Here is a 72,089-nt window from a genome sequence, read left to right as displayed (position 1 = left end):
CATCGAGGAGAACATTGTATTGAGAATCGAAAAGAGTGAAGAAGCCTTTGTGACGATCTTTCTTGCAACGAAAGCAATCCAGAAAACTTGGAGTGGAAGCCTGGAACTCCGCAAGGCAGACACGAGGCAGGAGGGCGCGCCCAAGGGGGTAGGCGCGCCCCCCACCCTCGTGGGCCCCTTGTAGCTCCACCGACATACTTCTTTCTCCTATATATACTCTTATACCCTAGATTGATCAGAGAGAGCCACAAAACAAATTTTCCACCGCCGCAACATTCTGTACCCGTGAGATCCCATCTTGGGGCCTTTTCCGGCGATCTGCCGGAGGGGGAATCGATCACGGAGGGCATCTACATCAACACCATTGCCTCTCCGATGAAGCGTGAGTAGTTTACCACAGACCTTCGGGTCCATAGTTATTAGCTAGATGGATTCTTCTCTCTCTTTGATTCTCAATACAAAGTTCTCCTCAATGTTCTTGGAGATCTATTCGATGTAATACTCTTTTGCGGTGTGTTTGCCGAGATCCAATGAATTGTGGATTTATGAACAAGATTATCTATGAATATTATTTGGTCCTTCTCTGAATTCTTATATGCATGATTTGATATCTTTGCAAGTCACTTCGAATTATCGGTTTAGTTTGGCCTACTAGATTGATCTTTCTTACAATGGGAGAAGTGCTTAGATTTGGGTTCAATCTTGCGGTGTCCTTTCCCAGTGACAGTAGGGGCAGCAAGGCACGTATTGTATTGTTGCCATTGAGGATAAAAAGATGGGGTTTATATCATATTGCTTGAGTTTATCCCTCTACATCATGTCATCTTGCTTAATGCGTTACTCTGTTCTTATGAACTTAATACTCTAGATGCATGCTGGATAGCGGTCGATGTGTGGAGTAATAGTAGTAGATGCAGAAACGTTTCGGTCTACTTGACACAGACGTGATGCCTATATTCATGATCATTGCCTTAGATATTCTCATAACTATGCGCTTTTCTATCAATTGCTCGGCAGTAATTTGTTCACCCATTGTAATACATGCTATCTTGAGAGAAGCCACAAGTGAAACCTATGGCCCTCGGGTCTATTTTACATCATATTAGTTTCCCGTCAACTTGCCAATTTCTGTCGCCGTTCTTTTTATTTTGCAATCTTTACTTTCCAATCTATACAACAAAAATACCAAAAATATTTACTTTACTATCTTTTTAGATCTCACTTTTGCGAGTGACTCTGAAGGGATTGACAACCCCTTTATCGCGTTGGTTGCAAGATTCTTGATTGTTTGTGCAGGTACTAGGTGACTTGTGCGTTGTCTCCTACTGGATTGATACCTTGGTTCTCAAAAACGGAGAGAAATACTTACGCTACTTTGCTGCATCACCCTTTCCTCTTCAAGGGAAAACCAACGCATGCTCAAGAGGTAGCAAGAAGGATTTCTGGTGCCGTTGCCGGGGAGATCTACGCCAAGTCAAGACATACCAAGTACCCATCATAAACTCTTCTCCCTCACATTACATTATTTGCCATTCGCCTCTCGTTTTCCTCTCCCCCACTTCTAAAACGATTTTCGAAAACCTTTGCCTTTTCTTCACCCTCCTTCCGTTCGATCTTGTGTTACCATGTGCCTTCTTTTTGCTTGCATCTTCGCTTGCTAAAAGTTTATGGATCCTCATCCCCTTGCTAATCTTTTTAAGAGATCCAATTATGATGAACCAATTTCTAGTGATTTGAGTGCACTAGATTATCTTTGTGAGGTTTTGCTTGAAATTCGTGAATCTGGAAATTGTGATGAAGAAATTTATGAAGAGATTCACGATAGCTCCTTGAATAAAAAGCATGACTGCAATGATTTTACTATAAGTTCTCTTGATGTCAATTGTGCTAATAATATGCAAAACCCTAAGCTTGGGGATGCTAGTTTTGCTATGTCTACTACTTGTTGTAATGATCATGATTGGGGTGATGATGTTTCTTTTGATCTTGAAAATTTATTTAAGCCCCATGATGAATATGAGATTGATAATACTGAAAGTGGGTTTGGAAGAGTGTCGACTTTAGATCCCACATATTTGGATAATGTTTAGTCTTATGAAGTTTTTGATAAAAGTGGGTTTGGAGAGGTCATGACTTTAGTTAATGATATTCCCACTATTTTGGAAGAGTGTCAACTTTGGATGCATGTGGATCATGTAGAGAAAATTTTATGTGATAGCTATATTGTTGAATTTGAATATGATCCCACATGTAATTATTATGAGAGAGGAAAATATGGTTGGAGAAATTTTCATGTTACTAAATTACCTCTCGTTATGTTGAGATTGCTATTGTTTCTCACTTCTTCCTTGCATATGCTAGTATTTGCTTGTCTTGATAATTTGTTTGCCTATAAGATGCCTATGCATAAGAAGTATGTTAGACTTAGATGCGTTTTTCACATGCTATATGATTCTCTCTTTGTGCTTCAATTCTTGTCTTTCATGTGAGCATCATCGAAATTATCAATGCCTAGCTAGGGGCGTTAAACGATAGCGCTTGTTGGGAGGCAACCCAATTTTATTTTTTTCTTTGCTTTATGTTCTTGTTTAGTAATAATAATTCATATAGCTTCTGTTTAGATGTGTTTTTATGTTTTAATTAGTGTTTGTGCCAAGTAGAACCTTTGGGAAGACTTGGGTGAAGTCTTTGCGATCTTGTTGTAAAAAACAGAAACTTTTGCGCTCATGAGATTAGCTCTCATTTTTTACTGGAGAGTGCTTTTAGGTTGATTCTTTTTGCATATGATTAATAGACAAATTCCTCACGTCCACCAATTTATCTCAGAATTTTTGGAGCTACAGAATTATTCGAACATATCCGATTGTTACAGACTGTTCTGTTTTGACAGATTCTGTTTTTCGTGTGTTGTTTGCTTATTTTAATGAATCTATGAGTAGTATCGGGGGGTATGAACCATAGAGAAGTTGGAATAAAGTAGGTTTAACACCAATATAAATAAATAATGAGTTCATTACAGTACCTTAAAGTGGTGGTTTATTTTCTTATACTAACGGAGCTCATGAGATTTTCTGTTGAAGTTTTTGTGTTGTGAAGTTTTCAAGTTTTTGGGTAAAGATTTGATGGATTTTGGAATAAGGAGTGGAAATAGACTAAGCTTGGGGATGCCCAAGGCACCCCAAGGTAAAATTCAAGGACAACCAAAAGCCTAAGTTTGGGGATGCCCCGGAAGGCATCCCCTCTTTTGTCTTCGTCTATCGGTAACTTTACTTGAGGCTATATTTTTATTCACCACATGATATGTGTTTTGCTTGGAGCGTCTTGTATGATTTGAGTCTTTGATTTTTAGTTTACCGAAATCACCCTTTCTGTACACACCTTTTGGGAGAGACACGCATGAATCGGAATTTATTAGAATACTCTATGTGCTTCACTTATATCTTTTGAGCTAGATAATTTTGCTCTAGTGCTTCACTTATATCTTTTTAGAGCACAGTGGTGGTTTTATTTTATAGAAATTATTGATTTCTCATGCTTCACTTATATTATTTTGAGAGTCTTTTAGAACAGCATGGTAATTTGCTTTGACTATAAAATTAGTCCTAATATGATGGGCATCCAAGATGGGTATAATAAAAACTTTCATATAAAGTGCATTGAATACTATGAGAAGTTTGATGCTTGATGATTGTTTTGATATATGAAGATGGTGATATTAGAGTCATGCTAGTTGAGTAATTGTGAATTTTAGAAATACTTGTGTTGAGGTTTGCAAGTCCCGTACCATGCACGTATGGTAACCGTTGTGTAACAAATTTGAAGCATGAGGTGTTTCTTTGATTGTATTCCTTATGAGTGGCGGTCGGGGACGAGTGATGGTCTTTTCCTACCAATCTATCCCCCTAGGAGCATGCGCGTAGTGCTTGGTTTTGATGACTTGTAGATTTTTGCAGTAAGTATGTGAGTTCTTTATGACTAATGTTGAGTCCATGGATTATACGCACTCTCATCCTTCCACCATTGCTAGCCTCTCTAGTACCGCGCAACTTTCGCCGGTAGCATAAACCCACCATTTACCTTCCTCAAAACATCCACCATACCTAACTATTATGGCATTTCCATAGCCATTCCGAGATATATTGCCATGCAACTTTTCCACCGTTCCGTTTATTATGACACGCTTCATCATTGTCATATTGCCTTGCATGATCATGTAGTTGACATCGTATTTGTGGCAAATCCACCGTTCATAATTTTTCATACATGTCACTCTTGATTCATTGCACATCCTGGTACACTGCCGGAGGCATTCATATAGAGTCATATTTTGTTCTAAATATCGAGTTGTAATCCTTGAATTGTGAATAAATAGAAGTGTGATGATCATCATTATTAGAGCATTGTCCCGTGTGAGGAAAAAAAGAGGCCAAAGAAGCCAATGAAAAAAAAAGAAGCCAAACAAAAAAATATGAGAGAAAAAGAGAGAAGGTACAATGCTACTATCCTTTTTCCACACTTGTGCTTCAAAGTAGCACCATGATCTTCATGATAGAGAGTCTCTTATTTTTTCACTTTCATATACTAGTGGGAACTTTCGTTATAGAACTTGGCTTGTATATTTCAACAATGGGCTTCCTCAAAATGCCCTGGGTCTTCGTGAGCAAGCAAGTTGGATGCACACCCACTTAGTTTCTTTTGTTGAGCTTTCATACATTTATAGCTCTAGTGCATCCATTGCATGGCACTCCCTACTCACTCACATTGATATCTATTGATGGGCATCTCCATAGCCCATTAATATGCCTAGTTGATGTGAGACCATCTTCCTCTTTTTTTTCTTCTCCACAACCACCATTCTATTCCACCTATAGTTCTATGTCCATGGCTCACGCTCATGTATTGCGTTAAAGTTGAAAAAGTTTGAGAATACTAAAGTATGAAACAATTGCTTGGCTTGTCATTGGGGTTGTGCATGATTTGAACATTTTGTGTGACGAAGATGGAGCATAGCCAAACTATATGATTTTGTAGGGATGAACTTTCTTTGGCCATGTTATTTTGAGAAGACATGATTACTTTGTTAGTATGCTTGAAGTATTATTATTTTTATGTCAATGTTAAACTTTTGTCTTGAATCTTTTGGATCTGAACATTCATGCCACAATAAAGAAAATTACATTGATAATTATGTTAGGTAGCATTCCACATCAAAAATTCAGTTTTTATCATTTACCTACTCGAGGACGAGCAGGAATTAAGCTTGGGGATGCTTGATACGTCTCCAATGTATCTATAATTTTTGATTGTTTCATGCTATTATATTATCCGTTTTGGATGTTTAATGGGCTTTAATATGCTCTTTTATATTATTTTTGGGACTAACCTATCAACCGCAGGCCCAGTGCCAGTTTTTTTCTTTTGCCTGTTTTAGAGTTTCATAGAAAAGGAATACCAAACGGAGTCCAAATGGAATGAAACCTTTGCGATGATCTTTCTTGGAACGAAAGCAATCCAGAAAACTTGGAGTGGAAGTCTGGAACTCCGTGAGGCGGCCACAAGGCAGGAGGGCGCGCCCAGGGGGTAGGCGCGCCCCCCACCCTCGTGGGCCCCTCATAGCTCCACCAACGTACTTCTTTCACCTATATATACTCTTATACCCTAGATTGATCAGAGAGAGCCACGAAACAACTTTTCCACCGCCGCAACCTTCTGTACCCGTAAGATCCCATCTTGGGGCCTTTTTCGGCGATCTGCCGGAGGGGGAATCGATCACGGAGGGCATCTACATCAACACCATTGCCTCTCTGATGAAGCGTGAGTAGTTTACCATAGACCTTCGGGTCCATAGTTATTAGCTAGATGGCTTCTTCTCTCTCTTTGATTCTCAATACAAAGTTCTCCGCGATGTTCTTGGAGATCTATTCGATGTAATACTCTTTCGCAGTGTGTTTGCCGAGATCCGATGAATTGTGGATTTATGAACAAGATTATCTATGAATATTATTTGGTTCTTCTTTGAATTATTATATGCAAGATTTGATATCTTTGCAAGTCTCTTCGAATTATCGGTTTAGTTTGGCCTACTAGATTGATCTTTCTTGCAATGGGAGAAGTGCTTAGCTTTGGGTTCAATCTTGCGGTGTCCTTTCCCAGTGACAGTAGGGGCAGCAAGGCACATATTGTATTGTTGCCATCGAGGATAAAAAGATGGGGTTTATATCATATTGCTTGAGTTTATCCCTCTACATCATGTTATCTTGCTTAATGCATTACTCTGTTCTTATGAATTTAATACTCTAGATGCATGCTGGATAGCGGTCGATGTGTGGAGTAATAGTAGTAGATGCAGAATCGTTTCGGTCTACTTGACACAGACGTGATGCCTATATTCATGATCATTGCCTTAGATATTCTCATAACTATGCGCTTTTCTATCAATTGCTCGGCAGTAATTTGTTCACCCACCGTAATACATGCTATCTTGAGAGAAGCCATTAGTGAAACCTATGGTCCCCAGGTCTATTTTACATCATATTAGTTTCCCCTCAACTTGCCAATTTCTGTCGCCTTTCTTTTTATTTTGCAATCTTTACTTTCCAATCTATACAACAAAAATACAAAAAATATTTACTTTACTATCTTTATTAGATCTCACTTTTGCGAGTGACCATGAAGGGATTAACAACCCCTTTATTGCGTTGGTTGCAAGGTTCTTGATTGTTTGTGCAGGTACTAGGTGACTTGTGCGTTGTCTCCTACTGGATTGATACCTTGGTTCTCAAAAACTGAGGTAAATACTTACGCTACTTTGCTGCATCACCCTTTCCTCTTCAAGGGAAAACCAACACATGCTCAAGAGGTAGCACGGTGCATTGAGGACATAATTCTTCTGTGCAGCAATGAGGATAATCCTCAGATCACGGACCCAGTCCAGATCATTGCTACTATCATCTTTCAACTTAGTTTTCTCTATGAACATATCAAAAATAAACAGGGAGCTACATCGCGAGCTATTGATCTACAACATAATTTGCAAATACTATCAGGACTAAGTTCATGATAAATTAAAGTTCAATTAATCAAATTACTTAAGAACTCCCACTTAGATAGACATCCCTCAAGTCATCTAAATGATACGTGATCCAAATCAACTAAACCATGTCCGATCATCACGTGAGATGGAGTAGTCATCAATGGTGAACATCTCTATGTTGCTCATATCTACTATATGATTCATGTTCGACCTTTCGATCTCTAGTGTTCCGAGGCCATGTCTGTACATGCCAGGCTTGTCAAGTTTAACCAGAGTATTCCGCATGTGCAAAACTGTCTTGCACCCGTGTATGTGAACGTAGAGTCTATCACACCCGATCATCACGTGGTGTCTCGAAACGAAGAACTTACACAATGGTGCATACTCAGGGAGAACACTTATACCTTGAAATTTTAGTAAGGGATCATCTTATAATGCTACCACCGTACTAAGCAAAATAAGATGCATAAAAGATAAACATCATATGCAATCAAAATATGTGACATGATATGGCCATCATCATCTTGTGCCTTTGATCTCCATCTCCAAAGCACCGTCATGATCTCCATCGTCACCGGCTTGACACCTTGATCTCCATTGTAGCGTCGTGGTCGTCTGGCCAACTATTGCTTCTACAACTATCGCTAACGCATAGTGATAAAGTAAAGCAATTACATGGCGTTTGCGTTTCGTACAATAAAGCGACAACCATAAGGCTCCTGCCAGTTGCCGATAAATTTTACAAAACATGATTATCTCATACATCAACGTATATCACATCATGTCTTGACCATATCACATCACAACATGCCCTGCAAAAACAAGTTAGACGTCCTCTACTTTGTTGTTGCAAGTTTTACGTGGCTGCTACGGGCTTCTAGCAAGAACCGTTCTTACCTACGCATTAAAACCACAACGATGATTTATCAATTTTGTTGTTTTAACCTTCAACAAGGACCGGCCGTAGTCAAATTCGATTCAACTAAAGTAGGAGAAACAGACACCCGCCAGCCATCTTTATGCAAAACTAGTTGCATGTCTGTCGGTGGAACCAGTCTCATGAACGTGGTCATGTAACGTTGGTCCGGGCCGCTTCCTCCAACAATACCGCCAAATCAAAATAAGACATTGGTGGTAAGCAGTATGACAATCACCGCCCACAACTCTTTATGTTCTACTCGTGCATATCATCTACGCATAGACCTGCCTCGGATGCCACTGTTGGGAAACGTATCATGCAATTTCAGAAAAATTCCTACGCTCACGCAAGATCTATCTAGGAGATGCATAGCAACGATAGGGGGAGAGTGTGTTGATGACCCACAAGTATAGGGGATCTATCGTAGTCCTTTTGATAAGTAAGAGTGTCGAACCCAACAAGGAGCAGAAGGAAATGGTAAGCGGTTTTCAGCAAGGTATTCTCTCCAAGCACTGAAATTATATGAGGGAAAGTAACGAGCAACAAGTAACAAAAGTAAATAAAGTGCAGCAAGGTGGCCCAATCCTTTTTGTAGCAAAGGACAATCCTGTACAAACTCTTATATGAGGGAAAACGCTCCCGAGGACACATGGGAATTATCATCAACCTAGTTTTCATCACGTTCATATGATTCGCGTTCGATACTTTGATAATTTGATATGTGGGTGGACCGGTGCTTCGGTGTTGTTCTTACTTGAACAAGCATCCCACTTATGATTAACCCCTATTGCAAGCATCCGCAACTACAAAAGAAGTATTAAGGTAAACCTAACCATAGCATGAAACATATGGATCCAAATCAGCCCCTTACGAAGCAACGCATAAAATAGGGTTTAAGATTCTGTCACTCTAGAAACCCATCATCTACTTATTACTTCCCAATGCCTTCCTCTAGGCCCAAACAATGGTGAAGTGTCATGTAGTCGACGTTCACATAACACCACTAGAGGAGAGACAACATACATCTCATCAAAATATCGAACGAATACCAAATTCACATCACTACTAATAGCAAGACTTCTCCCATGTCCTCAGGAACAAATGTAACTACTCACAAAGCATATTCATGTTCATAATCAGAGGGGAATTACACTACTGGAATCAGCTAATTTGCCATCTGCCAGCTCGTTGCCGTCTGCTAGCTGACGGCAAAGAAGCTCTTTGCCATCAGCTACCCAAAAGCAGACGGCAAAGAAGCTCTTTGCCGTCTGCCAGCTCTTTGCCGTCGGCCAGCGGCCGGCAAAGAATCTTTGCCGTCCGCTGGCGGACGGCAAAGAGTGAGGTGGCCCCCACCCCCCGCCCGTTTTTGAAAAACTTAACGGGCCACCTCTTTGTCGTCCGCTAGTAGACGGCAAAGAGGCAAAAAAGCGGACGACAAAGGGGGGCGGATGGCAAAGAGCCTACTACCTAACGGCCCGTACCCCCCGCCCGTTACTCACTTCTTCCCTCTCCCTCGCCGTTTCTCTCCTCCCACGCCGCCGCCCGCCGCTCGCCGCCGCCCCGGGGCCCCGTCGCCCTCACCGCCCCGGCCCCCCCGCCGCCCCGGCCCCCCGCTGCCCCGCGCCCCACCGCCCGGGCCCGGCCCCCCGCCGCCCCAGGCCCGCCCCCTCGCCGTTTCTCTCCTCCCACGCCGCCGCCCGCCGCGCGCCGCCGTCGCCCCCCGCCGCCCCGGCTCGCCGCCGCCCCGGGGCCCCGTCGCCCTCACCGCCCCGGCCCCCCGCCGCCCCACGCCCCACCGCCCGGGCCCGGCCCCCCGCCGCCCCAGGCCCGCCCCCTGCCGCCCCAGGCCCGGCCCCCCGCCGCCCCAGGCCGCCTCCTCCACCGCCCCGCCCCCTCCTCCACCGGCCTCCTCCACCCCCCAGGTGAGCCCCCCATTTTTCTGTTTTTTTTCTTTGTTTTTCTTTTTTTTCCTTTTTAGTTTTAGTTTTAGTTTAGATTTAGTTTTAGTTGTAGTTTTAGGTTTAGTTTTAGGTTTAGGTTTAGTTGTAGGCTTAGTTTAGTTTGAGGAAAGAAGAAGAAGAAGAGAAAAAGAGGAGAGGAGGAGAAGAAGAAGAGGAAAAAGGAAAGGAAGAAGAAGAAGAGGAGGAGGAGAAGAAAAAAGAAGAAGAGGAAGAAGAAGAAGAAGAGAAAAAGAGGAGAGGAGGAGAAGAAGAAGAGGAAAAAGGAAAGGAAGAAGAAGAAGAGGAGGAGGAGAAGAAAAAAGAAGAAGAGGAAGAAGAAGAAGAAGAAGAAGAAGAAGAAGAAGAAGAAGAAAAAAGAGGAGAGGAGGAGAAGAAGAAGAGGAAAAAGGAAAGGAAGAAGAAGAAGAGGAGGAGGAGAAGAAAAAAGAAGAAGAGGAAGAAGAAGAAGAAGAAAAAAGAGGAGAGGAGGAGAAGAAGAAGAGGAAAAAGGAAAGGAAGAAGAAGAGGAGGAGGAGAAGAAAAAAGAAGAAGAGGAAGAAAAGGAAGAATAGGAAGAAGAAGAAAAGGAAAAAAGAGGAAAAAACCCCGACTCGACACGGCACCCCGACCCCGACCCGGCACCCCGACACGACACCCCGACCCCGACCCCGACACCCCGACCCCGAGCCTGACCCGACACCCCGACCCCGACACCGACACGGCACCCCGACCCGACCCCGACCCCGACACCCCGACCCCGACCCCGACACCCCGACCCCGAGCCTGACCCGACACCCCGACCCTGACACCGACACGGCACCCCGACCCCGACCCGACACCCCGACCCCGAGACCCCGACACCGACACGACACTCCGACACCGACACGACACTCCGACACCGACACCCTGACACCACACCCACCCTTACCCCGACACCGACACGGCACCCCGACCCCGACCCGACACCCCGACCCCGACCCGACACCCCGACCCGACACCCCGACCCCGAGCCTGACCCGACACCCCGACCCCGACACCGACACGGCACCCCGACCCCGACCCGGCACCCCGACAAGACACCCCGACCCCGAGCCTGACCCGACACCCCGACCCCGACCCCGACCCGGCACCCCGACCCCGAGACCCCGACCACGATACCCCGACCCGGACCCCGACCCCGACACCCCGACCCCGAGCCTGACCCAACACCCCGACCCCGACACCGACACGGCACACCGACCCCGACCCGGCACCCCGACCCGACACCCCGACCCGACACCCCGACCCCGAGACCCCGACCCCGACCCCGACACGGCACCCCGAGACCGACACGACACCCCGACACCCGACACCTCCCAAAAAGGTGTTCTTTGGCCTTCCAGAAGCCGACGGGGTCATATATTTGTGAATTATTAGTTAGGTCATATATCTTTCGATTTTGTTATGAAAAACATCATATATAATTGTGTTGATCGGGTAGTTTTAAATGTGCAGTTGTTTCATCGCTGCGAGGTTTGGTGTTCGACGACCTCGTCGTGCGTTTGACGAGCTCTGCCCCTTCGTTCGTGGGTGAGCACAAATGACATGTCCTCCTCCCCCATTAATTATTTGATCTATTCCGATGAAACTTGATAGCTAGATATATATGTGTCTTGAATCATCAGTATGCGTAACCAATATGTGTCTCCCGTTCGAAAGCGTCATAGTTATAAATATGCATGCATTTGCATATTTATAACCTTGATTCTTTCGAATTGTCCAACGCTATCCATGGACAGCCCGAGTATGTTTAGATTGGGTTCGTTTTCCCATATGCTTTGCTCCGGATCCGACGCATAAATTTCGTCAGTGCCTCCTCTGTTGTTCTCCGGGTACACATCCTCCCTGTTTATTGCAGAGACGTGTATCAGGAGAACAGCGGGGAGGTGCTGCCGAAATTTTGCGTAGGATCCGGGGCATGGCATGGGAAAATGAATCCAATCTAAACATACTCGGGTGGGATTAGGACCTATCATTACCTATTAGAGTGTAGGTTGCATGGACGTAATAAAATTGACAAAGTAGATCAACTGATGAATACATACATGCTGAATTATATATATATATATATTTGTTGTGTGTCTAGTAGCTCTGAAAGTCAAGATGAGTGATCGTGCGTGGATGTACACCGGTCACACTGGTCAGAACAAATGGAGCACTGAATGGTTCACAAAAACCAAGGGGTTTGTGCGAGCCGCATTTGCAAATGGCCAGAGGAAAACCTGGTGCCCCTGTTTACGGTGCGGCAATTGGGAAAAGAGGACAGAGGCTGAAATGGGCAAACACCTGCAGAAGAGTGGTTTTACGCCCGATTATACGGTGTGGACATTTCATGGTGAGTCTGCCCAACGTGACCGAGCTGAGGTGGATCGTCGTCGCACCGACGAGCATGGTACCGGGATGGAAAACATGGTGCAAGACTTTGATGATGCTCGGGATTCGGACGAGGAGATGGAGGAATCTGCAAAGGCCTTCAATGAAATGTTGGAGTCTTCAAAACGTCCGCTCCATGAGCACACTGAGCTTTGTCAGTTGGATGCCATCTCACAAGTAATGGCTCTGAAGGCTCAGTTCAACTTGGGCAGAGAATGCTACGATGCAATGATGACAGTATTTGGACGCTTTCTACCCAAAGGCCATGTAATGCCTGCAAACCTATACCAGTCGGACAAAATCCTCCGTGCACTGAAGATGCCCTATGATAAGATACATGCCTGTGAGAAAGGATGTGTCTTGTTTAGGCTTGACTATGCGGACTTGAACTATTGTCCCATTTGCAAGTCTTCCAGGTATGTTGTGGTAGACAACGGTATGGGTGAGAAGACACAGACCAAAATCCCCGTTAGTGTTCTTCGGTATATGCCAATCGTACCAAGACTTCAACGTCTTTTCATGGTCGAAGAGACGGCCAGACGGATGACATGGCACAAAACGGGCAAAAGAACCGAACTAGATGCAGATGGGAATCTGATGATTGTACACACATCGGATGGTGTTGCGTGGAAAAAGTTTGATGAATTACATGGTGACAAAGCGGCAGATCCGAGGCATCCTCGAGTCGGCATCAGCACGGATGGGTTCAGTGTGTTTGGTATGACGGCAGCCCAATACAGTTGTTGGCCCGTATTTGTCTTTCCACTCAATCTCCCCCCCCCCCCCGGACAGATTATGCAAAGAAAGAACATTTTCCTGACGTTGATAATTCCAGGGCCCAACTATCCGGGGAAAAATATGAATGTGTACATGCTTAAGGACGAATTGCAAGAAGCCTGGGATAATGGGTTCAAGACATACGATGCCTATAGCAAACGGAACTTCATAATGCGTGTCTGGTACATGTACTCGACGCATGACTTGCCGGCGTATGCGCTATTCGTTGGCTGGTGTGTGCATGGAAGGTTCCCGTGCCCCACATGCAAGGGAGCTCTTGAGTTTCGTTGGCTTCAGGCCGGTCGCAAGTTTTCTTGCTTCGACATGCATAGAGAGTTCCTGAATCCTCGCCATAAGTTCAGGAAAGACAAGAAGAACTTCATCAGAGGTAGAGTTGTCAAAAACTCTGCACCACATGCATTGACAGGCCAACAGACCCTGGATCAGTTAAACGCTCTCGAGCCAGATCCCGAGCGTCCAGGGTACTTCAAGGGGTATAATTCTAAGCACGCCTGGACTCACAAAACATGCTTATGGGATCTGCCTTACTTCAAAGACCTCCTTTGCCCACACAACATCGACGTGATGCACACTGAGAAGAATATCGCCGAGGCACTTTTTGGTACATTGTTCGGCATAGATGGGAAGTCAAAGGATAATACTAAGGCTAGAGTCGATCTGGAGGCGCTATGTGATAGGCCGTTACAAAACATGAAAGAACCGAAAGGAAAGCAGAACTGGACGAAGCCAAAGGCATGGTTTAATCTTGGAAGGCCGGCTATGAGGGAAATTATCTTGTGGGTGAAAATGCAGTTGATGTTCCCCGATGGGTATGCAGCGAATCTACAGAGGGGAGCCAGTCTTGATAAATTGAAGATATTTGGTCTCAAGAGTCATGATTGGCACATATGGATTGAGCGGGTAATGCCGGTGATGTTGCGTGGCTTCATCCCTGAGGATGAATGGCTAGTACTGGCAGAACTCAGCTATTTCTTCCGTGTTCTTTGTGCGAAAGAACTATCGCCTGGCGTGCTAGAAGAAATGGAAGAGTTGGCGCCGGAGTTGATCTGCAAGTTAGAGAAGATCTTTCCACCGGGCTTCTTTAATCCAATGCAACATTTGATTTTGCATCTCCCGACCGAGGCAAGATTGGGGGGGCCCGTGCAAAATCGTTGGTGCTACCCAACTGAGAGGATGCAGAAGACGCTTCGACAAAAATGTAAAAATAAACGTAGAATTGAAGCATCGATGGCTGAGGCATTCATCACTGAGGAGGCGGCAAACTTCGTGACAGCACACTACGAAGCCAAAAATCGTCATTTGCATAATCCGAAGCCTCGGTACAATGCTGACGACCCTAAAAAGGGTGGATCCAACCTCAGCCTATTCAAAGGGAATCTCGCACCAGCCAGTGTTTCAAATCCAGTATCTTTGGATAACGAACAATGGCGGACCATTTCGTTGTATATCTTCAACAACCTGATAGAAGTGCGGCCGTACATCGAGTAAGTTCTCGGTACATAGTTTCGCAACTTCTATTTCCTTTGAACTGCTCTTATTCCTGGATATTTCATACAGTCGATACGTCGCCTTATTCTTGTATGGAGCGGTGATCCAAAAGGATTCTGTCGAAGAGTATGAGCTTCTCGCAAAGCAAGGAGGCGGCTATCCCGGTTTCATCTCTTGGTTCAAACAAACGGTAATTTCTATTAGACTTGTAGGCTAATTTGTAGGCGGCTATCCCGGTTTCATTCGCTAATTTGTGCGTAATGCAACAATCCTTTCATATTAAACTTGTAGGCTAATTCAGAGTCTATGGACACCGAATTGAGACAAGTCGCTAATGGTTTTGACTATAAGGTCCGTTCATTTGACAAATACGACATCAACGGGTATCGCTTTCGTACCTATGGCAAAGAGCTATCTATGGCCGACCGAAAGTCTACAAATTGTTGTGTATCTGCTATCGGCGAAGGAGGTACCGAGTATTATGGGAGAGTTGAAGCAATTTATGAACTTCTATTCTATGGTGAAAACCCACCGAATGTCGTAGTCTTCAAATGTTATTGGTTTCAGCCGAAGGAGACTAGAAGGACTCATGAACATATAGGGCTAGTTGAAATCAACCAAAGCACCCATTTAGATGTTCCTGATGTCTATATTACGGCTCAACAGGCGACCCAAGTATTCTATCTACCGTGGGCCTGCCAAACTAATCCAAATCTGAAAGGTTGGGATGTCGTTTATGAAGTGCCGCCACGTGCTAGACTATCTCCCCCAAAGGAAGAGGATTATGAACCTCACATTAACCCAGACACATATGAAGGAGAATTCTTCCAAGAGACACGTCTTTCCAAAAAGCGTTTCAAGAACCGCTATACTTCACCCCAAAACATTGAAGTAGATAGCGACAGTGAATCCGACATCACCCCAGAGGAGGAACAAGAAGAGCCGGAACAAGAAGAGGTTACTGCTGCGGATGACCTGTCATTGCTTCACCGATTACGTCAAGGTGGCCTTGCACATGTTGATGCCACTGAACCCTATGAGCCCGTCATTGATTATAGTGATGATGATGATTATGCATTTATTGATGATACTGATCGAGATTATTAGTAGTGTCAGGTATTAAAATTTTTAATGTTGTACTAGATGATGATACACTTAAGTGATACACATATTATTATTCATGTCGGTCTTTTTTTTATGTTGTACTAATTTCGTTTACTGTTTGTCATGGCAGGTGTTGAAAGATGGTGGGCGCAGGTCGGGAGCGCGCCAAGGCCCCTTCTTCGTCGGCGCGTGGTCTGAGGTCTTCGATTCCAGACGTACCTCTCCGCCGAGCGTTGCTGGACAGTATGTCCACACCGCCGGGCCCTTCTTCGTCGACCGCGGTGCCCAGCAGGGGACGAGGTAGGAAGAGAGGAGGTGGGGCACGTGGTCGCGGGAGAGGAGGTAGGGTGACTGCTAGGGCACCTTCCTCGCCGCCACCCCCAGCTGTTTCACCCGAGCACGTGACTGCTAGGGTGGACTCGTCCGAGGAGGAGGCTACACTGACTCCGGTCCACGAGCCTCCGGTCCACGGGTCTTGGGCCCACGAGCCTCGGGTCGACTGGCCTTCGGCCCACGAGAGTTCGGCCCACGAGACCCCGGAGGAGCACACGTCCGGATGGGGTACCTGGCCGGATCAGCCCGAGGAGCCGAGTGGCCATGCTGGTGATGGCGGGGAGCTGACTGATCTTGAGGAGGAGGGTGGCACCGTGTACCAGCGTGGTGCTACACGGCTCCCGTCCGTGCCGGCGACCCGCGAGCAGAGGTGGTTGATCTTCCCTGATGGGGAGAGGTACGTAAGTGCATTTGATATTTTTGTACCTTCTGCATTCACGTTTCTTCAAATAACTAATGCGTTGGCCTTGTCATGCTGCAGGGGTTGGGACCACCATCATAGTGTCCGCCGGCCCAACTCCGTCCTTGGAGTTCTTTGCCGGCAAAACTTCCCGGGGTTTGTCACGTTGCCTGGTGAGGGTCGGCTTCCAGAGCTTGGGTTGAGCTGGGAGCACTACGTGGCTGCCCCGGCCCCGCCGGATGTCATTATCGACGGTGTCGTGTGCGACACGAGGGCAGACATGGTGATCAGGACGTTCTGGGTAATTTCTCCTTTACACATTTCAAAATCTTCAACTAGCTAGTTATTAATTGTACTAATCAATATTGTCTCATTTGATTGCAGACATTCTACAGGTGTGAGGAGGGATACGAGGAGGACTGCGCAAATGTTATCCAGAACGTCTGCAAGCGCCTACTCCAGAACTTACGGCACGAGGCTCGGGTGCAGGCTGTTCGAGACTACTACGCCTTGCGTGGTATCAAGAAGACCAAGCCGGCGTGCCGCGATAAGTTCCTGAGTAAGGAGCAGTACATGAAGGTAATTCTTAAGGCCTTCTACTTAAGTTCCTTCATTTAGTAATTCTTAGCCGTAGCGCTCAAGTTTCTATTTGCTAACTTAGGCGCCTCCGAGATGGTGTGCGGATCGGATGGATTGTTGGGAGGTGTTGGTCGATGAGTGGTGCTCACAAGAATGGCTAGCCCTCCACAACCAGGCCAAGGACAAATGTGCCCAAATGGAAGGTGTGCCACACCATCAAGGCAGCTCCAACTTATATCAGTTCGGGCGCAACTGGGTATGTGGTTTGCTTCATGATTCATGCAATTCATTCATCATGCTAGCTTGAGCCCTTTAATTACTAATTTTCATTGTTTCTCTCTTTCAGGCACGCCACAATAAGGCGGATAAGGTGCCAGAGGTGTACGACCTGTATGCCATGGCCCACACTGGCTCTTACAAGAAAGTCAAGGCTTTCTCTCAGTCTGACCTCGATGATGCAAACAACTTCACCAACATCTCCTCCCACAACAAGCTCGTGAGATATAGAGATGAGGGGAAGGCGAGGAAAGGGGAGGACTTTAACCCGAGCCAGGGTCCCATTGATCCAGAGCTGGTGATGATATCTGGTGGCGGGAGGTCCCATGGCTCCATAGCCATTGGAGATGGACTTATCCGTTGTCCTAGCACTCTCCCGGAGATCAAGGCGCGCCAGTCAAGCTCCGCTCCTGAGATAAGGCCTCGTGAACGGCCAGTGCAACTCGCCATCAAGGTTAGTGATACGTACTCAGTTATCTTTCTCCATTACATTGTGTGCGCTTCCATCAATGATTACAAATGGTCATGTGAGTGGTGTTGCAGGCTGCTATACAGACTGAGAGAGATAGAACGGAGGAACTTCTGGCGGAGGCGGCGGAGAAGCAGCGGGAGATGGAGGAGAGGACGAGAAAGATGATGGAGGAGGAGAGGGCACGGAATGACATGCAGGCAAGGGCCATGTACGAGCTCCTTGTGGTAAGTTTCTTCTGCAGATTACTTGCTAGTCTTAACATTTGAGTCTCATTACTAACTAGTATGACTCTGTTCTGAAAACCAAATGTGCAGTCTGTGTGCGAGAAGTCCGGTCAGCCCGCTCCGCCGATGCCAGTGATTGCTCCTGGGAGCACGGTGAGTTTAGTTTGAATGGACATTACTTGGTAGTCTTAACATTTGAGTGTCGTAATGCTAACGAGACATTGGAAATGATCTTTGGTGCAGCTTAACTCCAGAAACGCATCGCACGATCCTTCTCCAGGTAGCGGCACTAGCCACCCCGCTCCTACACCTCCCTGATCACGGTAAGTTTCTCTAGTGTTTTGCTTAACAAATGCATAAAGACCTAGACTTAGCTTTATTTCCTCCAATATGCTTACCATAATGACCTAGAGTTAGCTTATTTTCCTCCAAAATGACCCATTTTACCTAGGTTAGCTTATAAATGATGCAGTTCATCCAAGTTAGCTCAAAAATGACCCATTTTACCTACATTAGCTCCTAAATGATCCATTTTACCTACGTTAGCTTTAAAATGGCCCATTTCACCTAGGTTAACTCCAAAATGACCCATCTTACCTAGGTTATCTCATAAACAATCCATTTCAACTAATTTAGCTCATAAACGATCCATTTGACCTAAGTGAGCTAAAAAACGATCCATTTCACCTAAATTAGCTCTTAAATGATCCATTTCACCTAAGTTAGCTCAAAAAGATCCATTTCAACTAAATTAGCTCTAAAATGACCCATTTTACGTAGATGAGCTCCTAAATGATCCATTTTACCTACGTTAGCTTTAAAATGACCCATTTCACCTAGGTTAGCTCCAAAATGACCCATTTCACCTAGGTTAGCTCCAAAATGACCCATTTCACCTTACTTAGCTCAAAAACGATGCCCTTCACCTTAGTTAGCTCATAAACGACCCATTTCAACTAAGTTAGCTCATAAACAACCCATTTCAACTAAGTTAGCTCATAAACAACCCATCTCAACTTAGTTAGCTCATATATGATCCATTTCACCTAAGTTAGCTCATAAATGACATATACTTCTTGTTCTAGTCTTCTTCTTGTTCTAGTCTTCTTCTTGTTCTAGTCACCTATTTCTAACTTTCTTATTTACCATTTTCCAGATTTCATTCACTTGATGGAAGCTAGCTTGCTATGATGGAGTGCTTGCTTTTCCTTTGATGAAACTTTGCATTGTATCTAGCTTGCTATCTTCATGACACTTTGCATTGTAATATATATATGGATGGAACAATGTGTATGGATGGAACTTCCATATGTATGAACAATGTGTATGGATGAAACTGATGTGATATGTGATATGAAACTTATGTGCTAGATATGTGTTGGATATGTGCTGGATATGAAACTTATATATGTGATATGTGCTGCAAATTGTGGGATTTAATAAAAACAAAAAAAACAGACAATATGCAGGCTCTTTGCCGTCTGCCACCGACGGCAAAGAGCTCTTTGCCGTCTGCCGCGGACGGCAAAGAAGCCACGTGGCAGCCAACTGTGCTTCCTGGGAGCTGACCCATTTGGTCAGTTTGCCTACAGTGGCAGACGGCAAAGACTTTGCCGTCCGTGGCAGACGGCAAAGAACCTGCACTTTGCCATCAGTGGCAGACGGCAAAGAACCTGCCATCTAGTGACGTGTAGATGACATCATAAGGCGGACGGCAAAGACCAAAGGCTCTTTGCCGTCTGCGGCGGACGGCAAAGGTCTGCCGTTAGCCACTTAACGGACTGACAGCGCAATTATTGCCGTCCGCCCTCTTTGCCGTCCGCCGCAGACGGCAAAGAGCCTTTGCCGTCCGCCGCCAGGAAGCAGACGGCAAAGCAGCTGTTTACCGTAGCCTTCTTTGCCGGAGCCTTTTGCCGTCCGCGGCTGACGGCAAAGGTCTTTGTCGTCCGCCTTTCGAGCCTTTGCCGTCCGCCATGGCAGACGGCAAAGTAGCTGTTTCCTGTAGTGTTAATATGCGTAAAGGATCTGAACATATGATCTTCCACCAAATAAACCAACTAGCATCAACTACAAGGAGTAATCAACACTACTAGCAACCTACAGGTACCAATCCCAGACTTAGAGACAAGAATTGGATACAAGAGATGAACTAGGGTTTGAGAGGAGATGGTGCTGGTGAAGATGTTGATGGAGATTGACCCTCTCCCGATGAGAGGAGCGTTGGTGATGACGATGGCGATGATTTCCCCCTCCAGGAGGGAAGTGTCCCCGGCAGAAGAGCTCCGCCGGAGCCCTAGATTGGTTCCGCCAAGGTTCCACCTCGTGGCGGCGGAGTCTCGTCCCGAAAGCTTGCTTATGATTTTTCTTCAGACGAAAGACTTCATATAGCAGAAGATGGGCACCGGAGGGCCAGCAGGGGACCCACGAGGCAGGAGGCGCGCCCCCCACCCTCGTGGCCAGGGTGTGAGCCCCCTCTGGTATTTCTTCCGCTCAGTACTTTTTATTATTTCCAAAAACAACTTTCATGGAGTTTCAGGACTTTTGGAGATGTGCAAAATAGGTCTCTAGTATTTGCTCCTCTTCCAGCCCAGAATTCCAGCTGCCGGCATTCTCCCTCCTTATGTAAACCTTGTAAAAATAAGAGAGAATAGGCATAAGTATTGTGACATAATGTGTAATAATAGCCCATAATGCAATAAATATCGATATAAAAGCATGATGCAAAATGGACGTATCAACTCCCCCAAGCTTAGACCTTGCTTGTCCTCAAGCGGAAGCCGATAACGATAAATATGTCTACATGTTTAGAGGTAGAGGTGTCGATAAAATAAAATACGGACATGAGGGCATCATGATTAATCTTATAACAGCAACATATATGGATATTGTCATATGATTTCTTATGCTCAAGTAATAATCTATTCACAATGCAAAGTATGAATCAGAAACTTAATTGAGAACTAACAAACTATAATCTCAGTCATTGAGGCAATTACAATTTCTCATAACATCAGAAAGAGTCTATGTCAGAGCTTTTTAGCAAGTCCACATACTCAACTATCATTTAGTCTTTCACAATTGCTAACACTCACGCAATACTTGTCGTTACGGAGTTTTAATTAGACACAGAGAAAGATAGGGGCTTATAGTTTCGCCTCCCAACCTTTTACCTCAAGGGTAATGTCAACAATAATAGCTCATGCTAACTTACATCCAATTAGATATATATATATATATATCAGGATCTTTCCAACACACTGTGCTTGCCAAATGATAAAATGTAAAAAGGAAAGGTGAAGATCACCATGACTCTTGCATAAGGTAGAAGATAATAATTGTAACATCCCAAATTTTCAATTTGGTATGTTATACATAGATCATCATTGCATATCATGTTTTATTGCATTTTGACAAATCCTCGATAAATCCTAAGCAACTCAAGGACCCTCGGAGAGAGTTGGGGATTTTCTCGAATTTTCATATTTGATTTTCATCAAATAATAAGACGAGGATTTTGGTTTTAATTATTTTCCTCTCCGGAAAAATATTTCATTTTAAATAAACGAGAGGAGAAAATATGACTTCTCCAAAACAATTGAAATACTGGAGGAAAAATGTTAAAATCATTATTTGGAATTTATTTGGATTTTATTTGCAATTTTTATTGCATTAAAAATATTGCATGTTTTCAAAATATTTATTTTGATTTAAAAAAATGTTCACCCTATTCTACATTTTCTAACAAGACGGGGAAAATTTATTTCATATTTTCTGATTTTTATTTATTTTTCTACGTATTATTTTCCGCGGATCTTATTTAAAAAAAAGCCCGCGCGCCGACTGGGCCAAAGGCCCAGCCGCCGGCCCACCTCGCGCCTCTCCTCTTCCCGCACGACACCGCCGTCGCCGTGTCCATGGCGGACACGGGAAGCTCCGCCGCTCGGCTTGCCCCTCCCCCAAGCCGCCGGACCCCCCCTCCTTAAATAACCCCCCCCTCTCTCCTCACCTCGAGCCGCCGCCGCCGCCTTGCCCGCCTCGCCGAGCCGCCGCCGCCGCACTTGCCTCGCCGCCGCCGCCGCCGGGAGCCGCCGCCCCTCGCCGCCCCTCGCGCCCCCCGAGCCCTGCACCCCGCCGCCGAGCCACGCCCCACCGGAGCCCCTCGCCGGAGCTCGTCCCCGAGGTACTGCCGCCGCCTGTTGACTTGCCGGTTTTCGTTTTGAAAAGAAAAAAAAACCTAGATCGGTTTTTTTTCGGTTTTATTATTTTACGAGCGTTCACCGAACCGTTCGTTTTAACGAACGCGTTCGTCGGTTTTTCTCTGTAAACGAACGTCCGTTCTTTAACCGTTCGTCCGTTTTTCTTTTTCGTCGGATTTTTCTGCGATTATCTCAGATTTGATTTCTGATCGAATCTTCGATTCTGTTTAACTTCTCGCTCGTTTATCGGAATCAGGTGATTCAAGCGCCTAGAGTTTCGTCTCGAAATTCTCTTTCTGTTTAACCTACTCAAACAAGTTTTCACTATAGTAAAATTTGACCTAGATCCAGATTAGTAAACGAAGTTTCTTTCTTTCGCCGTTTGACTTTCGTTGCTTCTTTCGAGTTGATTCTTTTTGCAAACCGGAGTTCTTAAGTTGAACTTTCTGGTTGGATCTTTCATTCGAGTTTTACCTGTGCATTAGATGAGTACTGATTGTATGCTTGTTTGTTTGCGATAGAGTACCCGGAGTGTGCCGCTTGTTACTTCGAATCGCTAGGTTTTGCGGATCATCAGCAAGGCAAGTAACACTTTGATCATACCCCGTTCATACCTGGATTAGCCGTGTCCCCGGATATGGACAACTTGAGTATCTAGTACCTGGATTATCATTTGAATCTCATCACCATGTTACTTATAATTAATTTTGTTGGGTTAATGATGACACTTAATTGGGATTGAGTTGGAGGTACCTTCTCAATGTTTCAACCACCATGATAGTTAAATAAAATCTATTCCTTTGAAGTAGGATAAAATTGGCTTTTCGCAAAAATGTAACCATAGAGCTTTCCACCAGCCATATATGCATGTAGTATAGCATTTTTATTGTTCATTACTCTCTATGTGTTACTTTGCCAGCATATTCTATGTGCTGACCCGTTTTCGGGCTGCAACGTTTCATGTTGCAGACTTTTCAGACGACGAGTAAGGTGCCTTAGGTCGTGGTCTTATACTCAGTGATGCCGCTGGAGTGATGGACTCACTTATCTTCCAAGTCTTCCGCTGTTATCGTTATTAGATGGCCTTAAGCCATGTTTATCATACTTAAACTCTTTGGAGTTATTCGATGTAATAAGTGTGTGATTGCTACTCTGTTATAAATCCTCCATTTGTACTGTGCGTGTCAGCATTACTGATCCAGGGATGACACTGGTGCACAGCAGCACAGGCCATTTGAGGTCTGGTCGCTACAAAGTTGGTATCAGAGCACACGCTGACTGTAGGACATGACCACTAAGCTTAAGCCCTAGAAAGCTTCTCTCTTCTCATTTCTGACCCCTCTCCACTTTCTACTCTTTTAGGAATGGCGAATGCAAGGAGCAAGTTCATGCAACCAGATGAAGACACGCCGTTTGGTCGACATTTGAAGGAAGTCACCAAGTACTTGAACATAGGAATACCCAGCATCACCGGAACCTACAACGCCACATTACCTGAAGAGGAGAGATGGAAGATTCAAGTTATCATTCCAGGAAGGACGTTTGTGCCAATCACGGAACCCATGAGATTGGTTTTCGAAGCACCAACTTGGAGTTTAGGGAAGAGCATGGCCGCACACATCGCCATGGGACGCATTGGAGAAGTCTACCACCAGGAGCTTAAGGATACAATTTATCAGATTTGTGGACGTCGAGACGCGCAATGGGAGATGATCAAGACCAAGAAGGATGGATCAATTGCAGCTTTCATCCAGGAGCAGAACCAACATATTCGTCGCCAGGAGAACCAGATGTGCACGGACAAGGAAGAACTGAAGAAGGCATTAACGAAAATCAAGGAACTCCAAGAAGAACTCAAGGCTACACGCGAAGATTATTTGGAGGAAATCAACGCACTAGTAGGGAAGATTGACGACCTGGAGAATAAGATTGGAGCATTCGTGGGAAATCCAGTGCCAAAAGCAGAAGTCGACGAATGCACTTGTCCGGATAACTACATCATCATCGACGACACCGACTCGGAACCAAGTGAAGACGAATGGATTGATGAAGCTGGAGCAGACATCATGGAGTCTGCAACGGATCAGAATTTCTAGTAGACCACCATATTAGTAGTAGTTTTCCCCCATTTAATAGTATAGTTCATGCACTTTGTAACGCTAGTTAGATCGATTGTTTTGCCTTTGTTTGGATTGATTGAGTGATATTGATTGAATTTGTCTCATGAGCATATGGGTAGTGTTTCTCTCTAGACCTCATTCTATTCTTAACTCTCATCTTTTCTAAACCTATCAGATGCCTCCGAGACGCGACACCGGATTTGTTTTCCCGCCAGAGATCACCCAGTTGATTCAGCAACAGAATGCCCTGATGCAAGTGTTAGTGCAGAACCAAGGCAACAACAACAACAACAACCCACCGCCACCACCACCTGTTGATCACTTAGCCCGTTTCTTAAGGCTAAACCCGCCGGTGTTTTCCAGTAGCACCGAGCCGATTGTAGCAGATGATTGGCTCCGCAAAGTTGGAAGGGAGTTGACCACTGCAGGATGCACAGATGTGGAAACAGTGCGTTTTGCCGCACATCAACTTGATGGACCCGCAGCATCATGGTGGGAGAATTACACAGCCACGCACCCTATTGACACTGTCACATGGGACCAGTTTCAGCAAGCTTTCCGTACAGCTCATGTTTCAGCAGGAGCTATGGCTATGAAGAAGCGTGAGTTTCGTAACCTACGCCAAGGAGGACGCACCGTAGGCCAGTATGTGGAGGAATTCAGTAAGTTAGCACGTTATGCACCAGATGACATTGCTACAGATGCTGCCAAGCAGGAGAAATTCTTGGAAGGACTGAATGATGAACTGAGTATGCAGTTGATGGTAGCAATCTTCAACAACTACCAGGAGCTGGTAGACAGAGCTCTCATGATTGAAGGGAAGCAACAGCAGATTGAAAACCGCAAGAGGAAGTATGGACAAGGGAAGTACAATTCTGGAGCCCAGCAGAAGCCACGATTTACCCCGAAGCCGGGAGGACAGTTTCAGCATACCCATGGAGGAGGTAGTTCGCACAACCATAATGGCTCCAAGAATGGTAATGGGAATGGAGGAGGAAACGGACAGAACCGCACCAACCCATCTACCCCAACCAAGAGAGATCTAAGTCACATTACTTGTTTCAAGTGCCAGAAGACGGGACATTATGCTACTGATTGTCCCGAAGCCCAAAATGGAAATGGCAATGGAAGCTCTAGGAAGAAGCCGAACCCATTCAACAAAGGACATGTGAACCACGTGAGCGTGGAGGAGGTTGAAGCACAGCCTGATGCAGTAATAGGTAAGTTTTTGGTTAAGTCATTTACTGCAACCGTTCTTTTCGATACTGGTGCATCGCATTCATACATATCAAGGGGATTCGTGAATAAGTTTAAGATGTCCACCCAAGTTCTCAAAACCCCTATGTTAGTAACCTCGCCAGGAGCAGAGTATATGGCCACCCAAGGATGTTTTCAGATACCGTTGGCCATTGGTAGGCATGTTTTCCCCTCAGACCTCATTGTTTTGGAATCGCAAGGTTTGGATGTGATTTTGGGAATGGATTGGCTATCGTTGTATGGAGGAAACATCGATTGTGCCAGCAAGACGATTTTGCTTACCACCCCGGAAGGGAAAAGGATCAAGTATGTATCCCGGCATATTCCGAAGAGGACTCAAGTGAATTCCTTATCAGGAGTTGTACAGGAGGAAGTACCAGTGGTGAAGGACTATCCGGATGTATTTCCAGAAGAGTTGCCAGGCATGCCACCAGACAGAGACATTGAGTTCTTGATTGAACTTTTGCCAGGCACAGGGCCAATATCTAAGAGACCGTACAGGATGCCCGCCAAGGATTTGGAGGAAATTAAGAAGCAGATCAAGGAGTTACTGGATAAAGGCTATATTCGCCCAAGTTCGTCACCTTGGGGATCACCAGTACTTCTAGTGGAGAAGAAAGATGGATCACTAAGGATGGTTGTTGATTACCGAGGATTGAATGAAGTGACCATCAAAAACAAGTACCCACTGCCGATGATCAATGATTTGTTTGACCGCTTACAAGGAGCTAAAGTATTTTCCAAGATCGATCTACGATTAGGATACCATCAGTTAAAGATTCGAGAGCAGGATATACCCAAGACGGCATTTACCACCAGATATGGATTGTATGAGTATACCGTTATGTCATTTGGTCTGACTAACGCACCTGCCTATTTCATGAACCTGATGAACAAAGTGTTTATGGAGTTTTTGGATAAGTTCGTCGTGGTGTTCATTGATGATATTTTAATCTTTTCCAAGGATGAAGAAGAGCATGAGGAGCATTTACGATTGGTACTTGAGAAGCTCAGAGAACATCAGTTATATGCCAAGTTCAGCAAATGTGAGTTTTGGTTGAAGGAAGTTGGATTCCTTGGACATGTTATTTCTGGAGAAGGAATAGCAGTAGACCCTGCCAAGGTTGACACAGTGACCAGTTGGGAATCACCCACGACAGTTGGAGAAATCCGGAGTTTTCTTGGACTTGCAGGATACTACCGGAGATTTATCGAGAATTTCTCGAAAATTGCTAAGCCCATGACTGAGCTATTGAAGAAGGACACCAAATTCAATTGGACTGAGGAAGAAACGATTGGTTACCTCACCAGTGTTGATTCTGCCAGATCAACGCAAGGATTATGAAGTTTATTGCGACGCTTGTCGTCGAGGACTTGGAGCAGTGCTTATGCAGGAAGGAAGAGTTGTGTCATATGCTTCATGACAACTTAAACCCCATGAGAAGAATTATGCTACCCATGATTTGGAATTAGCAGCCGTGGTGCATGCATTGAAAACATGGAGACATTTTCTCATCGGAAACCATTGTGAGGTGTACACGGATCACAAGAGTTTGAAGTACATTTTCACGCAGAAGGAGTTAAATCTCAGACAGAGAAGATGGTTGGAGCTCATTAAAGATTATGATATGAGATTGCATTATCACCCTGGAAAGGCTAACGTAGTAGCAGACGCGTTGAGCCGCAAGAGTCATGTCAACACCCTCATGACAGGAGTATTACCTCAGGAGTTAGCCGAGGACCTTCGCGAGCTATGTTTGGAGATAGTCCCTAGAGGCTATTTAGCGACATTGGAGATTCAGTCTACCTTGATGGAAAGGATCAGAGAAGCTCAGAAGACAGACAAGGAGATTGAAGAGATAAAGGACTAGATGAGCAAAGGAAAAGCCAAGGGATTTCGTGAGGATGAGCACGATACCTTATGGTTCGAGGACCGTGTATATGTGCCAAATGATCCGGAGATCAGGAAGTTGATTATGCAAGAAGCCCATGATTCACCGTACTCGATTCACCCAGGGAATACCAAGATGTACTTGGATTTGAAGAATACTTTCTGGTGGACCGGAATGAAGAAGGATATTGCGGAGTATGTAGCAGTTTGTGATGTATGTCAGAGAGTGAAGGCAGAGCATCAGAAGCCAGCAGGATGGCTGCAACCATTGCCGATACCCGAATGGAAGTGGGATAAAATAGGCATGGATTTTATCACAGGATTACCCAGGACTCGTTCAGGCTATGACTCAATATGGGTTGTAGTTGACCGTTTGACGAAAGTGGCTCATTTCATTCCAGAGAAGACCAGTTACACCAGTGCTAAGTTGGCAAAGATATACATGACCAGGATCGTATGTTTGCATGGAGTTCCGAGGACCATTGTATCAGACAGAGGAACCCAATTTACCTCGAAGTTTTGGAAGCAGTTACATGAAACATTGGGAACCAGGCTGGAATTTAGTACAGCATTTCACCCACAGACAGATGGACAGACCGAGAGAGTCAACCAGATTTTGGAGGACATGTTGAGAGCATGTGCACTAGATTATGGATCTAGTTGGGACGACAATTTGCCATATGCGGAGTTTTCATATAACAACAGTTATCAAACCAGTTTGAAGATGGCCCCTTTCGAAGCTTTGTACGGAAGGAGGTGTAGAACACCGTTGTTATGGGACGAAGTTGGAGACCGCCAGTTGTTTGGGCCAGATTTGATTAAGGAGTCTGAACAGAAAGTAAGGTTGATTTGCGATAGACTCAAGGTAGCCCAATCCAGACAGAAGAGTTATGCTGATTCTAAACGAAAGGAGACTGTTCACGAAGTCGGAGACAGAGTGTATCTTCGAGTATCACCACTTCGAGGAATGAAGCGCTTTGGAGTTAAAGGAAAGTTAGCGCCCCATTTTATCGGACCATACAGAGTGTTGGAACGTATGGGAGAAGTTGCCTACAAAGTTGGTATCAGAGTTGGAATTGCCCGAAGGATTGTCTGGAGTACATGATGTATTTCACGTTTCGCAGTTGAAGAAGTGCCACGCAGAGATGGCTGAGATACCCCTGAGAGATACTGTGCCACTGGAAGCAATACAGTTGGAAAGTGATTTGACTTATGAGGAGAAACCAGTTAAGATTCTCGAGTATGCCAGCCGAGTTACCCGCAGCAAGGTTATCAAATTTTGCAAAGTCCAGTGGAGTCACCACACAGAAGATGAAGCCACCTGGGAGCGAGAGGAAGATCTACGGAAAGACCACTCCCACCTGTTTTCTAGCCAACCCGAATCTCGAGGGCGAGATTCATCTTAAGGGGGGTAGGTATGTAACATCCCAAATTTTCAATTTGGTATGTTATACATAGATCATCATTGCATATCATGTTTTATTGCATTTTGACAAATCCTCGATAAATCCTAAGCAACTCAAGGACCCTCGGAGAGAGTTGGGGATTTTCTTGAATTTTCATATTTGATTTTCATCAAATAATAAGACGAGGATTTTGGTTTTAATTATTTTTCTCTCCGGAAAAATATTTCATTTTAAATAAACGAGAGGAGAAAATATGACTTCTCCAAAACAATTGAAATACTGGAGGAAAAATGTTAAAATCATTATTTGGATTTTATTTGGATTTTATTTGCAATTTTTATTGCATTAAAAATATTGCATGTTTTCAAAATATTTATTTTGATTTAAAAAAAATGTTCACCCTATTCTAGGTTTTCTAACTAGACGGGGAAAATTTATTTCATATTTTCTGATTTTTATTTATTTTTCTACGTATTATTTTCCGCGGATCTTATTTAAAAAAAACCGCCCGCGCGCCGACTGGGCCAAAGGCCCAGCCGCCGGCCCACCTCGCGCCTCTCCTCTTCCCGCACGACGCCGCCGTCGCCGTGTCCATGGCGGACACGGGAAGCTCTGCCGCTCGGCTTGCCCCTCCCCCAAGCCGCCGGACCCCCCCCCCTCCTTAAATACCCCCCTCTCTCTCCTCACCTCGAGCCGCCGCCGCCTAGCCCGCCTCGCCGAGCCGCCGCCGCCGCCGCCGCCCCTCGCGCCCCCCCCCCCCCCCCCCGAGCCCCGCACCCCGCCGCCGAGCCCCGCCCCACCGGAGCCCCTCGCCGGAGCTCGTCCCCGAGGTACTGCCGCCGCCTGTTGACTTGCCAGTTTTCGTTTTGAAAAGAAAAAAAAACCTAGATCGGTTTTTTTCGGTTTTATTATTTTACGAGCGTTCACCGAACCGTTCGTTTTAACGAACGCATTCGTCGGTTTTTCTCTGTAAACGAACGTCCGCTCTTTAACCGTTCGTCCGTTTTTCTTTTTCGTCGGATTTTTCTGCGATTATCTCAGATTCGATTTCTGATCGAATCTTCGATTCTGTTTAACTTCTCGCTCGTTTATCGGAATCAGGTGATTCAAGCACCTAGAGTTTCGTCTCGAAATTCTCTTTCCATTTAATCTACTCAAACAAGTTTTCGCTACAGTAAAATTTGACCTAGATCTAGATTAGTAAACGAAGTTTCTTTCTTTCGCCGTTTGACTTTCGTTGCTTCTTTCGAGTTGATTCTTTTTGCAAACCGGAGTTCTTAAGTTGAACTTTCTGGTTGGATCTTTCATTCGAGTTTTACCTGTGCATTAGATGAGTACTGATTGTATGCTTGTTTGTTTGCGATAGAGTACCCGGAGTGTGCCGCTTGTTACTTCGAATCACTAGGTTTTGCGGATCATCAGCAAGGCAAGTAACACTTTGATCATACCCCGTTCATACCTAGTTTTATTGCATTAGATCTGTTTTCCTCAAACACTTGCATGGTTAGGATCTAAATAAACTGTGGGTACTGGGAAGTAGTTGAGGTAGAACCTATTACCTGTTTTCTTATCAAACCCTTGGGAGTTACTTCTACGTTGCTTTTATTATTGCCATGCTATGCTCGTAGACGTGGATTGGGTTTGAGTGAATTTTCCATGACAGATGTGAGATGTTTATTAATGGTTCAACTTAAGGTGGCAACTAAAACTCACATCTGGGTGGATTGAGGCACCTGGAGAACCCAGTGTTGTCTGATTTTATAAGGTCCGCCACCTAGGCTCAAAGGGATCATAAGATTATTCATGCTAGAAACTTCCGTGTGCAGCCACAAGCTATTATGGGCTCTAGCATAGCTGAGTAGGTTACAGGATCTCTTGAAGAGGTGGACTAGCAGATGTAGGGGAAAGTAGGTGTACCGGTCCATCCAGAGTAGAGAGTGATTGTTTCTGAAAGACTGTGTCTCGGTCATCCGTTTCTCAAACATCATGCAGTGCGAGAATCAAGCGGAGGCGATCGAGTCTTGTGGGGAAAAGTGCGCAAACCTCTGCAGAGTGTACAAACTAATCATGATTAGCCGTGTCCCCGGTTATGGACAACTTGAGTATCTAGTACCTGGATTATCATTTGAATCTCATCACCATGTTACTTATAATTAATTTTGTTGGGTTAATGATGACACTTAATTGGGATTGAGTTGGAGGTACCTTCTCAATGTTTCAACCACCATGATAGTTAAATAAAATCTATTCCTTTGAAGTAGGATAAAATTGGCTTTTCGCAAAAATGTAACCATAGAGCTTTCCACCAGCCATATATGCATGTAGTATAGCATTTTTATTGTTCATTACTCTCTATGTGTTACTTTGCCAGCATATTCTATGTGCTGACCCGTTTTCGGGCTGCAACATTTCATGTTGCAGACTTTTCAGACGACGAGTAAGGTGCCTTAGGTCGTGGTCTTATACTCAGTGATGCCGCTGGAGTGATGGACTCACTTATCTTCCAAGTCTTCCGCTGTTATCGTTATTAGATGGCCTTAAGCCATGTTTATCATACTTAAACTCTTTGGAGTTATTCGATGTAATAAGTGTGTGATTGCTACTCTGTTATAAATCCTCCATTTGTACTGTGCGTGTCAGCATTACTGATCCAGGGATGACACTGGTGCACAGCAGCACAGGCCATTTGAGGTCTGGTCGCTACAATAATAAAAGATAGGCCCTTCGCAGAGGGAAGCAGAGGTTGCCATGCGCTTTCAGGGTTGGATACACAAAATCTTAATGTGAAAGACGTCACTTTATATTGCCACTTGTGATATAGACCTTTATTATGCAGTCTGTCGCTTTTATTTCTTCCACATCACAAGATCGTATAAAGCTTATTTCCTCCACACCAATCAATCATACATATTTAGAGAGCAATTTTTATTGCTTGCACCGATGACAACTTACTTGAAGGATCTTACTCAATCCATAGGTAGATATGGTGGACTCTCATGGCAAAACTGGGTTTAAGGGTGTTTGGAAGCACAAGTAGTATCTCTATTTGGTGCAAAGAATTTGGCTAGCATGAGGGGGAAAGGCAAGCTCAACATGTTAGATGATCCATGACAATATACTTTATCTCAGATATAAGAAAACATAACCCATTACGGTGTCTTCCTTGTCCAACCTCAACTCTTTAGCATGTCATATTTTAATGAGTGCTCCCAATCATAAAAGATGTCCAAGATAGTATATTTATATGTGAAACCTCTCTTTCTTTATTACTTCCTATTAATTGCAACGATGACGAAAGCTATGTTTGTCAACTCTCAACAATTTTTAATCATCATACTCTTCCTATGTGAAGTCATTACTCTCCATAAGATCAATATGATCTCTTTGTTTCTTTTTATTCCTTTTTATTCTTTTATTCACTCAAAATCATAGCAAGATACTCAAGCCCTTGACTCAACTCTAATCTTTATTATATAGCTCACGGACTCGATTACATAAAGGTATCATAAAGCAAAACTCAAAACTAAATCATACTAAAATTTTATTCTACTAAATCAAGATATTACTCAAAGGATCGAACTAAGAAAAACGGTAAAGATAGGAGATGTGGTGGTGATACGATACCGGGGCACCTCCCCCAAGCTTGGCAGTTGCCAAGGGGAGTGCCCATACCCATATGATTATATCTCCTTCTTCGGAGGTGAAGAAGATGGTGGAGTTGTTGATGATGTGGATTGTGCTTTCAGCTTCTTCATATTGTAATTGAGGAGAGCAATTTCCTCCTTTAAATCATCGACCTCCGACTCCAGCTTCAAGATCTTGTCACATAAATCTCCTTTGCTTTTCTGCCGAAAACGAGAAGGAATAGATCGGTTGTTAGATAGTTTAGCCCTCTTAGGGAGACTAGATTTCTTAAACTTCACGTGCATATCCCCAGGTTGAGGTAGAGGGACATCCTCCTCCTCCGAACTTGAATCATCGATCCTCATCAGATGAGCATCCTCCTCCTCATCCGTAGTCCGACCACAAGGAGATAGCTCCCCATAGGTCTTTGGGTCGGCAATGAGGTACGAGACATAGCTCTCTCCATCGGAATCCTGAGATGACATCTTGCTCCAAATCTGCTACAGAAACAGCTCGAAACAAAAACAGAGGATAATTGCGTGATACAGGGGTCAAAACTTTCGGGAGATTATATAATGAATTTTTACCGACCAAAATACGTATCGTGCAAGAAAATGGAGTCCGGAGAGCACACGAGGTGCCCACGAGGCAGGGGGACGCGCCCAGGGGGGTAGGGCGCGCCCTCCACCCTCGTGGAGCCCTTGTGTCCTTCCCGGATTGCTTCTTATTTTTCTATTTTTCTAAATATTCCAAAACGGAGAAAAATTGCCATTAGAACTGTTTTGGAGTCGGTTTACTTACCATACCACATACCTATTCCTTTTCGGAGTCTGAAACGTTCTGAATAGTGTCCCTTATGTATTCCTCTGGGGTTACGGTTTCAATAACATTGGTTTCAACATTTATAGGATTACCTGAGATATAATGTTTGATTCTTTGACCGTTCACCACCTTCGGATTTGTGCCTTCGAAGTTGTTGATTTTTATGGCACCGGAATGATAGACCTCCTCGATAACGTAAGGACCTTCCCATTTAGAGAGAAGTTTTCCTGCAAAAAATCTTAAACGAGAGTTGTATAGCAATACATAATCACCCACCTTAAACTCACGCTTTTGTATCCTTTTGTCATGCCATCTTTTAACTTTTTCTTTAAACAATTTGGCATTTTCATAGGCTTGGGTTCTCCATTCATCAAGTGAGCTAATGTCAAATAACCTCTTCTCACCGGCAAGTTTGAAAGCATAGTTGAGCTCTTTAATAGCCCAATATGCCTTATGTTCTAATTCGAGAGGTAAGTGACATGCTTTTCCATAAACCATTTTATACGGAGACATACCCATAGGATTTTTATATGCAGTTCTATAGGCCCATAATGCATCATCAAGTTTCTTGGACCAATTCTTTCTAGATCTATTAACAGTCTTTTGCAAAATTAATTTGAGTTCTCTATTACTCAATTCTACTTGACCACTAGACTGTGGGTGATAAGGAGATGCAATTCTACGATTAACATCATACTTAGCAAGCATTTTACGGAAAGCACCATGAATAAAATGTGAACCACCATCAGTCATTAAATATCTAGGGACTCCAAACCTCGGAAAAATAACTTCTTTAAGCATCTTAATAGAAGTGTTATGATCAGCACTACTAGTTGGAATAGCTTCTACCCACTTAGTAACGTAATCAATAGCGACTAAAATATGAGTATACCCATTAGAGGCAGGGAACGGTCCCATATAATCAAAGCCCCAAACATCAAATGGTTCAATAACAAGTGAATAATTCATAGGCATTTCTTGACGTCTACTAATATTACCAATTCTATGACATTCATCACAAGATAAGACAAACTTACGGGCATCCTTGAAGAGAGTAGGCCAATAAAAACCAGATTGCAATACCTTATGTGCAGTTCTATCTCCAGCGTGGTATCCTCCATAAGCCTCGGAGTGACACTTGCGTAGGATCTGTTCCTGTTCATGCTCAGGTACACAACGTCTAATAACACCATCTACTCCTTCTTTATAAAGATGTGGGTCATCCCAAAAGTAATGTCTCAAATCATAGAAGAACTTTTTCTTTTGCTGGTATGTGAAACTAGGTGGTATAAATTTAGCAACAATGTAATTAGCATAATCAGCATACCATGGAGCAGTATGAGAAGCATTTATGATATTTAATTGTTCATCAGGAAAGCTATCATCAATAGGTAGTGGGTCATCAAGCACATTTTCTAACCTAGACAAGTTGTCTGCAACGGGGTTCTCAGCTCCCTTTCTATCAATAATATGCAAATCAAATTCTTGTAGCAAGAGAACCCATCTAATAAGTCTAGGTTTAGCATCTTTCTTTTCCATAAGATATTTAATAGCAGCATGGTCCGTGTGAAAGTTACTTTAGAATCAACAATATAAGGTCTGAACTTATCACAGGCAAATACAACTGCTAAGAATTCTTTTTCAGTAGTAGCATAATTTCTCTGAGCATTGTCTAGAGTTTTACTAGCATATTGAATAACATTTAATTTCTTATCAACTCTTTGCCCTAGAACAGCACCTACAGCATAGTCACTAGCATCACACATAATTTCAAAGGGTAAATTCCAATCAGGTGGCTGAACGATAGGTGCAGAGATCAATTATTTCTTAAGTATTTCAAATGCTTCTACACAATCATCATCAAAGACAAATGGTATATCTTTTTGTAATAAATTAGTCAGAGGCCGAAAAAAATTTGAGAAGTCCTTAATGAACCTCCTATAAAACCCGGCATGACCAAGGAAACTTCTTATACCTTTGATGTCCTTGGGACACGGCATCTTTTCAATAGCATCAACTTTAGCTTTATCAACTTCAATACCTCTTTCAGAAATTTTATGCCCCAAAACAATACCTTCATTAACCATAAAGTGGCACTTCTCCCAATTCAAGACAAGATTAGTTTCTTCACATCTCTGCAAAACTCGATCAAGGTTGCTCAAGCAATCATCAAAAGAGGATCCATAAACGGAGAAATCATCCATGAAAACCTCACAAATCTTTTCACAAAAGTCAGAGAATATAGCCATCATGCATCTTTGAAAGGTAGCAGGTGCATTACATAAACCAAAAGGCATACGTCTATAAGCAAAAGTACCGAAAGGGAAAGTAAAAGTGGTCTTAGCTTGATCATCAGCTGACACAGGTATTTGAGAGAAACCAGAATAACCATCTAGAAAGCAAAAATGTGTATGTTTGGATAATCTTTCTACCATTTGATCAATAAAAGGTAAGTGGTAATGATCTTTTTTAGTAGCTTTATTTAATTTGCGGAAATCAATTACCATCCTATAACCTGTAATAATTCTTTGAGGAATTAATTCATCTTTATCATTAGGAACGACAGTAATACCTCCCTTCTTAGGGACACAATGGACAGGACTTATCCAATGACTATCAGCAACGGGATAAATTATACCTGCCTCGAGGAGCTTTAGTATTCCCTTTCTTACCACTTCTTTCATTTTAGGATTCAGCCGTCGTTGATGATCAATAGCTGGTTTGGCATCTTTCTCCAAATTTATTTTGTGTTGACATAGAGTGGGACTAATGCCCTTAAGATCGTCAAGAGTATATCCAATAGCAGCACGGTGCTTCTTCAGAGTTTTCAATATTTTTTCTTCCTCCTTCTCTGAAAGGTTAGCACTAATAATAATAGGATATATCTTCTTTTCATCAAGATAAGCATATTTAAGAGTATCAGGTAATGGTTTAAACTCAAACACGGGATCACCCTTGGGTGGAGGAGGATCCCCTAAGATTTCAACAGGCAAGTTGTGTTTCAGAATAGGTCCCTGTTTAAAGAACACTTCATCTATTTCCCTTCTTTCATTCATAAGCATATCATTTTTGTGGTCTAGCAAATATTGTTCTAAAGGATCACTAGGAGGTACGGCAATAGAAGCAAGACCAATAATTTCATCTTTACTAGGCAATTCCTCTTCACGATGTTGTCTACGAAATTTAGAAAAGTTGAACTCATGAGACATATCACCTAAACCAATAGTAACAACATCCTTTTCGCAGTCTATCTTAGCGTTAACAGTGTTCAAAAAGGGTCTACCAAATATAATGGGACAAAAGCTATCTTGTGGGGAACCGAGAACAAGAAAATTAGCAGGATATTTAGTTTTCCCACACAAGACTTCGACATCTCTAACAATTCCAATTGGTGATATAGTATCTCTATTGGCAAGCTTAATAGTGACATCAATATCTTCTAACTCAGCAGGTGCAATATCATGCATAATTTCTTTGTATAAGTCAATAGGTATTGCACTAGCACTAGCACCCATATCACATAAGCCATGATAACAATGATCTCCTATTTTAACAGAAATAACAGGCATGCCTATCACAGGTCTATGTTTATCTTTAGCACAAGGTTTAGCAATTCTAACAGTTTCATCACAGAAATAAATAACGTGCCCATCAATATTATCAGCCAAGAGATCTTTAACAATAGCAATATTAGGTTCAACTTTAACTTGCTCAGGAGGTGTATAAGTTCTAATATTGCTTTTACGAACCACAGTTGAAGCTTTAGCATGATCCTTTATTCTAACAGGGAAAGGTGGTTTCTCAACATAAGCAGTAGGAACGATAGGATCATTATAAGTGATAGTCTTTTCTTCAACTTTAATAGATTCAACTACTTTTACTTCTATGGGAGGATGATATTTAAAACACTTCCCCTTAGGGAGATCAACATGAGCAGCAAAAGATTGACAGAAAGAAGCTACTATCTCAGAGTCAAGTCCATATTTAGTGCTAAATTTGCGGAAAACATCGGTATCCATAAAAGATTTAACACAATCAAACTTAGATGTCATACCTGACTCCTTACCTTCGTCGAGGTCCCAATCTTCAGAGTTGCGTTTAATTCTTTCCAATAAATCCCATTTGAATTCAATAGTCTTCATCATAAAAGAGCCAGCACAAGAAGTATCGAGCATGGTGCGATTGTTATCAGAAAGCCGAGCATAAAAATTTTGAATAATCATTTCTCTTGAGAGCTCATGATTGGGGCATGAATATAACATTGATTTAAGCCTCCCCCAAGCTTGAGCGATGCTTTCTCCTTCGCGAGGCCAAAAATTATATATATAATTGCGATCACGATGAACAAGATGCATAGGATAAAACTTCTGATGAAATTCCAATTTCAATCGTTTGTAGTTCCATGATCCCATATCATCACATAGCCTATACCATGTCAATGCATCTCCCTTCAAAGATAAAGGGAAGACCTTCTTCTTGATAACATCATCGGGCATACCTGCAAGCTTAAATAATCCACAAACTTCATCCACATATATTAGGTGTTCATCAGGATGTAATGTTCCATCTCCTGTAAAAGGATTAGCTAACAGTTTTTCTACCATACCCGAAGGAATTTCAAAGTACACATTTTCATTTTCAGTAGGTTCAGTAGGTTGAGGAGAAACTCTTTGCTCTACTGGTCGGTGTCAAGATACCCCGAACAAGCCCCTCAGAGGATTACTTTCCATGGTAACAAGTGACAGTAAATTTCAGCACACTATATAAATTTTTCCTTACCAAATTCCACCTACCAAAGGCGCTTCACTCCCAAGCAACGGCGCCAGAAAAGAGTCTTGATGACCCACAAGTATAGGGTATCTATTGTAGTCCTTTCGATAAGTAAGAGTGTCGAACCCAACGAGGAGCAGAAGGAAATGGTAAGCGGTTTTTAGCAAGGTATTCTCTGCAATCACTGAAATTATAGGTAACAGATAGTTTTGTGATAAGATAATTTGTAACGAGCAACAAGTAACAAAAGTAAATAAAGTGCAGCAAGGTGGCACAATCCTTTTTGTAGCAAAGGACAAGCCTGGACAAACTCTTATATGAGGGAAAACGCTCCCGAGGACACATGGGAATTATCGTCAACCTAGTTTTCATCACGTTCATATGATTCGCGTTCGATACTTTGATAATTTGATATGTGGGTGGACCGGTGCTTGGGTGCTGTTCTTACTTGAACAAGCATCCCACTTATGATTAACCCCTATTGCAAGCATCCGCAAATACAAAAGAAGTATTAAGGTAAACCTAACCATAGCATGAAACATATGGATCCAAATCAGCCCCTTACGAAGCAACGCATAAACTAGGGTTTAAGCTTCTGTCACTCTAGAAACCCATCATCTACTTATTACTTCCCAATGCCTTCCTCTAGGCCCAAACAATAGTGAAGTGTCATGTAGTCGACGTTCACATAACACCACTAGAGGAGAGACAACATACATCTCATCAAAATATCGAACGAATACCAAATACACATGACTACTAATAGCAAGACTTCTCCCATGTCCTCAGGAACAAACGTAACTACTCACAAAGCATATTCATGTTCATAATCAGAGGGGTATTAATATGCATAAAGGATCTGAACATATGATCTTCCACCAAATAAACCAACTAGCATCAACTACAAGGAGTAATCAACACTACTAGCAACCTACAGGTACCAATCCCAGACTTAGAGACAAGAATTGGATACAAGAGATGAACTAGGGTTTGAGAGGAGATGGTGATGGTGAAGATGTTGATGGAGATTGACCCTCTCCCGATGAGAGGAGCATTGGTGATGATGATGGCGATGATTTCCCCCTCCCGGAGGGAAGTGTCCCCGGTAGAACAGCTCCGCCGGAGCCCTAGATTGGTTCCGCCAAGGTTCCGCCTCGTGGCGGTGGAGTCTCGTCCCGAAAGCTTGCTTATGATTTTTCTTCGGACGAAAGACTTCATACAGCAGAAGATGGGCACCGGAGGGCCAACAGGGGACCCACGAGGCAGGGGGCGCGCCTAGGGGGGTAGGGCGCGCCCCCACCCTCGTGGCCAGGGTGTGGGCCCCCTCTGGTATTTCTTCCGCTCAATATTTTTGATTATTTCCAAAAACAACTTTCGTGGAGTTTCGGGACTTTTGGAGATGTGCAGAATAGGTCTCTAATATTTGCTCCTCTCCCAGCCCAGAATTCCAGCTGCGGCATTCTCCCTCCTTATGTAAGCCTTGTAAAATAAGAGAGAATAGGCATAAGTATTGTGACATAATGTGTAATAACAGCCCATAATGCAATAAATATCGATATAAAAGCATGATGCAAAATGGACGTATCATGTGTCGACGTACCCTAGTAGACCAAAAGCGGAAGCGTTTTGACAATGTGGTTGATGTAGTCGAACTTCTTCTCGTTCCGACCGATCAAGCACCGAATGTACGGCACCTCCGAGTTCTGCACACGTTCAGCCCGATGACGTCCCTTGAACTCTTGATCCAGCAAAGTGTTGAGGGAGAGTTCCGTCAGCACGACGGTGTGGTGATGGTGATGGTGAAGTGATCCGCGCAGGGCTTCGCCTAAGCACTACGAAGATATGACCGGAGGCGTAAATTGTGGAGGGGGGCGCCGCACATGGCTAACAATTGTTGGTGTGTGTTCTAGCGGTGCCCTGCCCTCATATATATAGATGGGAGGGAGAGGGAGCAGCCAAGGGGGCGCCCAAGTATCCTACTTGGGGCCCTAGTCCTATCCCCCCCCCCCCCCGTTACCATAACTTCTGGAGGGGGAAGGAAGAAGGAGGGAGGAGGGAAGGAAGGGGGAGGCTGAATCCCTCCCCTTCCTTTCTCGCTTCCCCTCCAGGTTCGGCCTATATGGGGGGCGCAGCAGCCCATGCTGGCTGCTGTGTTTCCCCTCTTGTCCTATTAGGCCCATATAGTTGCCGGGGGGGTTGCCCGGAACCTCTTCCGGTGACCCGATATGTACCCGGTACCCTCAGAACACTTCCGGTGCCCGAATATCATCGTCCTATATAAGAATCTTTACCTCTCGACCATTTTGAGACTCCTCGTCATGTCCGTGATCTCATCCGGGACTCCGAACAACATTCGGTCACCAAATCACATAACTCATATAATATAAAATCATCATCGAACGTCAAGTGTGCGAACCCTACGGGTTCGAGAACTATGTAGACATGACCGAGACACCTCTCCGGCCAATAACCAACAGCGGAACCTGGATGCTCATATTGGTTCCTACATATTCTACGAAGATCTTTATCGGTCGTACTGTAATGACAACATACGTTATTCCCTTTGTCATTGGTATGTTACTTGCCCGAGATTCTATCGTCGGTATCTTCATACCTAGTTCAATCTCGTAACCGGCAAGTCTCTTTACTCGTTCCGTAATACATCATCCCGCAACTAACTCATTAGTCACATTGCTTGCAAGGCTTCTCGTGATGTGTGTTACCGAGAGGGCCCAGAGATACCTCTCCGATACTCCGAGTGACAAATCCTAATCTCAATCTATGCCAACCCAACAAACACCTTCGAAGATACCTGTAGAGCATCTTTATAATCACCCAGTTACGTTGTGACGTTTGATCATAAGGTATTCCTCCGGTATTCGGGAGTTGCATAATCTCATAGTCGAAGGAATATGTATTTGACATGAAGAAAGCAATAGCAATAAAACTGAACGATCAATATGCTATGCTAACGGATGGGTCTTGTCCCACACCATTCTCCTAATGATGTGATTCCGTTCACCAAATGACAACACATGTCTATGGTTAGGAAACTTAACCATCTTTGATTAACGAGCTAGTCTAGTAGAGGCTTACTAGGGACATGGTGTTTTGTCTATGTATCCACACATGTATCAAGTTTTCGGTTAATATAATTCTAGTAGGAATAATGAAAATTTATCATGATATAAGGAAATATAAAATAACAACTTTATTATTGCCTCTAGGGCATATTTCCTTCAGATGAACCCCTCCGTGATAGTGTTCCCCTCCAACAAGGTGCCGAAAAAAGGCTCTAGATTGGATCTCGTGGTTCTGGAACTTGCGGCGGCTGGAATTGTGTTTCGCCGACTCCCCTAGGGTTTCTGGAATATTCGGAAATTTATAGAGCTGAGAGGCGGTGGAAAGGACTCCCATGGGCCCCACCACCCACCTGGGCGCGCCAAGGGCCTCTGGCGTGCCCTGGTGGGTTGTGGGCCCCACGGGCCTCCCCTCTGATGCTTTCTTGGCTCCCAAGTTGTCTTCTAATTCAAAAAAATCTCCAAAAAGTTTCGTGGCATTTGGACTTCGTTTAGTACTGATATTCTATAAAGTAAAAAACAAGCAAAAAAACAGCAACTGACACTGGGCACTATGTTAATAGGTTAGTCCCACAAAATGATATAAAGTTGCTATAAAATGAATGTAAAACATCCAAGAATGATAATATAACAGCATGGAACAATCAAAAATCATAGATACATTGGAGACGTATCAGGGCTCTGGGTTGAAAACCTTTGTCCGTTATCTCGGACTTGACGGCGTGGCGTCTGGCGACATCACCTTCTTGAGGGTGTCGTCATGGAGCCTTGGTCTCTCTTAGTTGCAGATGGCCTGCAGCGTCGGGTTTGCCTTTCCCTGGCATGCCACGTCCTCGACTGTGGCGAAGTGGTGGTTCGGTGTTCTCCTATCTTATAGACGTGTCCCCATGGTCTCCATTCTCGGTCCTTGCTATCTGTTGGCAGGAGCGGCGCTCCACGGCCTGGAGCAAGGGGGCGACCTAAACGGTGAGGCGGTCTCTTCCGGAGACGGCTTGGTATGTTTGATACCATGGTGAGCAATGGTTTCTCGAGACGGCTTGGCTATGGCCTTGTCCAGTTGTAGTGGGTGTTGTGTTTTAGGGGTAGTGTCTACTGGTCTCTTGCTAGGTGTTGGGTTTGTGGTACTTCTGTCACCTGATCGGTGCCGTTTTATTTCTCTTTTGACCTGCTTGTACGAGGGTTTTCTCGCCACTTTGTATCGGTTTGACCGGTTGTGCATTTATTTATAAAGGGGGACGAAGGCCTGTTTCGAGAGAGGCCGCGGAGAAAGATGCTGCTTTTGTGTTCTTGCAAGGAGAGGGTGGTTAAGAAAACATGACAACTATGAGGAGAAATGAAGTAGGGGAGAGGATCTGTTTGTTATTCTATATACCAAAGAGAGTCATCCTCACTAACTTATTTATCTCAACATGCATGCAAATATGCCATCTTACCATATAATTATGAATGGGATAAGGCCCGCCTCAATATGCAATCATACATGAGAAACGACTCACCACAGCATTCAACCATGCATATATTTTTCATTCAACTAATCTACTTATATTCAATAAATTGTTACAACTATACATAATCAAATATGATAAGTCATATGTATTTTAAATTTTGGTTCTCATATTATCAACTAAAATTTCATTAACCAATTCTTGTAGCAGCACGCAGGGTATCCTCTAGTTTTTATTATTCCTTCGCAACTTACTGATATTCAACTAGCATGCATAGGTGGAGTCCTACTGGAACACACATGACAAATCTATTATATAATCAAATTAAGAGCAAAGTTTCACAATTGTATAATATATTCTCTCTGGAGAACTGAAAAAAAGAAGTCATATCCTATCTCATGTGTATTGTGTATGTATCCACCTTTTGTGTGTTTCTCCCTAATGTCAGCAGAAAGTTCCACCGAGCTCTCAAACAAGGACTTGGTCCCTTTTTTTAAGTACACAGTACAGACGTATGCACTCATATATATGCACGTACACTCACCCTTACGTACGCGCACCATATCCCTATGAGCACCTTCGAGAGACTGAGCCGGCATATCATCTTTAGATTGACGAAGTCAACACAGACGTTTCATAGTCAACGGAAACATCTCCTTTCACTGAACACGCGTCGTCGAAAATCCTGAAATAAATTCAAAATAAATGCGAATACAGGGATTTGAATTCTGATAGGCTGGAAATACCACTGTCCTTCTAACCATCCAACCAATATGCAGGACTTGGTCTTTGAGTGGTTGGGTCTCGGTAGTGTGACGTCGGAAGGCCAGTGCCAAGACGACTTGGCGGGGTTTGGGAGTGTGACAGAGGAAGGCACGAGAAGACGCGTCAATTTTATTTTATTTTGACCAGAAGCGCTTGCGCCAATTTGTGGGACAGTGCTTGATTTGTTGCTACGTGCATAGAGAAAAAGGAGCATATCGAATTGTGGTTGCGCCAGTTCGTGGTTGGAAACTTGGAAGTGCTATGGCCCCTTTGGATGGACACTAGTACCAGAAGTGGTCCATTACATCGTCATCGCCTCCCTCGCAACCCAGGCCATCGATCGTTCTACAGAACTGTTACGCCGCCCAGCTGCATGCCGTGGTATGTATTCTGTAGCTTAACTTCTTCCTTTTCTTTCTCTTGGTTGATTTCTTGACATGGAGTGCCTCAACTCGTACCGAGTTGGTTCCGCCTTAATTTTGGTGGGCTCCGCTTGACTTCATCCTTCGAAATAAATTGGTCAACAATCTCACTGTTAGGGCCTCTCCAATCCAATTTTAAGAAAAAAGTATCATGGCAATTTCGGAGGATCAAAACTGATTTCGAGAGTTCTTTTCTGTGAGTATTGGATTGGATCCCGTAGGTATTCCTTTCGAAAGGAGTAGTGATTCGGTGGGCAGCATCCATAGAAAAGTTTCCATTGACCTTTAGTTTGCAGGGAAAAAGCTTCCATTGACCTTAATTATATGGAAAAAAATTGTTTCTCTGACAATTGTAACACACGTCAGTCTTCTTTACAGAAAGGAGCTGTTTTACGGTGATTCTTCTGTGATGCAAGCAAACAATCTCTACTTCATATTTGAGGGCCTTTTTGGTTCAGAAAGTATTTCCATACAAAGTTTGGAGGGTTCTATTCCTCAGATAATTTTCTCACATATGATGCTTGTTCGTGTTTGTAGGATTGAAAATCATATGGTTTTCTCCTGCGATCTACTCCCTCCGTTCAAAAATACTTGTCATGGTTTTAGTTCAAAATTGAGCTAAAACCACGATAAGTATTTTGGAACGGAGGGGGTACTTTATGTGCAGTTTCAGAGGTGACTCTCATTTAATCAAACCTCATGGAAAATTCTTTGCTTCAACGATAACTATGGCATAGATATGATCCTTCAAAAGAAATCATATGTTTTTCATGCGGCGCAACCAAACAATTTCTATTACACATTTCCGTGGTTGTAGTCAAACGATGGCAATTCCTCCGATTTTCCTATTTCCGGTGTTTTTGTGTGTTTTCCTTTGAAAGTCCTTTTTGGTTTGCTGGATTTTGAAAGCATAAGAAACGAAAACAAACACATTAATATGGCAGAAATGTGCAAAAAGAAGACTACAAATGCAAATGAATTTTGTAAACTTGGGAGTTTGATCTACATGGAAAGAAAAAACATAGAATTCTAATAAACAAGTCAAACTACTTGATAGAAGTCATCAGTAGGATGTTGTTATGCCACTAAAGAATTCGGTCTTGTTCTTCGTGTGTAAGAATTCTAAAAGGAGGTTCGAATGGATTTAACATTTTCGCGTTTTCCTTTGAAACCGATATCAAAGAAAATGGTCCTCCTCTTTTTTATCCATTCATTTGAACATAATAAATAAATTTCCTACTCGAATATTTCTCCGCCACTTTTTCCCACGTACCAAAGAGACCCTTAGATGCCACGACAGCCAATTCCTATATTTTTCCCATTCATGTATTCTTGGAATGTCGCAAATATAATCAAGATGCTCCCGGTGGGTGCACTAACACTTCGCCAAATACAATTAGTTAGAGTTTGACTACCTAGAAAATAAATTAATCTCCAACACTTTTGCATGTAGCCTGCAGGTTAGTGCAGATCACATAAGTTGAACTATGAATCTGTTATTGTTGCAGAAACATCTGTACTGGAAACTACTAATTGGGTACTTGGAGAAAAAAAAAACTTTGCTAATTGGTCACTCCCAGCATTCTCTATACAATCAGCGAAAGAAAAAAATATTACTTCATGCATAAAGCACAAGTTTGAAAAAGTAAACTACAACTCTGCAAAACAAAACGCATAATTAGGTCATCAGGTTCACATTGAAAAAACAGGTCGGTGGCTAGTATCAAACAAACCAGTAATCACCAGGTTTAATGTTTGTCTTTTGAATTCAAAATATATAATAATTTGTTCCCATAACTATTTAATTAGTACAGCGAATTTACTTGTTTGGAACAGGTGGCAGGTCAGAAAACTTTACTTGGAGATCAGCTACATAACCCTTGTTCACATAATGGAGCGCTTTGAGGACATGATTAGAGAATTCATCAAAAGCAACGAAAGGGCAAAGCGGAGACCAGTGAACAATCATGGTATAAATAACTTCACAGAAGATGAGATTAAAATGATTACGAAGAACTACAAAAATCCCATAGGCAAAGGTGCCTTTGGAGAAGTTTACCGAGGCGTTCTTGATGATGGTAGTACAGTTGCAGTCAAGAAATATATCTGCCAGAATTTGAAAGACGGGTTTGCTAAGGAGATAACTGTTCATTGCCGAATTGACCACAAGAATGTTGTTAGGCTCTTGGGCTACTGTTTAGAAGAAAATGCTTTAATGATTGTCACCGAGTATATCCCTGGAGGAAACCTCAAAGATCTTCTCCATGGCAGTGATGATCACATTTCTTTGGATGCAAGGTTGGGTATTGCTATAGAATGTGCTGAGGCATTAACATGCATGCATTCATTGCATCAACCAATCATTCATGGTGATATCAAGCCTGACAACATACTTCTAGATGAGAACTTGGGCGCAAAATTATCCGACTTTGGAATATCAAGGTTGCTTTGCATGGACGAAACTGCTTACACCATGCACGTTGCAGGAAGCAGAGGTTACATGGATCCAGAGCTCTTTGAAACTGGACGGGTCGATCCTAGAAATGATGTTTACAGTTTCGGGGTTGTTATGGTAGAGCTTGTTACCAGGGCAAAGGTAAATGAGAATGGGATGAGTACCGGAGTCACGAGAAACTTCACTCAAGCTATTGAAAAGGGGAAAACAGCAAGAGCGATGTTTGATACTAAAATAGCAAACGTGAGCAACATGAAAGTTCTGGACAATATAGGAAAGCTTGCAGCTGAATGTCTCAGAAGGGATATAAAAAAACGCCCTGAAATGAAAGATGTTACAGAACGTCTACGGGCTCTTAGAAAAGCTTACTGCCAGCAAGATCAAGAAAAAACAGGTCGGTGGTCAATGAAAAATGTGAACCGAAAAGGACAAAGCATTTCCGCCAGTTCTAACTCTACTATGTACTACAAGCTGAACAATTTGGGCATGTTTAGTACTTGGAATGCACCCCGGAATTTCATGAGGAACGCAGGTCCAATAGTAGAGCAAATGCAAAACCTGAGGGTTTTCACAAGAGAAGAAATAAGAAAAATCACCAATGGTTATTCATCAGATGTAATTGCCAAGTGTTCATCTTGTGAGGTCTACAAAGGGACTCTTGAGGACAACACATTGGTGGCAGTGAATATAGAGACCGCAGTGGATGAAGCCCATAGTGAATCCTTTACAAATAGCATGCTCATCTATTCCATCATTCTCCACAATAACATTATCAAACTGTTGGGTTGTTACTTGGAGGCGGATGTCCCAATATTGGTGTATGAGTTTGCTGCAAACGGGAATCTCCAGGACATCCTTCGTGGCAACTACAGCTTCCCGCTTGGTATACGTCTAGATATCGCAGTTGGATGCGCGGAAGCGTTAGCATATCTGCATTCACGATCCTTTGCATTTGTGGGTGCTAACGTCACATCCGCCAACATACTGCTAGATGACAGTTTGGTACCGAAGGTCTCCGGGCCTCTCTTCATATGTCACAGCATCAGTAGCACATCAGGTGATGTTTACAGTTTTGGAATTCTCCTTTTGGAACTTATAACCAGGAAACAAGGAGGGTATCGCAACAACAGCCCGCAGGAACTGAGGAAAGCTTACATGAAAAAAGGGCACACCATGTTTGACAAGGAGATAGCCGCGAAGGCGGACATTTTAATACTTGAAAGGATCCAGATGGTTGCAATGGACTGTTTGAAACTGGATGCATTGGCGCGACCAAAAATGGCAGAGGTGGCAGAGCGGCTTCAGAGGCTTAAAAATGTCGAAAGCACGGGAAGCGAACTGCGGGAGCTCTCCATGCTGAGGAGGTTGGTAGCTTCCAGTATCAGCAAAGCTAGAGAAAACACTACCCCGGCCACCTGAGCAGAAACATGGAATTTGTGATCATTCATTTTTGCAATTTACTACTCCACGCACGCCATAGTGTGTATTGTACTGCCAATTTGGCATTGCTGTTTCTGTCAGATCGGCATTGAGAGCTTCCCTTCCAGCGATAATCCCCCGGCAAGTAGCCGATGCTGGCTTGGGAGCTCTGGCTTGCATAAAATCAACCTCTGGAAAAATAGCACCCATTCAGTACTCTTGCAGACAAGGAATTTGGGTTTGTCAAGAAACGCCAACCATGTTTTCCAAGTAAAGCAAGGTTAATCAGATGCAAGTCTCCCAATCCCATGCCACCTTTGCATTTCGGAGTTGCCAGGTAGTTGCTAGGTTGCTCCAGGACACCCAGTGCACTGATTTCTTGTCAAGTGAGCTAATCCAAAAATATTTCACCATGGGATAAGTTAAAACTCTTACAAACATTTTTTGTTAACAGGAACATACTCGAATTGCCTGAATGACCGATTTCAGAAGAATTTACTGGCCAGCACACGCTAGCAGTTTTTCAGAACATCCCTGGATCATTCCTCTAGCTCTCTCACGGATGTGGTCGAACGTGCCCCTAGTAATACGACCCACTGCGGTAGGAATGCCCAAGTATCTCTCGTTGAAGGCCTCTTCAACCAGGAATGCTGACTTCCCCAATCCCAGTGTCATGCACTCCCGTTCATACACAGCAACTCACACTCTTTTAACAGCTCCAGCAGCATCGCCACAGCATTATTCATACCAGCCTAGACGTCACATATGCTCACGAGGACGCTTGTACAGGACAGTCTCCTCCTCGAGCTCAGCCTGGGCCCCGCTCACAAGAACCCAGACCTCAGAGATCTTCTCGACGGTGCCGTCGAAGAGGTCGACAGTGGTGAACGCCCGTGACATGGGCCCCACAGATGCCGATTCTTGGAGCTCGTCTCTTTCGCTGGTGGAGATCGTGGAGGGGCTCATTGCTTCTGCAGGCTTCACCCTAGGCACGACCGCTCCGTTCAGATATATGGTCTGGTTGTTGGCTCCGAAGGCGATCATCTTCCTAAGGCCTCCCCCGTAGGCTAAGCTCTTGTGCATGTGCCCAAACACGACCAGCGGGATCGAAACCCCGGTTTCCCTTTGCAGGTCGGATATCGCCTGTTCCAGATCTGCAGAAGTTGCCATATGAAGCAACTGTTTCAGAAAAGCTAACTAGAGGGGAGTATCATCATGAATACCAGACCTGGATCGCCATGATCGCCACCGCCAGCTACCCAATCCCGCCCGCAGATATCATCGATTCTTGAACCTAGACCTGCGTAGGCATGATAGAAAGGTAAGCTTGCTAGGACATGAGATGTCTATACAACTAGATTATTCAAATGTTCAGAGACCTGTTGGTCCATTATGTGCAAGTAGTATGACAGAATGCTCCTCTGGTGCAGCCGTAGCAGCATCGTATATCTTCCTCACACTTCCTGACATATCATCGACACCATACCTACATGAATGGTCGCAGCCAACCAACGAGCGATGAATTATAAGTTACAGTTATGACTTATGAACAGCAACAGAAGTTCTTCACAGAAGGGAGAGGACAAAAGCAAGAATGGCCTGTGATGCACTTCCCTTGTAAGGCAAACTAAGTTGTAGGAATGGCCAAATGGCAGTCAACTACCACATCTCGTAGGTGTATCAGAGTGTCAACACAATGGGCAAACAGAAAAGAGGTGAAAATAGTTCCAGTGAAACTTTTGGAGGCTGGGCTGTATTAATCCTAGCGCTCAGTGAATGCAGAGTTGCAGACTAATAAGCTAGTTCCATAACCAAAACCAGTTAAGGAACCAATTACTCTACATATCTGGTCTGGTATCCTCATCTTCTTAGATTATTTCAGATTATGACATACAGCATATTATCCTTAGGCCTTAGATCCTTATAGGCACCAACATGCCACGCACTGATATTTTTACTGCCTAGCACAAGTAGTCAAGCACAGGATAACAAACTAGCCTTGTGATACAATTAGGAATCCCCCTAATCAAGAACAGACTATGAAACCTTTAAGCTTGGACATTGGGATTTATTTTCCCGAACCATGCAGGAGGGTGACAGCCGGATGTTTATCTATTGGCAATACAGCAATATCTTATGGATATATAATTCATTAATATTTGACATGAGAAGGAAATAAATATGATATCTGCCACTCTGGTCATTGTATTACCAAACCATTACTAAACAAATTCACATGACAGCTTTAAAAACATAATTCAGAAATAGCAGAAGTGAAGGACAAGATTATAGAAATAAATTCATGACAAAGATATACCTAACAGAAAGTTGAGGAACCTAGGTATCTATCGGTTAGTACATCTCTTACCAACCGTTGTGACAGAAGCTTTGGTCTAAATAACCTGTCACCCCCACAAGAAAATGGTCGCCCACCAACAACACTCAACTTTATTGTTGGAAAATCCAAACATTGATATCCAGCATGCTGCTCACCAAGGCTGATATTCACAAGAAAAAAAGGTATCATTGGTCGCATTCCTGCACAAAGGGTATCATAGTCTGCTGAATACTGCTAATAATCCAGACTCATCCTGCACTTCTAGCACTGTGAACTACTAAAGCCAAATTAGCCTGAGAATTAGTTAATCTTTTTTTCTTCAGCGGTCCCTAATCACAGTTTACTCGATTCAGTCACTCTTAAATTTAAGTATTATTCCAACTTAGTTCTTTGCTTTTAAATAAAAAGAGAAACACCTAACAAAATGTCCTAGCAGTAAAGTTAGAAACCTTATGGTGGTTACAGTGTCATGGCACAACTGAAGAGGAATTGTGCAAGCCTGCAAGAGTAATTAATTGACAGTTCCTCCAACAAAATCTCCACAAATGCAGCTCGTAGCATATTAATGGATCTTACCTTTCAAGCTGAAGCCGGACACGATCTACCTTCCTGAGTACCAATCAAGCACACAAGGATTTCAGAATAGCTAAGTGCAGTTATTACAGTTTCAACTTACTAAATGAAAATATGACTCATACTTCTCTGAAAATTGATGTGTACGCCAGCAATCATGATTACCAAGAATTGCCGCCTTCGGAAACTGAAGATCCGAAATGCTTTTGACAAGTTGGACATTCTCGTTGCCATAATCACCTGCCACAAATAGAGGAGAACAAACAGGAGATGACAAACAATAAGCACATTGCACGCACTTCACCAACGAAAATGAAATTAGCAAATCATGTAATGCAGAAATAGCAAGGAAGGATACCTGTAAAAAGCACCAGATCTGGCTGCATTTCAAATATAACAAGTTAGAGCTTCTGACAACAAAAAAGTCTGGATAGAGAATTATTTGTGGTATGAATTTTTCTTTCAAAGTGCAATGCCCATATTGTAAATGGAACACATGTAACATGATTAAGAATGGGTGGCAAGCATATGGAGGCCAGCACATCACAAACAGACAGGACATGCGTAGTACATTGTAGAACAAGGGAGAAGTTACAACAATGAAATATGAACATGATGAGATATCCAAGTACAACAGACTGGATCCATATAAATGTGCAATACCTGAAGAAAATGGAGTGCCTTTGTATCTTCATCAAGGATCCAATCATCATGCTGCAATGTCCAGTGCATAACATCCAATTAATACCCTGTTCTGGTTACGTGGATTTCAGGGGATACATGATAACAATATATCTATTTTCTATACTTTGAGCACCACCGGGGGGGGGGGGATTGCTTACAGTGCGCTCCTACCGTACTTAATCTCCCGGCTACCCATCTCACCACAGCCCAACGGTGATTTCACATCATGGTTCAAAAGAACAGATGATCACGCTGGTGCTCTTGTGAGGGCTGGTGCGAAGGCGCTCAGACGCCTGCTGCTGCACGCTCGGCCGCAGCATGTTTGAGCTCGGTTGATCTGCATTTTCCTCTGTTTTTGCATGTTTCCTCTGGTAGCCTAATTTGGTTTTCTTTTTGTTTGAGTTTGGTTGATCTATACTATTGCGCAATTCGGGCAACTTCTTATAATACAGAACAACACATATTTGGGTGCTTGTTGGAGAGGGGAAAAGGTATCCAAAAGATGCCACTCCAAGGGTTTGTTTGAAGCCAGAAAATGCATTTCCCCACAATATATTCATATAGACGCCAGAACCTGCCTTCAATAGAGCAGCCATCACATCTAACTCATCGTCCTATATGACCCAATCTAAACTAAGATCAAATGCACCTTAGATGGACACTACTCGCAATTCGCAAACAAAAACAGATATCGCTGAACCTGAACCCCTCTTGTTGCACCCAAATCGGAGCCTAACAGAATTAACCAGGTCAACGAGCAGAGACTTCAGCGCCCAATCCCCACCTACGCATCCGAACCCCATGAAGAACCACAACGCCAGTCTCGACGACCCGAAGCACGCCCGCGAGGAAATATAGAGGGTTAACGGTTTTATTTAACTCTTAATAAGAGGGGGAGGGAGGGAGAGTACCACATCGCCGACGACCGCGAGGCGGACCCGGCCGGCTCCGGCGCCGGCGCCGGAGGTGGCCATGGACCTGGACCCGGGCTTGGGCGGCGGCGTGGCCGGGGAGGAGGGGAGAGGAGGAGGGCTCGCCGGGGCGCGCGCGGCTACTGCTGCTGCTCCCGCCGCCGACCAAGAAGAAAGGGAGCACGACCGCACGAACATCTTGTTTCGGGTTGGGAGTCGTACGTGCCAGGCTGACAGCTGCCCTGCGGTAGGTGCACGGTGCATACGCGCGCCGCGCGCCGCGCGCGAGCACGGTGGCTCACCTGGTTGTCAAATGTTTTTCTCTGGAATACACCATGAAAAGAAAAGGCGTACTCCGATGGGAATGTAAGTTTTTTAACATCAGTACAGACACAAGCGTTTATATATATACGTCTATACACTCATCTATATGGATACACATACGCATACCTTACCCCTATGAACACCTCTCTTCAATTTGACTATCAAAATATGTGTTAAATGTCATAAAAAAAATTTAGATTCGTGTCGATTGAAATCTCAAAACCATATTAGTTGTCCCTGAAACACATGTATATAGGCATATTTCAGTGCTAAATACTTACATCCCTTTAAGCGACAACTAATATGAATCAATGCTATTTTTTGTGTGTGGTATATGACACATATTTTGCTAGTTAAATTGACGACCTAAAATCTCATGTCCAACTTATATTCGCATTCTTCGACAGACACGTCACCTTTTGACCATTACACCACTATTCTTTTAACCACATCTCAACGCCTCGACTTGTCTAGCCTCAAGGAGGCAAGACACACGGCAATCAAAGCGTGCCACAATCGTTGTCGGAAGACCTCTATAGCGTGAGGGCTCTAGAGCAGTCTGGGCCAACACACCCCTCATCCATGCACCTAGGAGAGTTAGCGAGTGGATGACAAGGTCTGGTCGGTGCTGAAGAAGAAGTTATCAAGGAATCATCGGCAAATGGAGTACATTGCGCCTAGACGCCCACACCCTGAGAAGTGACCAACCCTAACTACATCTCTCTGGTGAGGACTCCATGAGCATCTTAGGCGACACCTCCAAGGAGGGGACAAATTTGTGGCACCGTTGTCGAGCAGAGAGTCTAACATATGGTTTCCTCCATCGCACGAGGAAAAGAACGACGGTCAGATCCAAGACAACGCCCCAAAGAGGGGACGAAACCCGCAGGTTTCACCATCGTCATTAACCCCCGAAGCCCGTCGTAGCAGGAGCATAGGCCAACCACCGCAGGGAGAGGAGTCGCATCGCAACCACCGCCACTGAGCCAAACACATATGGATCACAAAGTACTCGTATCCCTATCATGGACAAGCTACGACAACACAGAGGTCCAGATGCAGAACTAGATCAATGACCAACGGGTCCTTCTAGAACCACATCGGCAAAATCAAGGTCTTAGCACAAGTCTCTGGGACTCGGGAGCGCTCACACCAGCCATAAACACCAGTTGCCAGGGCCTCCACAACTACGTTGGGCCGCAGTGCCGCCAGGCGCGCCGATGATGAGCATTGTCAGAGCTTTTGGAAGAGGCGAACATGTGAGGAAAACACAGAGTTGTAAGCAATCCCTCACCTGTTACAACATTATGTCATCCTCATGGCCACTACAAATTGTTGCTGCCATCAGAGCTCACTGGGCAAGTGCCCAAATTCTTGATCTTCGTGGCTTGTGCGAGAAATGGACGAAGATGCCCCTTTGTCAGCTTGCACCCTGTCCTCGTAGGCCTTGCAGGCCTATTATGTTTTATTATCTAATGCTTGTTCTTGCGATGGTAGTCGGTCACTTAAGTGGAGCATTAGTCACTGGATGTGATCATAGTCGGTCTAGTAGACTTATGGACATATTACTTAGATAACATAATTTCCACATATGCTAGGATTTGTCATAAGTGTTTGATTTCTCCTTACACATACATATACTTATGTTTTATGTGTCATCGTTACTCTGAGACACACTACTAATACGTCTCCTACATAGCTATGAATTTTTTATTGTTCATTCCATATTTTCATAATTTATGCAAAGTTATTAATGTTTATTAAAACCATCCTATTAATTTGGAGCTTGATACTAGTTTTTGTTTTTCAATGTTTTTTATTTCAGGAAAAAATTGGACTTACAAAATTTATTAGAAAATATGCAGGAGTTGTTTTTATGTCAAGACGAGGCCACGAGACCTGGGCTTGGGACAAGGTGGGCCCCCCTGCCCGCCTCCCTTTTCCATTGCCTCTATATAACCACCAAAACACTCGTCGTATTTTTACAGAAACTTTTTGACACCGCCCCTTTGCATTCCGAGGTAATCTTCTTTTGGTCGTGTTCTAGCACTCTGTTGGAGGGGAATCTTTGTATTTGACCTCTTCATCGCCCCTTGCTTCCCCCATGATGATGTGGGAGTATTCCCCCTCAAGGCTAGGGTTTTTAAGCAGTAGCTATGTGTCATCTATATCTATTTCTTGACCATATGAGTTGCATCCATGATTGTGATATTGAGCATTGATGATGAGTTGAATTATATGATGCATCTCTTCCTTTCTGGTGATGAGCTTCTTTATAGATCAAATCTTGATCATGTTATATTGAACTTTGTGCGTTTACGAGATCATGTGATGTATGTATAATATTATTTTCGGAGACGCCTGAGGTGGTAATGGGGTGCTCAATAGATTAAGATTAAAAAGAGAACTTTGAGGTGTGATTACCGCATCTACAAGATGGGTATGCTTTTACCGTACCTAGTGAGGTTATATCATGTATTTCAGTGAACTTATTAATGTTGAGAGTTGACAGTAGTGAACCTATGAACCCCGAACCTTTTTTCAACCCCTACAACCTCGTTTCAGTCACTTCTACAGCTTGTTACCTTGCTATTTATATTTATTTACAAACAACAATATTCCCATCATCCAAATTATCAAATCTCTTCGTCGAACTATTGAATATATACAATTGACAATTGTATTCTGTGTCGGGGACGAAAGGTACTTATTGTATATTATCATGAGGTTGCTTGGGAGGGGAATACATTCATGCATGCTACACCTCCTGCAGATTGATAAATCTTAGGTCAACCAATTGAGGAAAAATTATTCGTGTCCTGCAATCCTGTGCTTGGAGGCCCAACAAGTGTTCATAAGAATAGAAATGGTTAGTATACATCAAAGCTTTTTTCCGGCTTCATTGTCGGGTAGGTGAGCGATTGAAGGTATCTTCTTATATTTTGCAATTTTATCTTTTAGTTTCTTGTTCACTACTTTTACTTGTAAAAGAAAACAAAACAAAATTGCAGTTTAATTTTCTTGTAAAATATTGGATATTACAAAAAAGATAATGATCTCATATAATTATAGTGATTATTGTGGAGAGGATAGACCTTGAAAGGAATTTATTAATGACAGATTTTGTAAAAGGCACAGGTTTGAGCAAAAAATGGTTTAGTGAACTCTATTATTAGGCTCAAAAGTTATGTTGTCTTTATAACATTACTATATCAACATTGCAATATATGATGATTATTTGTGATGAAACACATGTCTTGCTATCAAGAGAGAGAAAATCTAGAAAGGCTGAAATTACTATTCTATGATGTTGTTTGCATTTATCTTGGTTTTTGCTCTAAAGCTTTGTTTAATGTCTGTTCTCGCTCCTTCTAGGTTAGGAACATGTACTTTTTAACCCGAGTGCTATAAACCTGATATCGTTTTCTGTTGGGCTTCATGTTAATATAATGTGGAGCCAGGGCGAGGCCATGTCTAAAAAAAGTGGGCTGGAAGAGTACTTCATGTACCATTGATCCCACTAGGTGTTACAGATAACTATGATGATTGCAAACTTTTGGATGATTATTATGATGATACTTATGCTATTAAGAATAATGATAATCATGTTTGTGAATCTTGTCATGTAATGAGAAGGAATTTACTTAGGTGTAGAGTAATACTAATTTTATGAACGCGGATCATGAAAATAATGTTGTGTGATAGGTATATTATATAGTTTGATCATGATGCTACCGAAAACTATGATGAGAGAGGGATTCATGGTTATAGATATCTCAACAATACCAGTGCCTGGACGAAAATGCTTGTGGGAGGCACCCCATAAGTATCCTTAATTTGTTTTTATTTGGTCCAGTCATTTTGCTATGCCTTTTGTGGAAATTTTGTTTCCTTGCTTACTTTTTAACGAAGTGTCAAGTTTTGCCTTTATGTTCAATGTTATGATTATGTACTGTAGGGTGATGAAATCCTTAAAAATTCATAGAACATAACAACATATGTCTGGTATTCATGCAGATTTCATTAAAAAGGTTTGCAAGTTAAAAAAGTTTTTTTAAAAATAAGTCTTTACATGTTGGTCTGTTTCGCCAGATTCGCGTGCAACTAGTATGTTAGTTATATGTTTGCATATCGGTTTCACCTTGTCCAGTATAGCCTATAATTGTGTTCATCATTATAGTTACTGTTATACGATATTGTCGTGATCTATATACATCAAGTAGAGGTGTTAGTAATTATTTATGGACTAATTGAACTCACAACTTTGTTAAGTTTTGTTTGTATGAAAGTCTATTCCATTAGGGATGTCATCGTCATCAAGGGAAGTATAACATCTGGGTTAATAGGATTGATAGAGTACTCATATCGATAAGGAATTTCCTTATTTTATGGAAGCTCATCTACAAAAAACCTCAAAGTTAAGCATGCAGGTGCGCGTGAGTGAGGACATGCTTAATCCTACCCCTCAACATTATTTCAATACGACGAATGTTTATGATATTATTCCAAGGGGAATTCAATCAAAAGTACTGCCATTCGTTATTTCTAGGGTTAATTATCCTTTTGCCCTCAGTGGTGTCCATGTACTCAGTTTTGCCCTCAGATGCGAATTGTGCTCAGTTTTGCCCCTAGTTCGTGCGCACCAACTCGTTCCGTGAACTCTGCCGTCTCCGTCAGGTCAACCTTTTGACTCGGCCCTTACAGGTGGGACCAGGCGGCAGAGACGGCCAATTTTATTCAGACCGTTGCACGCGTGGCTTGTGGGACCCAGCAGGGAGCCGTTGAGCAGAGAGCCGTTGTGGGTGTGCTATATAAGTGGGCGACAGCGGCGGTGACCACGGCGACAGAGAGCACGGCGAGAGAGAGAGAGAGAGCACGGCAGTGGGAAGCTAGCTGTGGAGGGCGCGGCGGCGTTGAGATCCCCTTCGGCTCCGAGCTCCATGTCTTCCTCAAGCTCCCGCGCCACCTCGCGGATGTAGAGCCCGGCGCGTGTGGACATGCTTGTCTTCGTCTGTCCGCGGTGCCGGGCGGGCGTTGATCGAAGGGTTTCTCACACACCGAGGAACCAGAATCGTTCGTTCTACGTGTGCAGCGAGAATGGGGTAAGAATCGGGGCAATTGCACCATTTTTGTGGTCGGGATCTTTGAACAATGGGTTGATCTATTTGGTGTTCATGCAGGTGACATGCTTCTTTCTTTGGGTCGATGCTCTGGCCAAGACTCTGATGAATGAACTGCAAGAAGAGCATGAAGAATGGTTGTGCATGCTGCCACGAACGGCAGTGGCCGCAGCACGAGCTCCGGAAGAAGAGATGGAGGGCGAAGCACGCACTGACAGAGAGCTAGCTATTGAGCTTAGGATGTTGAAGAAGAAGGTTAGGAACCTTGAAGATCAAGCACTACCAATACCCATTTGCAAATACTTTTGGGCATTTGTAGGTATGGTAATCGCACTGGTTGTAATGTTGAAAATGTATGGAGAGGCATGAATTATGGAGGAATTTGTAATCTTGAAATTGTATGAGAAATTCACCTAGTTTAAATGTTGTTCAAAGTTGTTTAAATGTTGAAAAAAAAGAGAAGAAGTGACCAACATTTAAATATGTTGAAAAAAGGAGAAGAAATGAGGAATTCAGAAACTTTTGATCAATGAAATGCAGCTCTCTGCTCTGCCTTTCTGTCCAAAAAAAAAGGTTGCTCTTGGGCCAAATTCAGAGCGTAGAGCCAAGTGCAGGCTAGACTAATGGGCCAACTGCATCCAATTAGGCCCATTCGGGGGTTCTCTTGCGTGTTTTTCTCTTTTCTGTTCTGATTTAATTTAGGCACTAAATCGTAATGCTGAAAATTTTTGTGGAAGCTAATTGAATTATTCCAGAGCCAAACAATTAAGGTTAGAAATTTTTTGGGGCTGTTAAATATTTAATAGCAATTTAATTAATCCAATTCAAATACACCGTGATTTAAATCAAAGACCAAAATGTCATGGAAAATGTGCCTCAGCTCTGGTAGAGGTTTACACCTGGTGCCAAAATAAATGAACATTTTTTAAGGGCATTACATTGAGAAAAAAATAATTTGTCTAAAAAAATGAAGGTGGAAAATGCACAAAAAATTGGTGCGGCTGGGGACTCGAACCCAGGACCACGTGGGTTTGTGGTGTTTAGGGCTGCGCTGGTAACCGCTAGGACAGATGGCAAGACTTTGACATGGGTAGGGAAGGAAGGTATACATAGTGAGACTGTGAAATTTGTCAAAAAAATAGTGAGACCGTGAATGTTTGCACACGCGTGAGAGTGGTTTTTCTTTGTTTTGCACTGAAATTTTGGAGGGTTGGAAGGTTGAAAACGTATGTTTGCACTGCCACATGATTTTAGTTAGAGTGGCACTTGGTTTAGGGTTAGAGTAGCACTTGGTTTATGATTTAAAGGGAATAAATTTGCATGTTAGTTCATGACTTATTTTTTTTGAATGAAACAGAGGGCTTCTCACCCCCTCCGATTTTCATTAATGAAAACCACAAGTTCTCGAACTTCATGACTTGGTTTAGGGAAGAAATGATATGTTTGGGCACGGACATTTTTTAACACACATAATAAACCCTAATAACTTAGATAAGATGCAACACACTGTACCATTACAATAATAAGTTCACGGACACATGACGAAACATGACACGACATAGAAAAGCAACAAAATAAAAAACGAAACATGACGAGCTTGACTCCGGGCTTGAACATCTTCATCTTGACCTCCTTCTTCCACCTTGGCCGTGCGCGCCCCTTCAACACAGTCTTCATCTTCACACCTCCTCCTCCTCCTCATAGGGAAGGGAGTGCATCTGGCCTGGAGTGGGGAAGATGCCCTCGTAGTTGGTGTAGATGTTGTACACGGTGAAGAAGATGGCCTCGCAGCCGCACCAAAAGACTTGGCCGAGGAGCTCGCGCGCGTCAAATGGGTTGGTGAAGGTGACCGTGAGCAGTAGGAGGATGCCGCCGCGGTCACGAACCTCGTTGAGGGTGAACATCCTCGGCGAGCCCCGTGGGAGGTGGGCATAGCCGGCTCTGAGGAAGGTGCGGGTGAGTTCGACGGAACCCCTCCACCTTGAAATAGCCCACACACGGAGCTCCCTCTCCACGAGCACGCCCGGTAGGTAGCACAGCTCTGGCATGACAGGCGGACGGTTGAAGGTCGGCCCGTTGAACTGCATCTTCACTTGGTCTCGCTTGGGGAGGGCTCGGTCGCTTGGGTGTTTGAAGTTGGAGAGAATGGATCGGATCTGGCTTGTGGGTGGGAGAGGAAGAGAGGCACCCCATTGATAGGCATGTGGGTGGGAGAGGAAGAGAGAAAGGATGAGAATGGTGCGTGTGTGAATCCGGACGCGTGTGTGTATCCGTTACGTTTTGCACTCTTAAATTTTTGCACGAAAACGATGCATGGGGCACGTGCGTGCATCTGAATCGCTGCATAGCTCTTTGACCGAGCGGTGCATCTGACTCGCTGCCCTGAACCACTGCCCTGATCCACCTAGCTCGCCTCGCTAGCCTAGCTCGCCTAGCGCGCCTCGCTCGCCTCGCTAGCATGCATGCACGTCGCCGCCTCCCGCGCATGCAAACCCACGTCGCCGCCTCCCATGCATGCAAGGCCTGGAAAGGCTGCGACGGGCTATTTACTGCGGTCTCAGGCCCAGACAACAAGACGTTCCAACGGTCCATCCAGCGCGCCCGGTATTTGTTAAAAAAACAATCTCCCAGCCAATCAGATTGCATCTCGCGGAACGCCCCCTCCTCCCTGCAGATTCCTTCTAGAAGGGTTAGATCGACGGCCCTTGATCGCCGCTAGGGTTAGATGAACGGTCCTTGTTCAGCGCTAGGGTTAGCGGGGTTTGGGAGGGGTTTGGAGCAGTCAAAGCTATATTTGACCAGATTTCAAATGAGCATAATAAATTAAATAAAAATCAGAAAAATAAAAAACCTGCGCACATAGTCTTCTTATGTCATATACTAACGATTTAAGTTGATAAACAAGGTTTACATACATTTAAACGATAAGTTCATGTGTATTGTGTGATATCTCGAGTATCTCAAACTCTCTTGTATGAAGTGAAGAGAAGTGTTTTGGGGGAAATGAACATGAAAATTTCAAAAAACTCACCACAACTTCATTTTGGAGTGACTAAGAAGGATCCAGGCTTAGTTTTTCATTTTGATGTTTTACACTTGTTTAAATCTTGGTCAAAGTTAAGTTTGACCAGAATTCAAATGAGCAAAACAAATTAAAAAAATGAAAAAAATGGAAAAACCAGCGCACATAGTCTGTATATATAGAATATATGTGTAGGAAAGTTATTTGGCTGATTTAGCCAAGGTCGAAAAAAAACCTTGCTTAGAAATAAGGCCGTTTACTCTACCTTTGGACCCCTCTTTTTAGCACATTTTTCATGAAAATTTCAAAAACCTCACCACAGCTTCATTTTGGATTGATTAAGAAGGATCCAGGCTTAGTTTTTCATTTTGATGTTTTAGACTTGTTTAAATCTTGGTCAAAGTTAGGTTTGACCAGAATTCAAATGAGCAAAACAAAATTAAAAAAAATCAAAAAAAAGGAAAAACCATGTGCTCATTCAAACATCATCCAACAGATTTAAACATCATGTCAAACATAGTTCTAACATAGGTCCAACATCATCCAACAGAAATACAACATTATTCATAATGTTTCATAATTATTCATATATAGCGTTGGGGCTTTTGTCTGTTCCTTGAGCTTCTTGCCATCACTTTGCTCCTCGTGCACCTTGTGCTCATTGCTTCTTCTCTTCTCCTCTTGGTTGTCGGTACCTTGTGAAGGAAATATGCCCTAGAGGCAATAATAAAGTTATTATTTATTTCCTTATATCATGATAAATGTTTATTATTCATGCTAGAATTGTATTAACCGGAAACATAATACATGTGTGAATACATAGACAAACAGAGTATCACTAGTATGCCTCTACTTGACTAGCTCGTTAATCAAAGATGGTTATGTTTCCTAGCCATAGACATAAGTTGTCATTTGATTAACGAGATCACCTCATTAGGAGAATGACGTGATTGACTTGACCCATTCCGTTAGCTTAGCACCCGATCGTTTAGTATGTTGCTATTGCTTTCTTCATGACTTATACATGTTCCTCTGACTATGAGATTATGCAACTCCCATTTACCGGAGGAACACTTTGTGTGCTACCAAACATCACAACGTAAATGGGTGATTATAAAGGTGCTCTACAGGTGTCTCCAAAGGTACTTGTTGGGTTGGTGTATTTCGAGATTAGGATTTGTCACTCCGATTGTCGGAGAGGTATCTCTGGGCCCACTCGGTAATGCACATCACTATAAGCCTTGCAAGCATTGTGACTAATAAGTTAGTTGCGGGATGATGTGTTACGGAACGAGTAAAGAGACTTGCCGGTAACGAGATTGAACTAGGTATCGAGATACCGACGATCGAATCTCGGGCAAGTAACATACTGATGACAAAGGGAACAACGTATGTTGTTATGCGGTCTGACCGATAAAGATCTTCGTAGAATATGTGGGAGCCAATATGGGCATCCAGGTCCCGCTATTGGTTATTGACCGGAGACGTGTCTCGGTCATGTCTACATAGTTCTCGAACCCGTAGGGTCCGCACGCTTAAAGCTACGATGACAGTTTTATTATGAGTTTATGTATGTTGATGTACCGAAGGAGTTCGGAGTCCCGGATGAGATCGGGGACATGACGAGGAGTCTCGAAATGGTCGAGACGTAAAGATCGATATATTGGACGACTATATTCGGACTTCGGAAAGGTTCCGAGTGATTCGGGTATTTTTCGGAGTACCGGAGAGTTACGGGAATACGTATTGGGCCTTATTGGGCCATACGGGAAAGAAGAAAATGGGCCTCAAGGGTGGCCGCACCCCTCCCCTTGGTCTGGTCCGAATTGGACTAGGGAAGGGGGGTGCCCCCTTCCTTCCTTCTCTTTTTCCCTTCCTCTTTTTTCCTATTCCATATGGGAGGTGGAATCCTACTAGGACTAGGGAGTCCTAGTAGGACTCCACACTTGGTGCGCCCCCTCCTAGGGCCGGCCACCTCCTCCCTTGCTCCTTTATATACGGGGGCAGGGGGGCACCCCAGAGACACAATAATTGATCCTTGAGATCTTTTAGCCGTGTGCGGTGCCCCCCTCCACCAAATTACACCTCGATAATATCATTGCGGAGCTTAGGCGAATCCCTGCGTCGGTAGAACATCATCATCGTCACCACGTCGTCGTGCTGACGAAACTCTCCCTCAACACTCGGCTGGATCAGAGTTCGAGGGACGTCATCGAGCTGAACGTGTGTAGAACTCGGAGGTGCCGTGCGCTCGGTACTTGATCGGTCGGATCGTGAAGACGTACGACTACATCAACCGCGTTGTGATAACGCTTCCGCTGTCGGTCTACGAGGGTACGTGGACAACACTCTCCCCTCTCGTTGCTATGCATCACCATGATCTTGCGTGTGCGTAGGAAATTTTTTGAAATTACTACGTTCCCCAACAGTGGCATCCGAGCCTGGTTTTATGCGTTGATGCTATGCACGAGTAGAACACAAGTGAGTTGTGGGCGATATAAGTCATACTGCTTACCAGCATGTCATACTTTGGTTCAGCGGTATTGTGAGATGAAGCGGCCCGGACCGACATTACGCGTACGCTTACGCGAGACTGGTTTCACCGTTCGGAGCACTCGTTGCTTAAAGGTGACTGGCGGGTGTCTGTCTCTCTCACTTTAGTTGAACCGAGTGTGGCTATGCCCGGTCCTTGCGAAGGTTAAAATAGCACCAACTTGACAAACTATCGTTGTGGTTTTGATGCGTAGGTAAGAACGGTTCTTGCTAAGCCCGTAGCAGCCACGTAAAACTTGCAACAACAAAGTAGAGGACGTCTAACTTGTTTTTGCAGGGCATGTTGTGATGTGATATGGTCAAGACATGATGTGATATAATGTGTTGTATGAGATGATCATGTTTTGTAACCGAGTTATCGGCAACTGGCAGGAGCCATATGGTTGTCGCTTTATTGTATGAGATGCAATCGCCATGTAATAGTTTTACTTTATCACTAAGCGGTAGCGATAGTCGTAAAAGCAATAAGTTGGCGAGACGACAACGATGCTACGATGGAGATCAAGGTGTCGCGCCGGTGACGATGGTGATCATGACGGTGCTTCGGAGATGGAGATCACAAGCACGGTGCTTCGGAGATGGAGATCACAAGCACAAGATGATGATGGCCATATCATATCACTTATATTGATTGCATGTGATGTTAATCCTTTATGCATCTTATCTTGCTTTGATTGACGGTAGCATTATAAGATGATCTCTCACTAAAATTTCAAGATAAAAGTGTTCTCCCTGAGTATGCACCGTTGCAAAAGTTCTTCGTGCTGAGATACCACGTGTTAATCGGGTGTGATAGGCTCTACGTTCAAATACAACGGGTGCAAAATAGTTGCACACGCGGAATACTCAGGTTAAACTTGACGAGCCTAGCATATACAGATATGGCCTCGGAACACAGAGACCGAAAGGTCGAGCGTGAATCATATAGTAGATATGATCAACATAGTGATGTTCACCATTGAAACTATTCCATCTCACGTGTTAATCGGACATGGTTTAGTTGCTTTGGATCACGTAATCACTTAGATGATTAGAGAGATGTCTATCTAAGTGGGAGTTCTTAAGTAATATGATTAATTGAACTTAAATTTATCATGAACTTAGTCCTGATAGTATTTTGCAAATTATGTTGTAGATCAATAGCTCGCGTTGTTGCTTCCCTGTGTTTATTTTTTGTTCCTAGAGAAAAAATATGTTGAAAGATGTTAGTAGCAAAGATGCGGATTGGATCCGTGATCTGAGGATTATCCTCATTGTTGCACAGAAAAATTATGTCCTTGATGCACCGCTAGGTGACAGACCTATTGTAGGAGCAGATGCAGACGTTATGAACGTTTGGCTAGCTCAATATGATGACTACTTGATAGTTTAGTGCACCATGCTTAACGGCTTAGAATCGGGACTTCAAAGACGTTTTGAACGTCATGGACCATATGAGATGTTCCAGGAGTTGAAGTTAATATTTCAAGAAAATACCCGAGTTGAGAGATATGAAATCTCCAACAAGTTCTATAGCAAAAAGATGGAGGAGAATCGCTCAACTAGTAAGCATGTGCTCAGATTGTCTGGGTACTACAATCGCTTGAATCAAGTGGGAGTTTATCTTCTAGATAAAATAGTGATTGACAGAATTCTCTAGTCACCATCACCAAGTTAGTAGAACTTCGTGATGAACTATGGTATGCAAGGGATGACGAAAGTAATTCCCGAGCTCTTCGTGATGCTGAAATCAACAAAGGTAGAAATCAAGAAAAAAGTGTTGATGGTTGACGAGACCACTTCAAGTGTTGATGGTTGACGAGACCGCTAGTTTCAAGAAAAGGGCAAAGGGAAAAAGGGGAACTTCAAAAAGAACGGCAAGCAAGTTGCTGCTCAAGTGAAAAAGCCTAAGTCTGGTCCTAAGCCTGAGACTAAGTGCTTCTACTGCAAAGGGACTGGTCACTGGAAGCGGAACTACCCCAACTATTTGGTGGATAAGAAGGATGGCAAAGTGAACAAAGGTATATTTGGTATACAGATTATTGATGTGTACTTTACTAGTGTTTATAGCAATCCCACGGTAATTGATACTGGTTCAGTTGCTAAGAGTAGTAACTCGAAACGGGAGTTGCAGAATAAACAGAGACTAGTAAAAGTGAACAAAGGTATATTTGATATACAGATTATTGATGTGTACTTTACTAGTGTTTATAGCAACCCCTCGGTAATTGATTCTGGTTCAGTTGCTAAAGAGTAGTAACTCGAAAACGGGAGTTGCAGAATAAACAGAGACTAGTAAAAGGCGAGGTGACGATGTGTGTTGGAAGTAGTTCCAAGATTGATATGATCATCATCGCACACTCCCTGTACTTTCGGGATTAGTGTTGAAACTAAATAAGTGTTATTTGGTGTTTGCGTTGAGCATGAATATGATCTGATCATGTTTATTGCAATACGGTTATTCATTTAAGTTAGAGAACAATTGTTGTTCTGTTTACATGAATAAAACCTTTATGGTCATACACACCAACGAAAATGGTTTGTTGGATCTCGATCGTAGTGATACACATATTCATAATATTGAAGCCAAAAGATGCAAAGTTAATAATGATAGTGCAACTTATTTGTGGTACTGCTGTTTAGGTCATATTGGTGTAAAGCGCATGAAGAAACTCCATACTGATGGGATTTTGGAATCACTTGATTATGAATCACTTGATGCTTGCGAACCGTGCCTCATGGGCAAGATGACTAAAACGCCGTTCTCCGGAACTATGGAGAGAGCAACAGATTTGTTGGAAATCATACATACAGATGTATGTGGTCCGATGAATATTGAGGCTCATAGCAGGTATCATTATTTTCTGACCTTCACAGATGATTTGAGCAGATATGGGTATATCTACTTGATGAAACACAAAGTCTGAAACATTTGAAAAGTTCAAAGAATTTCAGAGTGAAGTGGAGAATCATCGTAACAAGAAAATAAAAGTTTCTACAATATGATCGCAGAGGTAAAATATTTGAGTTACGAGTTTGGCCTTCAGTTAAAACAATGTGAAATAGTTTCACTACTCACGCCACCTGGAACACCACAGTGTAATGGTGTGTCCGAACGTCATAACCGTACTTTATTGGATATAGTGCAATCTATGATGTCTCTTACCAATTTACCACTATCGTTTTGGGTTATGCATTAGAGACAGCTACATTCACGTTAAATAGGGCACCATCAAAATCCGTTGAGACGACGCCTTATGAACTGTGGTTTGGCAAGAAACCAAAGTTGTCGTTTCTTAAAATTTTGGGGTTGCGATGCTTATGTGAAAAAATTTCATCCTGGTAAGCTCAAACCCAAATCGGAGAAATGTGTCTTCATAGGATACCCAAAGGAGACAGTTGGGTACACCTTCTATCACAGATCCGAAGGCAAGACATTCGTTGCTAAGTATGGATCCTTTCTAGAGAAGGAGTTTCTCTCGAAAGATGTGAGTGGGAGGAAAGTAGAACTTGATGAGGTAACTGTACCTGCTCCCTTATTGGATCACAGAAATCTGTTCCTGTGACTTCTACACCAATTAGTGAGGAAGTTAATGATGATGATCATGTAACTTCAGATCAAGTTACTACCAAACCTCATAGGTAAACCAGAGTAAGATCCGCACCAGAGTGGTACGGTAATCCTGTTCTGGAGGTTATGTTACTAGACCATGACGAACCTACGAACTATGAAGAAGCGATGGTGAGCCCAGATTCCGCAAAATGGCTTGAGGCCATGAAATCTGAGATGAGATCCATGTATGAGAACAAAGTGTGGACTTTGGTTGACTTGCCCGATGATCGGCAAGCAATTGAGAATAAATGGATTGTCAAGAGGAAGACGGACGCTGATAGTAGTATCACTATCTACAAAGCTAGAATTGTCGCAAAAAGGTTTTCGACAAGTTCAAGATGTTGACTACGATGAGAGTTTCTCACTCGTATCTATGCTTAAGTCTGTCCGAATCATGTTAGCAATTGCCGCATTTTATGAAATCTGGCAAAGGGATAAACAAAACTGCATTCCTTGATGGATTTATTAAAGAAGAGTTGTATATGATACAACCAGAAGGTTTTGTCAATCCTAAAGGTGCTAACAAAATATGCAAGCTCCAGCGATCCATCAATGGACTGGTGCAAGCATCTCGGAGTTGGAATATACGCTTTGATAAGTTGATCAAAGCATATAGTTGTATACAGACTTGCGGTGAAGCCTGTATTTACAAGAAAGTGAGTGGGAGCACTACAGCATTTCTGATAAGTATATGTGAATGACATATTGTTGATCGGAAATAATGTAGAATTATTCTGTAAAGCATAAAGGAGTGTTTTGAAATGAGTTTTTCAAAGAAAGACCTCGGTGAAGCTGCTTACATATTGAGCATCAAGATCTATAGAGATAGATGAAGACGCTTGATGAGTGTTTCAATGAGTACATACCTTAACAAGATTTTGAAGTAGTTCAAAATAGAACAGTCAAAGAAAAGAGTTCTTGCCTGTGTTACAAGGTGTGAAATTGAGTAAAGACTCAAAGTGCGACCACGGCAAAAGATAGAAAGAGAATGAAAGTCATTCCCTATGCCTTGGCCATAGGTTCTATAAAGTATGCCATGCTGCATACCAGATCTATTGTATACCCTACACTGATTTTGGCAAGGGAGTACAATAGTGATCTAGGAGTAGATCACTGGACAGCGGTCAAAATTATCCTTACTGGAATAAGGATATGTTTCTCGATTATGGAAGTGACAAAAGGCTCGTCGTAAAAGGTTACGTCGATGCAAGTTTTGACACTAATCTAGATGACTCTAAGTCTCGGTCTAGATACATATTGAAAGTGGGAGCAATTAGCTAGAGTAGCTCCATGCAGAGCATTGTAGACATAGAAATTTGCAAAATTCTTACGGATCTGAATGTGACAGACCCGTTGACTAAAATTATCTCACAAGAAAAACATGATCACACCTTAGTACTCTTTGGGTGTTAATCACATAGCGATGTGAACTAGATTACTGACTCTAGTAAACCCTTTGGGTGATGGTCACATGACAATGTGAACCATGGGTGTTAATCACATGGTGATGTGAATTATTCATGTTAAATCACATGGCGATGTGAACTAGATTATTGACTCTAGTGCAAGTGGGAGACTGAAGGAAATATGCCCTAGAGGCAATAATAAAGTTATTATTTATTTCCTTATATCATGATAAATGTTTATTATTCATGCTAGAATTGTATTAACCGGAAACATAATACATGTGTGAATACATAGACAAACAGAGTGTCACTAGTATGCCTCTACTTGACTAGCTCGTTAATCAAAGATGGTTATGTTTCCTAGCCATAGACATAAGTTGTCATTTGATTAACGAGATCACCTCATTAGGAGAATGACGTGATTGACTTGACCCATTCCGTTAGCTTAGCACCCGATCGTTTAGTATGTTGCTATTGCTTTCTTCATGACTTATACATGTTCCTCTGACTATGAGATTATGCAACTCCCGTTTACCGGAGGAACACTTTGTGTGCTACCAAACGTCACAACGTAAATGGGTGATTATAAAGGTGCTCTACAGGTGTCTCCAAAGGTACTTGTTGGGTTGGCGTATTTCGAGATTAGGATTTGTCACTCCGATTGTCGGAGAGGTATCTCTGGGCCCACTCGGTAATGCACATCACTATAAGCCTTGCAAGCATTGTGACTAATAAGTTAGTTGCGGGATGATGTGTTACGGAACGAGTAAAGAGACTTGCCGGTAACGAGATTGAACTAGGTATCGAGATACCGACGATCGAATCTCGGGCAAGTAACATACTGATGACAAAGGGAACAACGTATGTTGTTATGCGGTCTGACCGATAAAGATCTTCGTAGAATATGTGGGAGCCAATATGGGCATCCAGGTCCCGCTATTGGTTATTGACCGGAGACGTGTCTCGGTCATGTCTACATAGTTCTCGAACCCGTAGGGTCCGCACGCTTAAAGCTACGATGACAGTTTTATTATGAGTTTATGTATGTTGATGTACCGAAGGAGTTCGGAGTCCCGGATGAGATCGGGGACATGACGAGGAGTCTCGAAATGGTCGAGACGTAAAGATCGATATATTGGACGACTATATTCGGACTTCGGAAAGGTTCCGAGTGATTCGGGTATTTTTCGGAGTACCGGAGAGTTACGGGAATACGTATTGGGCCTTATTGGGCCATACGGGAAAGAAGAAAAAGGGCCTCAAGGGTGGCCGCACCCCTCCCCTTGGTCTGGTCCGAATTGGACTAGGGAAGGGGGGCGCCCCCTTCCTTCCTTCTCTTTTTCCCTTCCTCTTTTTTCCTATTCCATATGGGAGGTGGAATCCTACTAGGACTAGGGAGTCCTAGTAGGACTCCACACTTGGTGCGCCCCCTCCTAGGTCCGGCCTCCTCCTCCCTTGCTCCTTTATATACGGGGGCAGGGGGCACCCCAGAGACACAACAATTGATCCTTGAGATCTTTTAGCCGTGTGCGGTGCCCCCCTCCACCAAATTACACCTCGATAATATCATTGCAGAGCTTAGGCGAAGCCCTGCGTCGGTAGAACATCATCATCGTCACCACGCCGTCGTGCTGACGAAACTCTCCCTCAACACTCGGCTGGATCAGAGTTCGAGGGACGTCATCGAGGTGAACGTGTGTAGAACTCGGAGGTGCTGTGCGTTCGGTACTTGATCGGTCGGATCGTGAAGACGTACGACTACATCAACCGCGTTGTGATAACGCTTCCGCTGTCGGTCTACGAGGGTACGTGGACAACACTCTCCCCTCTTGTTGCTATGCATCACCATGATCTTGCGTTTGCGTAGGAAATTTTTTGAAATTACTACGTTCCCCAACACCTTGCGCGTCTTCTTCAAACCTATCATAGAGCTGTGCAAAGCATAAAGGGTAATGAGATCATGTCAAGTGATAAATGTATAGTAGTATTTGACCCTTGCAAGATTTACATACCTAGCAGAACTCACAACAACAGAAGGTTGGTCACCATTTGGAGCCTCACTTGGATCATCATTTGGAGCCTCACTTGGATCACCATGATCACCATTTGGAGTCTCACTTGGATCACCATGATCACTATTTGGAGCCTCACTCGGATCACCATTTGGAGCCTCACTTGAATCATTATTTGGAGGATATTTTGGATCATCGTCAAAATCATGCGGCTGTTGACCATCATCATTTGGAACCTCGTCAAAATCCTCATCTGATGCAACTGGCTGTTGACCATCATTTTCATCATCTGTTGAGGCAACCGGCTGCTGACCAACATTTTCATCGAAGCCTTCATCGAAACTCTCTCCGAACGCTGGATCTACTATGTTATCACAATACTTACCGAAATGACCAGACCCACCACACCTTGTGCACTTACGCTTCCTCGCTCCAAGTCCAGCTCCTTCACTACGAGGTCTGATTCGACTCTTCCTTGGTCTACCTGCTGCTCTCTTGAGAACTGGAGCGCAAAGCTTGAATCCAGGGTCCACCATGTCCCATTGTTGTTTTCCCTCCATAGCAGGCAAGGCATAAGCATATGTGGCTTTGAACCTTGCAAACAGAGTAGTAATCATGCACATACTGCTATGTTCCCTGCTGGACCTGGGAGAGAAGTGATGAAAAACAAGGCATGAATGCATGGCAACCCAGTTATCTGCCATTGCCTACAACTGCAAGTTCTAGCTTCTAAATCCACTGGATATCTCCATTCCCTCTTCTCTTTATCCAAATATGATATCTCTGTTGTGGTACCCGAGCAAAGAGTCATGTTCATTTCCAAGCCTGTTGTTTTCTGCTTCAGTTCATTCATCACGGCAGGGATGATAATGTGGCCCATGAATTTTGCCTCGGCTATTCTTGCATGATAATGAAATTTCTGCATGTATTCTATCCTTATCCTGTCAAGCAAATCCATCACGTAATGACCCTTTAGTTTCCGTATTGTTGAGTTGAAAGACTCTGCTAGATTATTGTGCACATAGTCAACTTTGCCCAGTTCACTGAATTGGCTTCTGGCCCATAACTTGGAGTGGTGTGTTTCCAAGTATTCTTTCACTTTGGGATTCATGTATAACTGCCTCAGGTGGTAGTTGTGCTTCTTCACACTGCAAGTCAAAGATGCTGGCCATAAATTGTCGGTATACACCTTTCCTTTGAATTTCTTCATGAAATTTGCAGCAAGGTGACGCATGCATTCCCTATGCTCTACTCCAGGGAACACATTGTCCACGACCACTTCTAAACCTTTGCAGGCATCTGTATGAATGACCAACCCATTGGGATGTGCAATAGCCCGGCGCAGATTATGCAAAAACCAAGTCCAGCTCTCCTCAGACTCTGTCTCCAGCACACCGTAGGCAACTGGAAATAGAAAACTGTGTGCATCAACTGCACAAGCTGCTACTAACTGTCCTTTAAACCTCCCTGTGAGAAAAGTGGCATCAATAGCCAAATAAGGCCCGCAGCCTGCCAAAAAACCCCGGCGACAAGCCTCAAAGCAGAAAAAAAAACCTCCTAAAGCATTCCTTGGTCTTTGTCACTCCCCTGAATGTGTACTCCACGGTGTGGTGATCAATATCTACAATACTACCTGGGCTTGTCCTCTCCACTTCACCTTTGAATGAATACAACAATTGAAAACTTTCTTGCCAGTTACCATAAATAGAATCCATAGCATGTTGTTTACCATTGAACAACCTCATGTATGGTAAATCTATCTTGAACTTATCTTTGATGTTCTTCTGCAATTCCTTTGGACGCACTTGCTGGTTTTCTTTCACCCACTTCTTTACTTCTTCTGCCACCCATCTTGACTTGGCTCTACTGATTGTATCCTTCCTAAGGGTTGATTCCTGGCATGT

General features: G+C 43.5%; 2 protein-coding genes across 2 annotated transcripts; one reads left to right on the top strand and one right to left on the bottom strand.

The window, feature by feature from the left end:
- The first annotated feature begins 43,544 nt into the window (after window positions 1-43,544).
- On the top strand, window positions 43,545-47,777 carry LOC109761256 (uncharacterized). Its single transcript, XM_020320063.4, has 2 exons — window positions 43,545-43,735; window positions 45,613-47,777. The coding sequence occupies exons 1-2, from the start codon at window positions 43,629-43,631 to the stop codon at window positions 47,648-47,650; spliced, it is 2,145 nt and encodes a 714-aa protein (XP_020175652.1). The 5' UTR covers window positions 43,545-43,628; the 3' UTR covers window positions 47,651-47,777.
- Window positions 47,778-48,025: 248 nt separating this feature from the next.
- Window positions 48,026-52,488, bottom strand: LOC109761267 (uncharacterized). Its single transcript, XM_020320070.4, has 9 exons — window positions 52,157-52,488; window positions 51,225-51,275; window positions 50,920-50,941; window positions 50,687-50,801; window positions 50,565-50,597; window positions 50,023-50,148; window positions 49,030-49,136; window positions 48,879-48,950; window positions 48,026-48,804 (listed from the first exon to the last, which is right to left on the bottom strand). The coding sequence occupies exons 1-9, from the start codon at window positions 52,418-52,420 to the stop codon at window positions 48,410-48,412; spliced, it is 1,185 nt and encodes a 394-aa protein (XP_020175659.1). The 5' UTR covers window positions 52,421-52,488; the 3' UTR covers window positions 48,026-48,409.
- Between the last annotated feature and the right edge of the window lie 19,601 nt (window positions 52,489-72,089).

Source organism: Aegilops tauschii, chromosome 7, assembly GCF_002575655.3.
Source record: "Aegilops tauschii subsp. strangulata cultivar AL8/78 chromosome 7, Aet v6.0, whole genome shotgun sequence".
Taxonomy (NCBI): Eukaryota; Viridiplantae; Streptophyta; class Magnoliopsida; order Poales; family Poaceae; genus Aegilops; species Aegilops tauschii.
Note: the sequence above shows the minus strand (reverse complement) of the source record. Positions and strands in the feature narration are given on the sequence as shown.

Excerpts from the sequence above, each read along its gene's own strand:
- LOC109761256 (XM_020320063.4), top strand. The coding sequence starts at position 43,629 with ATGGACACTAGTACCAGAAGTGGTCCATTACATCGTCATCGCCTCCCT. Across the intron at positions 43,736-45,612 it reads CCGCCCAGCTGCATGCCGTG|GTGGCAGGTCAGAAAACTTT; the intron begins GTATGTATTCTG and ends TGTTTGGAACAG.
- LOC109761267 (XM_020320070.4), bottom strand. The coding sequence starts at position 52,420 with ATGCACCGTGCACCTACCGCAGGGCAGCTGTCAGCCTGGCACGTACGA. Across the intron at positions 50,598-50,686 it reads ACACATCAATTTTCAGAGAA|GAAGGTAGATCGTGTCCGGC; the intron begins GTATGAGTCATA and ends ATTGGTACTCAG. Across the intron at positions 48,951-49,029 it reads TGCACATAATGGACCAACAG|GTCTAGGTTCAAGAATCGAT; the intron begins GTCTCTGAACAT and ends ATGCCTACGCAG.